The sequence below is a fragment of the Sorex fumeus genome, unplaced genomic scaffold (genome assembly GCF_029834395.1).
Source record: "Sorex fumeus unplaced genomic scaffold, SorFum_2.1 ptg000129l, whole genome shotgun sequence".
Taxonomy (NCBI): Eukaryota; Metazoa; Chordata; class Mammalia; order Eulipotyphla; family Soricidae; genus Sorex; species Sorex fumeus.
Genome location: NW_026606186.1, coordinates 3,742,878 through 3,814,430, shown reverse-complemented (window position 1 = coordinate 3,814,430; position 71,553 = coordinate 3,742,878). Strand labels below are relative to the sequence as shown.

At 46.4% G+C, this 71,553-nt stretch overlaps 2 protein-coding genes across 2 annotated transcripts; both read left to right on the top strand.

Moving 5' to 3' along the window:
• The first annotated feature begins 32,394 nt into the window (after positions 1 to 32,394).
• On the top strand, positions 32,395 to 33,657 carry LOC130045767 (cyclin-dependent kinase 9-like). Its single transcript, XM_056138607.1, has one exon. It carries the CDS (start codon positions 32,524 to 32,526, stop codon positions 33,640 to 33,642), a length of 1,119 nt encoding a protein of 372 aa, XP_055994582.1. The 5' UTR covers positions 32,395 to 32,523; the 3' UTR covers positions 33,643 to 33,657.
• Positions 33,658 to 50,944: 17,287 nt separating this feature from the next.
• LOC130045769 (zinc finger protein OZF-like) lies at positions 50,945 to 66,712 on the top strand. The gene is made up of 5 exons (XM_056138610.1): positions 50,945 to 50,973; positions 51,443 to 51,514; positions 53,286 to 53,412; positions 60,759 to 60,854; positions 65,233 to 66,712. The coding sequence occupies exons 2-5, from the start codon at positions 51,500 to 51,502 to the stop codon at positions 66,639 to 66,641; spliced, it is 1,647 nt and encodes a 548-aa protein (XP_055994585.1). The 5' UTR covers positions 50,945 to 50,973; positions 51,443 to 51,499; the 3' UTR covers positions 66,642 to 66,712.
• Positions 66,713 to 71,553: the final 4,841 nt, after the last annotated feature.

Sequence of the window (71,553 nt, the reverse complement as noted above, 5' to 3'; positions counted from 1 at the left end):
GTTGCGTACCGGGCTGGGGGTGCTGGGGACCCCCAGAGCACATACCCACTCCAGGCTTGTGGCAGATTTGTGGGGCTGGTGCATGCGTGTTGCCAGCTTGCACACACGCTGCCCACCAGCTCCTTTCTATTTTGGGGGGGGAGTGGCCACACCTGGCAGTTTTCAGGGGTCATTCCTGGCACTACACTCAAGGCTCACTCCTGGCAGTGCTTGGGGGACCTGTGGGATGCTGGGGATCTAACCTAGTTCAGTTGCATGTACAGACAAGGCCCTTCCCTCTGTGCTGTCATTCTGGCCCCCCAGCTCCTAAGACAAGTCCTTCTACCAGAACAGCTGCATTTGGGTCCTAGGCCCACTCTACTTGGGACCAATGTGTTCTCTCACCTCTCTCTCTCTCTTTCTCTCTCTCTCTCTCTCTCTCTCTCTCTCTCTCTCTCTCTCTCTCTCTCTCTCTCCTCTTCCTCAGAGATTCCAGATAAAACCTGTTTGGAGCGATAGCACAGCGGGTAGGGCGTTCGCCTTACAAGCGGCCAACATGGCCGACCCGAGTTCGATTCCTCCGCCCCTCTCGGAGAGCCCGGCAAGCTACCGAGAGTATTCGATATGCCAGACACAGTAACAACAAAGTCTCCAATGGAGACGTTACTGGGCCCGCTCGAGCAAATCGACGATCAACGGGAGGGCCTTTACCTTTACCTTACTTTAAAAGAACAAAGATATGTGAGGCCAAAGAGATAGTTCAGTGGAGAGGTGCTTGCCTCGCATGCAGCTAGTCCAAGTTTGATCCCCGGTACCCTGTAGGGTCCTTCAGACCCGCCAGGAGTCAGCCCTGAGCACTGCCAGGTATGGCCTGCAAACAAAATTAGTAATAATCATTGTTTGTCTTTGGGCCCCATGTAGCAATGCTCAGGGATCACTCCTGGAAGGGGTCTTAGGACCCTCTGAGATACCAGGGATGGAACCTGGGTCGGCTGTGTGCAAGGCAGGAGTCTCCAGTATTATCTAGCCATCCTGAGGGTAAAAGGGGATGGTGGGTGATGACAAGCTGGGAGAAGTGGCCCCAAGGAGCTTGGTGACACTGACATCATTGGGTGTACTCAGCTTCACTGGGGACATCTGGGACACAATATGAGGCAGGCAGCACTTGGGAATTGCCCCACACAGACTGAAAGGGAACCAAGACCCAGTGGCATTTGCCCACCGACTCCATCCATCCATCATTTCTTGAAGAGTGTGTGCTGGATCGAACCTCTCCTGAAGCCCACAAGCACTCTGAGACACCCAGACGCCTCCAGTTTTCAGCCTGGGATGAAAAGGCCACAAGGGCCAGGGCAGGGACTGGGGAGGTAGCTCAGGAGGCGAGGTGCATGTCTTGCATGTGCAAAGACTGAGTTTTGAGCCACGGCACCAATGTTCCCACATACAGGTATGGCTCTGATGGCCCTCAACACCTCAAGGCCCGAGCAACCAATTCTCACCAGGAGGGGCCCCCAAACCTCTGAGTACTGCTTAGTAAGTTGACCCCCCAAAAAACCAACAACACTTATGGGAGGCACCCAGATCCTGGGTTCCACTAAGCCGCTGTGTCCCCCAGGTGAAACTGGCCTCATGGTCCAGGGAGAACACAGGAAGCTGGTACAGCTTCTTCCAACAAGGAAAGAAGGTTAGTCAGTCACAGTGTTGGGATGTAGGCGGGATGAGAATAGAGAGGCTGGCTCGGGGCAAACCTTGAATAACGGTGGCTGGGACCAAGAGATGGGGTAGATGTTTTGCTGTTTGTGATGACCTGGGCTCTAGAACCCTTTCTGGTTCCTTGAGCCCCCTGGAGGGCAGGTGGTCTACCCTGAAAACCCGAATACCCAAATAAAATAAGGAAGCCAAAGCCACTTTGGCAAGTTCCTGTCCTAGTCCTGCGAAATGTTGTGGTTCAGACTCTTGATCTCTAATTCCCAGCACCATTTGGTGTGGCCAAAGGCAAACCAGCCTTAATTTAAAAAATAATAAAGGGCTGGGGTGACAGCACAGCGAGGTATGGTTACTTGTACGCTGCAGACATGTCATCCCATATGGTCCCCCGACACCACATATGGTCCCCCTGGACTGCCAGGAATAATTTCTGAGGTCAGAGCCAGGAGTAAGCCCTGAGCACCACAGGGTGTGGTAAGCCCTGAAATAAAAAATAATTATCTTTAAATACTTATAAAGATGGACCAAGGGGCCTGGCCATCCAGAGGAGGAATCAGAATGGGTCAGCAGAGCGGACGGGCGAAATGGGTGAAGAGTGTCCTGGAAACTTGAAAGATCTTGGTGTTGGTGGTTGCTGATGGGAGTGGGGGAAGGGCTGAGGGGAGCTGGGCAGGGCCTGGATATTCTGAATACAGTCCACAGAGCCATCCTCAGTTGAGAGCGGGGGGAGGGAGTAGAAAATAATCTCACCACTACTGGGGCCCGAAAATCACGAACAACTTTGTAATCATGACTCAATTAAAAAAAATAAAATGACTTTTTTTTTAAATGATTCCTTAAAAAGTACAATTTTGTGGCTGGGGTGATAGGATAGTGGACAGGGTGTTTGCCTTACCTATAGCAGACCCACGTTTGCTCCTGAGCCTGCCAGGATTCACTTCTGAGCCCACAGCCAGGGGTAAGCCCTCAGCACCACGAGACGTGGCCCCAAAACAAAAGGACAGTTCCAAAATCTATCACTAAAGCACATCCACTGTGCTCTTTGGGGGGCGGGTTTGTGGTGTGGCAGGGTGGGCACACCCAGTAGTGGTCAGGTGCTACCTCTGGTCTCAAAGGTTACTCCCAATGCTACTTGTGGGACCATGAGGCACAGCGTATCAAACCCGGGCTTCCTTCATGCGAAGCCCTTTGAGCCATCTCCTGGGCCCCTGTTCATTTCTGTGCGTCTATTTTCAGGGCTACATCTAGCGATGCTCAGGGTCTACTCCTGGCTCTGCACTCAGGAATTACCCCTGTCGGTGCTCAGGGGACCATATGGGATGCTGGGAATCAAACCCGGGTCCGCTGCGTGCAAGGCAAACGCCCTATCCGCTGTGCTATTGCTCCAAACCCAGCAAGAAACTGTTTTGAAGGAAGACGAAGTCATGAAATTTAGTGGTGATTATAGCAGTCAGAGAGTGAGCCTGAGCCTGCTCAAGGCACAGCAAAAATCAGAGCACACTCAAGGGACCACAGAGCACTGCGATCTCTGAATCACTCCCAGTCTTGCTGCACAGTAGGAAATGAATCCATCAGAGTTCTCAGGGAACCTCCTTCCCCCTCACCCTCGCGGGTTGCTAGGAGACGAGTTGCATCCCGGAGAGTGGCAGCTGCGCTGGCCACGTCCCCGCCCCCTCCCTACTAGTGCGGTTGCTAGTTCTCCAGCTTGAAAAGCACCTCACCTGGGCTCACCTGGATTCGCCTAGTCGCCGCCAGGCCGCCGCCGAGTCCCTTTCCGTCCCCGGCTTTGTGCCGCAGGACTCCAGGGTGAAGCCAGCCTGGCTCGCGCTCGCCCGGGACCACTCGGAACTGCTGCCAGGGACCCAGCGTGAGTGTGAGGCGGCGGTGTGCGTGCGGGATGCGGGGGTGCCGTGCGGGGTGTGGGGTGCGGGATGTGGGTGCGCGGTACGGGGTGGGGGTACAGGGTGCGGGTGCGGGTGTGGGGTGCGTGGTGCGTGGTGCAGTGTGTGCGTTGCGGAGAGCTTGGTGCAGGGTGCGTGGTGAGGACTGCTCGGGCCTGGCTGGGGGTGCGCGCTGCTGGGTGCGTACTGCGCAGTGCGGGAAGCTGGGTGAGGGGTGCGCGGTGAGGGATGGGGGTGACTCAGACCATCACGTTCTGCAGGAGACAGATGGGTAGATCATAAGCCTGCCTCTAACGTGCAAACTGAGACCATCATGCAGCCACCTGTCCCTCACGCCATCACAGCCTCTTGTTGCAAATGAAAAGGCACTAGCTAAGTGTGAGAAGTACATGCTGACCCACCAGGAACTAGCCTCCGATGGGGAGATTGAGACTAAACTGATAAAGGTAAAAGCAAGCATGCCCAGGAGAAGCACATGTACGGAAAGTCATGTTTCTCCTCCTTGCGTACACACAGCACTGTCAACATAGAGAAGGATTCTGTTTGGAAAAATTCAGTCGCTGCTTGTAAATCTAAATGGGAACTAAATCCGCTTTCTGCTGAATGAAGCTTCAATTTGCATGTTAATCAGCAGAACTCCAGATCTAGTGCGTACTTAAAATATAGATTTTGTTTTATGCCCTACTGTCAGTTCAGGATTTTTAAAGAAGAAACAACAACAACAAAACGCTGATGATCAGAATTTACATAGTATTGGACCAGAGTAATAGTACAGTGGGTAGGACTTTTGCTTTGCACATGGCTGACCTGGGTTCAATCCCGGGTATTCAATATGATCTCCCCGAACACTGCCAGGAATAATTCCTAAGTGCAGAGCCAGGAGTAGCCCCTGAGCATCGCCAGGTATGACCCAAACAGCTGGAAAAAAATTACTTATTATTGAGCTTCCCAAAGCTCTTTTCCTTGCTTGCCTGTACAAACATTTTCCAATGAGGGCTGGAGCGATAGCACAGCGGGTAGGGCGTCTGCCTTGCACACAGCCAACATGGCTGACCCGAGTTCGATTCCTCCACCCCTCTCTGAGAGCCCGGCAAGCTACTGAGAGTATTCGATATGCCAGACACAGTAACAACAAAGTCTCCAATGGAGACGTTACTGGGCCCGCTCGAGCAAATCGATGATCAACGGGAGGGCCTTTACTTACTTACTTACTTATAGATGATGAATAATCAGGAATGTAAAAGACAGGACTGGAAGCAGAACAAAAATTTCTCTTTAAATTTAATTTAGAGGATGGATCTTATTGTAATTACAGTTAAAACAAGTATTCTTATTTTAATATAGGGAGGTGGTATGAAAATGTCTTATAGTATTTCAAGATTTCTAGCAGATTCTTTGATCTTTAGCATTGTTAAAGTTGTTATGTTATGAGTTACACAAAAAGTTTCCCCCCGCAGTAATGAATATTATAGAATATATCTCTTTGGGTTTTTTTAAAAGAGGTATATATTCAAATTTCTTAAGTGTCTTTCCCTTAGCACCATCTAGTTTTGCGGATGGGAGTTTCTATGAGAGGGTTAAGCCTTAAATTCAAGTTGGAATATATTTGTGTTTATTATTTGGGCTGGAGCAATAGCAAAATGGGTAGGGAGTGTGCCTTGCATGTGGCTGACACGGCCAACCCGAGTTTGATTCCTTCACCCCTCTTGGAAAGCCAGACAAGCTACCGAGATTATCTTGCCCGCACGGCAAAGCCTAGCAAGCCACCCATGATGTATTTGATATGCCAAACACAGTAACAAGTCTCACAATGTTACTGGACCTGCTTGAGCAAATTGATGAACAACAGGAGGAAAGTGACAGTGACAGTATTATTTGAATATATTCAAGGATAACGGTATGGTGGCTTTTCTCTTGGTTTTAGGAGGATGTTTATGAAACAAGGAGTGGTGGACAGTTTGTTCAGTTTGCCAATATTGAGACATTAAAACAAGAACCACCCACTAGGTGAGTAATCATCAAATCTCTTAGCTGCTCATTTTTGAGGAACATAATAGCCTATAAAATATATCACTCCAAAGGAGTGTGGTGGGTATTTCTTAGTTTCTCATAATTCTCCTATTCTTAGATTCAAAAGTAACTGTTGTGTTGTTTCTCCCCATTTTTATAGTCAGAAATGAGGCTCTTTCACAGTAGTGCCTGCCCAGCCAGACGTTACTGAGTCCGAATGGACTGGATGTAGAAACAAGGGTAAGGATGAAAATTAAACACCTGTCTGCTTGCTAAGATTGCAGGATGCCACTGTGTAAGCACCCAGCATAGTTACCCAGGCTCCTTAAGCTGCCAAGGGCTGACCTCACATTACAAGTGTTTATTTGAAGAGTGTAAAATGTTGTTAATGTAAAGTGTCAGCTTGTTCTCCTGCCTAATCCACAAAGACTTTTCATTTCTTAGGTCTTGTCTTCCTTTTAGTTCAAAGCCCTGAGTTCGAGTGTAGAGGGAGATGGCCCAAGAGTCAAGTGGGGTGTATTACCCTAGAAAAATGAGAACTCATAGGACTTGATTTTGTGTCCAAGTTTCAGTTCCCCAATTGCAGAAAGACCAAGTCTACACAAAATAATGCAAAAGCAAAAGAACTTTATTGCTAGCTCGAGCTAGGGTCCAAGTCTCATTCTAAGCAATGGAGTCTTTTTTCTTTCAGAATTTCATTATTCTTTATTATACACCAACTAGTTTATAGTTTAGTTCTTTACAACGGAAATGCTAAGGAAATTATAATCACATTGTATGGTTTTTAAAATCCTAATTCCAGACTTCTTTACATGTAAGATGGAATGGTCCAGCAGCTATGCCCACTGTCACAGACTTTAGTTCCATTCAATGATATGGCACATCCTGCAAAATTAACTAGTAACACACAAAAAAACCAGTCTCAAACACAGTATAAATATACACAAAATGTAGGTAATTTACAGTAAAAAAATAAGGAATGTAATTTATCCTGGCTGTGCTTCAGAAATTTAGGGTCAATAGCCTTAGTCAAGGCACAAAGCAGGACGAGGTGAGCACAGCTTTCTCTAGAAATGGGCAGGTATGTACAATCACTGGTGAGGTATGCATGCATGCAAAGGGTTTAAAACTTCTCAGTCTTGCTACGAAAATTGCATCGAGTTCAAAGGAAATGCTATGGTTCCCCCTACTATTCACCTCTGGATCAATTCCACAATCTTACTTCATTATATAGAAAATAAAATTGGCAAAGATTTCCAAAAGTAAATCACTATTCAGGTAATTGAAACAAAATACTTTAATATTCTCATATCTTGGTTGTGGCATTTTGCAGACAAAGGAGTGTTCCACAAAACTGAAATGTCATTCAGGTGAAGGGACAAGACATTTCCCACCAACACTTACAATTTCAAACTTTCCAATGGCCCTTACAGCTGACCCACTATGTTACAGGAGTGAGGGTTCTGAGGATCCTTTTGCAGTAAATGCCAATTCAAAGGGCGTAGGATCACTTTGGGTTGATTTGTAATCACTTCCCTCCAGCATCCCTTGGAATCAATGACTGGAGATGACTTGGGACTTCTCAAAGCAAGTGTGTATCCAGAGTCAACTGCTCTGACAGTTCTCTGGGTTTTGGGTTTTGACTTTGATTTTCTTTCCTTTCCTTTCCTTTTCTTTTTGGTATTTGGCCTCACCCAGCGGTGGTTAGGGCTTACTACTGACTGTACTTAGGGAACACTCCTGGTGGTGCTCAGTAGGCCAAGCAGGGTGAAGGGAATTGAATGCAGGTTGGACACACAATGCAAGATCTCTGTCCACTGCTCTTTCTCCAGTCCCTGACTTGACAGTTTTGGTCCAGCTGGAGTTTGGCTGCAACTCACTGGATTTCTTTACACTGTGTTCTTTCAGGAAAGCAGCTCAGGCACTGGTGAGAGTGGGGGCACCCCAGGCCATGTCAGAACTGTGAGTGAGCTCTGGACAATTCTCAGCCACCAGCCAGTCCTGCCAACATTCCTGACCCGGCTTCACTGCTTCAGAATGCTGAACCTGAGGTTGTCCAGGCTGCTCCGGGTCAACCAGATGCCCCAAGTACGTGTTTGGATCTGAGGTTGGGGTCTGGGCATTCTGGGAGTCTCTGTTTTCTCCTATTAGGTTACAGCTTCACTTCTCTGATCTAGTTCTCCTCCTCCTCTCTGCCCTGGGCTCACTTTTGGGGCTGCCTTCTCTCTCCCCAGACTCCCTATTCCCCTTAAGGCTGCCCGATGCTACCTAGAAGTCCCCTCTCCCTTCCTGTGCCACAAAAGTATGTGCTTTCCAGAGAACTACACCCAGATGTGTGTGAGACTCCCAACTATGAAATACTAGGTCAGCGTGGCTCACGTCCACACAGACCCTCCCAGAAGGGGTGCCTAGATTCCCAGCATCAGACTCACCTGGGAACTTATTTAAACACATTAGGAATCATGATTACAAACATCTGCGTGTTGTTCTTGATTTTAATCCAAAGGAGTACTTTTTACATTTCGTCATTTAATATAACGATTGCCTGTTCTCTATATGGGTGTGTTGAAAGAATGGGATGAGAGCTATAGATTTATCCTGACTTTCTAGGATGTTTCCTCATAAAAAAAAGAATAATTTGTTGGGTTTTTCTTTGTTTTGTTTGTTTTGTTTTTTTGGTCAGTGTATCTTTTGAGAGGTCTTATGACTCCACTTAAATTGTTAATCTGATGAATTCGTTGATGAGTTCAGTTAAATTGTTAATCTGAATTTATTGCTATTCTTTTGTTTTGTTATTGGCCATAGCCAACAATGCTCAGAGTTTAATTCTGGTTCTGCAGCCAGAAATTACTCCTGGTGGACCTGGGAATTGAACCCATATAGGGTTCTGGGAATCGAACCCAGGTCAGTCATGTGAAAGGTAAGCCACCTACCTATTGTACACTTTTCTAGTCACACACGTTTGTAATCAGTCCTGCCCCTGAACTCATTGCAATTGTTAAACTAAATTTGCATTTAAATTCAATATATCTGTTTATTATGAGACTGACGCGCTGCCTACTGCGCTAAGGACTGGAGCGATAGCACAGCGGGTAGGGCGTTCGCCTTACAAGTGGCCAACATGGCCAACCCGAGTTCGATTCCTCCACCCCTCTCAGAGAGCCCGGCAAGCTACCGAGAGTATTCGATATGCCAAACACAGTAACAACAAAGTCTCCAATGGAGACGTTACTGGGCCCGCTCGAGCAAATCGACGATCAACGGGAGGGCCTTTAACTTTAACTTTTAACTTTTATATCTGTTTAATCTATGGCCTGAAATGGCTCACATTTTTCCTTTGAAGGGGTGTGGAGTAGAGGATGGGGGATTAGGGGGTGAGGAGGAAGTTGGGGCCACATTTTGCTGTGCTCAGAACTTATTCCTGGTTCTGTACTCTGGGCTCATACTTGCTAAAGCTAGGGGAACCATATACAGTGGCAGGGATTGAACCAAGGTTGTCTGTGTGCAAAGAAAGTTTCTTACGTTTGGTTCTATGTCTCTGGCCTTGAATCAGCTCTCATTCTGTGTGGAGTCCTTAGATCCATTTAATTAATTGAACTCTCATTTTTCTTCTTATGATGTCTTTTGGATTAGGATAATCACGAATCACGACCATCCTGTTATTCGTCGATTGCCTCGAGCAGGCCCCAGTAACGTCTCCTTCATCCTAGCCTTGAGATTTTCAAGAAAGTGCCATATTCAAGGCTCTTTAGGAGAATGAGACCCATCATTGTTACTGGTATCTGGCATATTTGGTACGCCACGGGGAGTTTGCCAGATTCTGCCGTGTGGGCAGGTTACATTCAGTAGCCTGCCAGTTTGTCCAAAGTAGGAATGAGATAATAAGATGTCATAATAAGATGTCACGCAGCCGCTTTTGCAGCCGCGCGGTTCCGGGAGCTGGGTTTTATAGTCTCTGAGTCTTGGCAGTTGATGGGATAACACGGCACCAGGGGGCCACTTGGTAGGTGTGACCCCCGCCTACTGGAATTCGGAGGATCTGGGTGGAGGATGTTCAGCCCCGATCCGAGTAGGCTTGGAGATCTCAGCCCCGGGACCCGCATGCCTTTGTTCCTCTGCCAGTACCTTCATGTGTGCGGAGAGTGGTCTCAGCATGGTGGTGGTTGGTTCTGGAGGTCTTCAGCTGCCGGAGCCCTGGTCGGGGCGGGGAGGAAAACTCAACCCGCTCCTCTGCAAGGGGCCCCCGGCGAAGACAGCCAGGCGTGGGGGCAGGAGACTCTGCGCTGTTCTCTTCCGGGAGCTGGGTTTTTTTATTCCTCCCCGCCCCGACCAGGGCTCTGGCGGCCGAAGACCTCCTAGGATAATACCAGTCACAATTGAGTTAGTGTTTTTTACTTCTTCTGTGGAAAATGTGTGTAATATTAGAATTAACTCTGCATCCTGAGTAGCTGCTAAAATGCACTGTGTATAAAATCTATTCCAAGGCAGCATCTTTAGTCAACTCATAAGGTTGTTTAGGAAACAATTTTGTCTTGTGGATTTTCTTTCTGTCAAGACACTATTTTAACAACAGCTTTATTGAGATGTAATTCACATTCCATAAAGAGTGAACTTTATCTTTTTCAAGAGTGAATCTTGGAAAAGATAAAGTTCTGAGGGTATGGTGCCACCAACAGGTTAACCTGTACCTGCAAGGTGAGTGCACCAGCAGCCTGATATTGCCTTCAGACTTCTGATACCCCAAAATTGCTGCTGTGCCTTTGGCCAGACCCCAACAACTTGGGAACAAGTTTACCAAGAAATTAAACAGTGAAAAGTTAGGTATGTGGAAGTCACACCCACAAACTACCTCCAGCTCAGCTATACATGCTCACTCAGAGTTGGGATGGGCTACCTCCCCCACTTCCCAATACACATGGAAGAACTGGCTGTCATCCCCATGAACCAACTCCAGCACCACCCTGCAAGCTCTACTCTTGGCCTTGCCTCAGCTCAGAGACCCCTAAATAAATCTCTAGAGATCAAAAACCACAGTTAAGCTCAGACCCATACATGGCTGAACCGTCTGGAGTAAGTTGAAGGGACAGGTTGGTCTGTGACCACCCAAGCAGAGTCCCCAGCAGCCACTTGCTTCCACAATCCAAAATTGCCACCATACCCCAAGCCTGACTCTACCATCTCAGGATGAACCTCACCAAGATATAATCTGCTGAAAATTTTGTAATGTGGATCTTAGCACACCAACATCCCTCGCCCAGAGACACAGCAGCAAGTCCCAGAAGACACCACAGTGCCAGAGATCTCTCCAGCCATACCGAGCCAATATCACTGGAACACCCCAGATGGAGTAGGTGCAGTGTCCCCACCTAAGCCAGATGGAATCCTAATGACCAAAAGCTTCCACAAGCAAGGCCCAGGTATCGGGTTCCAGGACTACATCTCCAGGATTCACAGCAGCAGAGGACCTGGGCTGTCCCTTCCCAGGTACCCGCCCTCCCAGAAGACTGGCTATTATGCCCACTATTAGCCTCTGGGCACCATCTTAGCGCATCAACAGCCCTGGCCCAGAGACACAGCAGCAATTCCCAGATGACACCACAGTGCCGGAGATCTCTCTGGGCCCCATACTGAGCCAATATTACCAGGACACCCCAGATGGCCCAAAGACCCAGCAGATGACACCACAGCGTCACCCCAGATGGAGCAAGTGCAGTCTCCCCACCTACTCCAGATGGAATCCAGGTAATCAAGAGCTTCCAAAGCAAGGCCTAGGTATGCGGATTCAGGACTAAATCACCAGGTCGCATGGTGGCAGAGGACCTGGGCTGTCCCTCCCCGGGTCACCACCTGCCCAGAAGACTGGCTGTCATGCCACAGCTTGCCTCTGGATGCCATCTTAGTGCACCAACAACCTTGGCTCAGAGTCTCCCAATTGAATCCCAAAATGGATTAGGGCCATACAGAGATGTCTCTGGGACCCAACCACTTACAATTTAGAAACTTACATTTACAATCATGCCCATGTGAGCTCTCAGGATATTCGAAATATTATCTAGTGCCTGCCCCTAGCTGGTAGGCTTGAATGGTGATGGGAAAATTCGAGCAAACTTACTGCCCCAAATTACAGAGAGAATATTGGCCATAGAGGCAGGGTGAGGACTGTGATGTGTATGTATGTGAGGGGGGTGATACTTGGGACAATGGTGGTGGAGAATGTTCACTGGTGGAGGTGGGTGTTTCATCATTGTATGGCTGAATCTCAAACATGAAAGCTTTGTAACCCTATCTCACGGTGATACAATAAAATAAAAAAAGTAATGTGGAGTTCATGCCCAATTCAATCAGATTAATCAGTAGCTGAACAAATAGCAGTACTCCTGCATTGTAGCACTGTAGCACTGCCCTCCCATTGTTCATCAATTTGCTCGAGCGGTCCCAGTAATGTCTCCATTGTGAGACTTGTTGTTACTGTGTTTGGCATTTTGAATATGTCACAGATAGCTTGCCAGGCTTTGCCGTGTGGGCGAGATAATCTCGGTAGCTTGCCGGGCTCTCCAAGAGGGGCAGAAGAATTGAACCCTGGCCGGTTGCGCCAGCTGCGTGCAAGGCAAATGCCCTACCACTGTGCTATTACTCCAACATTTTTTTTAAAAGATAAAGTTCTGGGACTAGAATGATCATACAGTGGGTAGGGCATTTGCCTTGCATGCAGTTGATCCTGGTTTGATCCCCAGCATCCCAAACGGTTCCCTGAGCCCTGCCCTGAGCATTGTGGGTGTGATCCAAAATCCACAAAAACAAACAAAATAAATAGAAAGAGGCTGGAGCTATAGCACAGTGGTAACGCATTTGCCTTGCAAGTTGCTGGTTGAACCGAGTTCAATTCCTCTGCCCCTCTCGGAGAGCCCGGCAAGCTACCAGAGAGTATTTCGCCCGCATGGCAAAGCCTGGAAAGCTACCCATGATGTATTCCATATGCCAAACACAGTAACAAGTAACACAATGGAGACGTTACTGGGCCCACTCAAGCAAATTGATGAACAACGGGAGGACAGTACTACAGTGCTATTTCTGGGGCCGCAGAGATAGCACAATGGGTTTGTCTTGACACAGCATATCAGCACTGCTTATCATTTCCCAAAGCTGCCAGGAGTGATCCCTGAGCTCCAAACACCCCCCCCCACACACACACCAAATAATAATAACACTAGAAATGCTTATTGAAATGTTGCTGTGTCACACATTTTTCTAAGCACTTGTCTCATGGTTTGTCCCCATCTAATACACAGATAAAGAAACTGAGGCGCCAGGCTTGCATCTGCTGCAGAGAGCCAAGCTTGGATGGAAAATATCTAACAAGCGTCAGCATTGGGTCTGAACCCAGGCACCCGATTTTTAACCTGCACTTTTAACCAATTATATCATAAAAAAAACCTTTTTAAATGGACTTTTCATTACACTACAATATTATGAATTTTCAGGAGTTTTGCTTCAAAACTCTTATGTGTACAGCGTTCTTCATTCCTACCATCAAATGTTCCCCCCATCTCCTTCCTACCTTTCTGTCCACCCCCTGTTTTTACCAGTCAGAGTTGGTTTTCTTGTTTGTCTCTGGTTGGCTCGCTTTCATCATTCATATTCTACACGCGGATGGAACTATTGTCTTTCACTTCCTTATTTCTCTTTGCTCAAGCACCTCCTGAGTTTTGTCCCAAATGTTATGAGTTCATCTTTTTATACTGGCCCAATAGAAATTCACTGATGATCTATCCCTCTTTGTCTTTGACCACTCATCAGCCAATGGACACTGAGGTTGATTGTATGCTGACTGTTTTGAGTAATGTTGCTGTGGGTGGAGAGATGCAAATATCCCTTCAAATCAGCATTTTCATGCCCTTTGGATAAATGCCCAAGTTCTGCATTTATCCAAAGGACATGAAAATTTTGCATTATCACTGAAAAATGTGGCATTTCCAATTTTGGTTTGTGAGAACACTCCAGGCCATTTCCCATAGAGACTACAGCCCTTTACATCCTCACCACCAGGCACCAGGCTCTCTCCACACCTCAGCACACTTGCTGCAAATCTGTTTCATGGAGACCATCCCCCATGGTGTGAGGGGTGAGCTCAGTGTGCTCCCAACTTGCGTTTCTCTAATAAGTGATGCTGAGCATTGTTTCATGTGTCTGTGTTTGTGGACCATCTGTAGGTTTTCTTGGAAAAGTGTCTTTTCTGGTCTTTTTTTAAAAATTGGGTTGCCTCTTTTTTTTTGGTCCTTGTGTTGTATAAGTTCATATTGATTTGTGAATATTAAGGTATTGATGATGTCTAGTGTGCAAATACCTTTTCCCAATTGCTGGATTATCTTTTTTGTTTTCACAGTTTCTTTGTTTGTTTTTTGTTTGTTTTGCTCTGTGAACGTGTTTTAACTTTAGAGCTAGTGAGATAGTAAAATGGGTAAGGGGGTTGCTTGCATATAGCTAACTCAGGTTCAATCCCTGGCACCCATATGGTCCCCCAAGCAGCACCAGGAGTGATGCATAAGCACAGACTCAGCAGTAAGCCCTGAGTGCAGCCAGATTTCGCCCAAATCACACCTCCCACAAAAAAAAGTGTCAACTTTTTCATTCATTTTGTCTTTTTTTTTTAAAAAAATCATTGAAAAGAAGTAGATATGAATTCATGGAGCTCTCTCCGTTATGCATTTGATAGTTAATATCTGCGATATTTTTATTATTTTCTACTTTGAATTGATTTTGTTGTCACTGCTCTAATTTCTTAAGTCAGTCACCTTGGAAATAAATATATAGATAGAAAGTATTGCTTTAACTGTAGCCTGTACTTTCTGCTCTAATCAGTTTTTAATTTCCATTTTCCTATGTGACTTGTGACAACCCTGAAGCATGCATGCATATGTGAGCATGTGTGTGTAAAATCTTCCAATGTATGGAATTATCTGTTATTGAATTAATTTAATTGATTGTGGTCTGAGAGTGTCCTGTGTATACTCCAGTCTTTGAAATTTGTTTAAACAAACTTTATGGCATCACATGTGATCAGTTTTCATAAATTTCCAAAGTATACTGAAAAAAGTCTCCAGTTATTGGGAGCCGTAAAGTCAAAGGCTTGTGGTTTTGAAATTTTCCACTATGGGGTTGGAGAGAAAGTACAGGGGTAAAGCACTTGCCTTGAGCGGCCAACCCCTGTTCCAAATATGGTCTCCAAACATGCACCAAATATGATCTCCCAAGACCCTGCAGGAGTGATCCTTGCGCACAGAGCCAGGAGTAAGTCCTGAGTATTGCGCACTGCCCCTAAAACAAAACACAAAACAAAATTACTCTACTTCCCCCTCCTATAACTAATATGTTTTCTATTTACAATTTGCTAGCTACTCTAGCTGTTTTAATGTGAGTGAAAAGTGTAGAAACAGCTGTAGTATGCTGGGTCAAGTTTTACATTTATTTATTTATTGCTTTTTTGGGTCACACCTGGCGATACTCACGGGTTACTCTTGGGTCTGCACTCAGGCTTGTGGAATCATATGGGATGCCAGGGATCAAACCCTGGTCAGCTGCATGCAAGGTAAATGCCATGCCTGCTGTACTATCGCTCTGGCTCATGAGTCCCTTTTTAATAGTCACTTCAGAGAGCCAAGAATGTGGCCCGTGTTGTAATACACATGACTTGTATGTGTGGGGACCTGTGCATGACTAAAACCCAATCATGGACAACATTGTAATGGTTATCTCATGGTGATTTAATTAAAAAATGTAAAAATAAACATATATGCTATTTTAAAAGTGATATAAAGGAACTACAGAGATAGTACAGTGGCTAAGATGATTGCCTTGTTCACAGTCTACAGGGCTTGAGCCCCAGGACCCTTATATGCAGTCCCCTGAGCCCCACCAGGAGTGAGCCCTGAAGACAAAGAGTCAGGAGTAAGCCCTAAATACCTTTGTGTGTGTCCCCCCAAAAAAAGTGAGATAAGAGAGCAAGGGTATATCTCAAAGGACTGGAGTTGATGCCTTGTATGCACTGCCCCTGATTCTGGTCTCCCCAGCACTGCCAGGTATGGTCCTGGTGCCACATCCAAACCACTGTAGTGGAAAATTGCTGTGAGCCCACAGTTGCCCAGGTATTATCAGAAGACCCTGGGCCCCTAAGCACTGATTGGAAGACACTCCCCAATCAATCCCCCCCAAAAAATGAGATACTTAAGTATAAAAAGTGTCTGAGTAGAACTCAGAATTGATTTCCTTTCCCAGGAGAAATAGGATTTGCTCCATAGTTTATGACCTACTATTATTCCCAATTCCTTACATCACCCAGATCTAGTCAAAATTAAACCTAGGTGTTTAAATGGGTCATGGTGGAGACTCAGAAGCCCAGAGTGGAGCTGGCCCAAATGAGGACAGGAGACAGGATGGTGTTCCCTTCATCAGTGAATGAGTGCAGGAACCCTTCTGTGGACAAAGTCATGGCTTTTGGCCAAAAGCAATTTCTGAGATGAGTGGGTATTGGAGTGGCTCAGTTCTTTTGGAAAAAACTATTCAATATTATTCAATATTATTATTATCATTAATATTATTTGTGGGGTTGGGATCGGGATGTCTACTAAACACTTCCAATGATATACTGCCAGGACTGGAACCCGGCATGTGTCCAGCCATTCAGTGCTCCAGCACAAAGATGTGAAACTGCTCATGTCGTGGAGCCAGGGACCACCAGGGACACCCCACAGGGGCTGGGGGTCTCCAGGGATGCGCCTGGCAGTGTTGGCAAGCCGGTGGGGCCGGGTTGCGCGTAACTTTCTGTACAATTTCCCAACCCCCTGCTCCTTCCTTCCTTCCTTCCTCCCTTCCTCCCTTCCTCCCTTCCTCCCTTCCTCCCTTCTTCCCTTCCTCCCTTCCTCCCTTCCTCCCTTCCTCCCTTCTTCCCTTCCTCCCTTCTTCCCTTCCTCCCTTCCTCCCTTCCTCCCTTCCTCCCTTTCTCCCTTTCTCCCTTCCTTCCTTCCCTCCTTCCCTTCTTCCCCTTCCTTCCTTCCTTCCTTCCTTCTTCCCTTCCTCCCTTTCTCCCTTCCTTCCTTCCCTCCTTCCCTTCTTCCCCTTCCTTCCTTCCTTCCTTCTTCCCTTCCTCCCTTTCTCCCTTCCTTCCTTCCCTCCTTCCCTTCTTCCCCCTTCCTTCCTTCCTTCCTTCCTTCCTTCCTTCCTTCCTTCCTTCCTTCCTTCCTTCCTACTCTTTCTCTGTCTCTCTTGGGGAGAGGGCACATGTGGCTGTGCTCAGGGCTTACTCCTGGTTCTGTGCTCAGGGCTCACTCCCAGAAGGGTTCAAGGCACTATCCACTGTGCTGGGGCTGTAACCCTGGCCAGCTTTCAATCCTCCACTATATCTCCGGCCCCCATATTTCTGTACTGGGATTACATAGAGGCCTTTTGCACCTCTCTCCCAAACTGCGAAAGCTGTTTACTGCTGTGAGGGGCTGTGAACTCTGGGTTGTGGTAGCCACTGGCTAGGAGTTGACAGCTTCTGGCAGAAGGGTGAGCTCTGCAGCTGCTCGGGTGCCAGACCACCAAGAGGCGGGTGTGTGGGACCATAGACTCAGCCTCCTGGTATCCTGGTTCCCAGTGAGCCAAATTTGTGCTAAGGCCTCTCCCCCCATCCCCACCCGATGTGGAACAGGAAACTCACAGGCCTGGCTGCTGGCCCCTTCCCCACTTTCCACCAACAGTGCGCTCGATTTGCTGACCTGAACCCTTGTGGATATGATCAACCCTTGTGGATATGATCAACAAGGCTACCAAGGCTAGCGTGTGGCTGCCCTCCCGGGCATGGGAGGGGGGCTCTTGAGAGAGGAAGGGGTCCCAGGAGGCTGCATGGACCTAGGGAGAATTGTGTGGCACTGAGTTTTGGGGGGCAGAGCCTCCATGTTATCCCGTCCCCTATTGCAGTAGAGCCAGTTGATGATCCTATCTGTCCCCTGGGACGTGGGCCCGCTGCTGTGCAGGGGTATGTGGTTAGCCTGCATGGGAGAGACACAGCAGATGGAGCCTCCTTTTTTAAAAAAATCTATTTATTTATTGTTTAATTGAGTCACTGTGAGATGCATCATTACAAAGATTTCATGATTGGGTTTCAGTAACACAATGATCCAACACCCATCCCTCTACCAGTGTCCATTTCCCACCACCAATGACCCCAGTTTCCCTCCTGCCACCCCATCCCCCAAAACAAATTGGAACCTCCTTACCTGGCTTCTTCCTTGGAAGGGTTCCTCACACTACCTGGGGCAGAGGGGCTGGATCCAAGGACACTGAAGTCAAATGGGGGTGGAGGTGGGGGAAAGCAGGCACCCCACCCATCCCCTCCACTCCTGCACCTCCAGCCCACGTACCTTCTTATAATAAGAAGCAGTTACTAATACCAGGCACTGGCTTAAGCGCAGAAAATGGACAAACCCACTTACTCCTCATGACTAGCTCACGGAAGGAGCGAGGTCTGTGATGCACCCCCACTTTGCAGGTGAGTAAATTGAGATCCCCAGGGAGGGGCGGGGCGAGTTCTCCAGAGTCACTCCTGAAAAGCATCACTTCTGGGAGGGGATAGAGAGAGAAAGAGAGAATAAGAGAGAGATAGAGAGAGGGGGAGGGAGAGAGAGAGTGCCAGTTAAGAGGCCACGCACATACCCATGCAGAGCCAGCCCATGGGGTTTGCCTTCCCTAGATAAGTGGTGCTTCCGGGCTGTGGGGGCCTCAGGGCTCATTACTGATGTACAAATTGAATGAAATAGCTGCTCGATTACAAATTAATAATAGATTTGTTTGTCATTAAGGTATCATTGTTTAACAAAATTAGTTCAGCTAAACATAATTTACCCTCATATAAAATTCCCCCTTAAAAATTACTTTGACTTGGAAAAAAATTACTTTGATAAATCTAAGCCAAATAGACACACAGGAAGACTGGGGTGTGGGGGTGTGGCCCTGAGATGGGGCTCTGGTATTGCCTTCCCACAGCCCTTTGATGACCCTCCTGTGACCCCATGATGTGCCAGTGGGGAGACTGGAGCTCAGCTTCTCCACAGCTGTCTGGGAGGGCGTCTCGCTCCATGGAAGCCTGATTGCTCTGACAGGGACGTGCCTCTGTTTCTCTATCCCACTGCTCCAACTTTGTTTCCCTAAGGGTTTCTCTGCTCAGAGAATTTAGGGGCCATTTCAAATCTTTTTTTTTTTTTTGGAGGGGAGTTTTCCATTTGCAGAAATGCTCATGGATTATTCCTGGAGCCATAGCACAGTGGTAGTGCGTTTGCCTTACAAGCGGCCAACATGGCCGACCCGAGTTCGATTCCTCCACCCCTCTTGGAGAGCCCGGCAAGCTACCGAGAGTATTCGATATGCCAGACACAGTAACAACAAAGTCTCCAATGGAGACGTTACTGGGCCCGCTCAAGCAAATCGACGATCAACGGGAGGGCCTTTACCTTTACCTTTACCTATACTCAGTAATTACTCCTGGCGGTGCTCAGGGGACTATATGGGATGCTGGGGATCAAACTACTGACCATTGTGCAAGCCCTTACCCACTGTACTATCATTCCTGCCCCTGATTTCCAACTTTTTAAATAAATTATTTATTTATTTTGCATTTTGGGTCACACTTGGTGTTGCTCAGGGTTTATTCCTGGCTTTACACTCAAGAATCATTCCCAGCAATGCTCAGGGAGGGGACCATATGGAATTCTGGGAATCGAACCTGGGTCAGCCGCTTGCAAGTCAAACGCCCTCCCTGCAGTCCTATCACTCCGCTCTGCCCCCTGCCTTCCAAATTTTTCAAAAACAAATTTTGGGCCACACCAGCAGTGCTCAGGGATTATACCTGGCTCTGTGCACTGAGATCACTCCTCATGGAGCTCAGGGGACCACAGGGCGTGCCAGGGATTGAACCTAGGCTGGCTGCATGCAAGGCAAGCGCCCTCCCCATTGTACTATTGCTCTAGCTCCTATTCCAAATCTTGATCTTACTATTTCCTGCTTTACAAGTCTGGGCTCTGGTCACCAGGGGAAGCTGCTAGGCAGTTAGGGATAAGCAACTGCCGTATTGGGCTCAGTGCCACCCCAGTCCACACTGGGGGTCCCAAGCAGTTTCACTTGCACAGGGAGTGATAAGCAGCTTCACCTGAATAGCCAGCCCTCTGTCCACTGCCACTGTCACTGTCCTCCTGTTGTTCATCGATTTGCTCGAGCGGGCCCAGTAACGTCTCCATTGTGAGACTTTTTGCTACTGTGTTTGGCATATCGAATATGTCACGGGGAGCTTGCCAGGCTTTGCCATGCGGGCGAGATACTCTCCGTAGCTTGCCAGGCTCTCTGAGAGGGGCAGAAAAATCGAACTCGGGTCGGCCGTGTCGGCCACGTGCAAGGCAAATGCCCTACCCGCTGTGTTATCCCTCCAGCCCCTAAGGAACAAAGCTTCTATTGTGTTTATATATTATTTCTGTGCAGAAGAAAAGGGCCCTCCACCCTCCTTAAACTGATCCTGCTGAGGAAGGATGCTGAATGGACAATAGCCCAGTACAAACTCCACGGGGTGCTATACATCAGTGACAGGGAGCCCTGACTTGGCTTCATCTTTTGCTCTCATGCCCAGGTGTCCCAATTTTCAACCCCAGGATGTCGTGTGTGGCTACAGAACGTCATGGGTCTTCCGGCCATACAGACTCGCTCTGTGCCGCTGGGCTCTGTCTGCTCATTTGCTCAAACAGTGCTGTGCCAGGACATATAACAAGGACAAGGACATTGAAAGTGGTTCAGATGGGGCCAGAGATTTAGTACAGTGGGTAGGTTTGCCTTGCCCAGAGCCAACCTCGGTTCGGTGCTTGGTACCATGTATGATCCTCTGAGCTAGGAGTAAGTCCTGAGCACTTCCAGTATATGCGACCCACCCTCCACAAATAAAAGCAAAGAGAAGGAGAAAGTGAATGCCAGGAAGAGCACCTGCCTCGCATGCATGAGGTCCCGGGGTCCATCCTGGCACCGCATGACCCACCTGAACCCCAACAGCCTCAGGAAGAAGTCAATGGCATCTGGAAGCTGGTGATGTCAAAGCAGGTGCGTGGTTGGTGGGGCCCAGGAAAGCTGTGAAGACCTTCCCTGGGTGGGGGCTTCAGCAGCCCTCTGGGGGAGCCAGGGAGAGAGTGGTGGGGGCTGGCCTCGCATCCTGCGTGCAGAAGAGGGAGGATATACTCCTCTGGCCTCAGATTCCCCTGGTATCTCCCCATTTTCGGAGTCTGAGGGTGCCCAACCCTCTTCTACAAGGAAGAGGTGGCATGGATACAGCAAAATACAGCTCAGTAGCCCCCAAGTTTGGGTGACGGCATCCTCCAATAAGGGACTGAGGCTATTTTGGTTTGATTTGATTTGTTCGTGATTTGGGGGCCACGAACCCAGCAATAATCAGGGGTTCTCCTGGCTCTGCACTCAGGAATCACTCCGGCATGATGGTGGGACTATATAGGGAGCCAAAGAAAGAACCAAGGTCCTGTGACTGAAAGACAAGACCCCTAACCGCTCTGCTCCCGCTGCAGCCGCTCTAGCTGCGTGCGTGATCCTTAATCACCCTACACCTAACGTTGAAGCAAAGTACAGGGCAGGAAATCTTAAAACTTGAGAAAGTCGGGCCGCGGTAGTTCTGCATAATCGCCACGAGGTGGCGCTGTGGGCGCTTTCATCCCTTCCCAGACCGTTTCTCTAAGAATTTTCCATCCTCGGGTTTGCTTCAATGTTCAGTATGAGGTAGTTAAGGATCGAGCACTCAGCTTCGACAGGTGCAGCGGGAGGAGAGCCGTGCGGGTGCTTGTCTTTCACGCGTGACAGGTGACCAGGGTTCGATTCCCGCCTTCAGACCTTCTTGGAGTATAGAGCTGAATCTCCTCGTGAGGTTTGGGTGGGTTGCCCCAGCTTGGTTTCTGGACAACAAGGGGTTCAGGGCTTTGTTCCTGGTCTGGAACGTGCAAGGCAAGGTTATTATTATTCTTTTTTTAAAAAAAAATTTTTTTCTCTTTGCTCTGAGCAAGAAAAGTTCTGAACGCATCTTGCGATGTCTGTGGCCAAGCCCTTTGAATGTGTCCTGCTATGGGCAACCCACACTGCGTCACCCCACATTCTGAGGGTGCCCCGACCCTCTCCTACAAGGACCTGGGGGATGGACGAGGATGCATCTCCGAACACCTCAAGTGAGGGAATTCGCCATCAAGGAACTGGGGCTGCACTGTTTGAATTTTCCTGTTTGAAACAAACTTGCAGGCTATCGAATGTAGCCTGTCCACAGGGCAGAGTCTGGCAAACTCCCCGTGGCGTACCAAATATGCCAAATACCAGTAACAATGATGGGTCTCATTCTCCTAAATAGCCTTGAATATAATCTCAGGGCTAGGATGAAAGAGACGTTACTGGGGCCTGCTCGAGGCAATCGACGAATAACAGGATGATGAATGAATGAATGAAATGAAACAAACCCAAGGATGGAAAATTTTAGATCTTAGGGCCTGGGGAGGGACGGAAACAACCCACGGCGCCATCTCGTGGCGATTCCGCAGAACTGCCGCGGCCCGACTTTTCCCACGCTTAAGATTTCCAGCCCTGGGGCTGGAGAGATTGCACAGCGGGGAGGTCGTTTGCCTGGCACGGGCTGACTCGGTTTCGATCTTCGGCATCCCGAAGGGTCCCCGGAGCACCGCCAGAAGTGCGGGTGTGGTCCCCGAAACACGGAGGATTCCTTCATGCCCAACTTGGGGGGGCGTGGGGGGAGGTCGAGCTGAATCTTGCTTCCACCACCTTCAGACCCAGAAGGTGAGTCCTTTGGTTCATGGGTGGGAGGGGCTGCGACCACCACTCCACTCTGCCTCAGGGTTCTGAGTCCGGAGGACCCTGGCTTCACTCCCCCTCGGTGTGCTGCCTGGGGGTGTGACCCTGACTCTGTCCTCTCTTGTCCCTCACAGGTGCTGCACAGCCCAGACAGGTCCCCTGGGAGAAGAGGCTCTATGGGATCTCGGGCACCCCAGGGCACGAGGGATCCGAGGGTCTGTGCGGGATCCCTGGCCCCGTGCTGAGTAGGGTGAGAATGGGGTGAGCTCCCCTGTGGGCTGCTGGCAGGGCTGGGGGCATGTCCACTGTGTCTGGCGTGTGTAGACCCCCGTTGTTCTGCCTGCTGGGAAGAATGTCCCACACTGAGCCCCCACCCACCTCTGCCACACTCGCTGTGCCCTCACCCGCACTGATGTCCACACTGCTCCTGGCCACTGAGTATTCGTCCGACCCTCTTCCTGTCTCTTCCTGCCCCACCCTGAAACCTGGGACCCAGACCCTGTCACCCCTAGCCGCTCTGGGAGCGCGAGACATCACACAGGGGCTCACCCAGTCCTGTTCTCTGTCCAGCCCCCCCCTGGCCTTCCAGGGCTGAAGGGAGAGGCCGGCCTCAAGGGGGAAAAGGTGAATCCCCCAGCCCCTCTGGTGCCTCCAGGGTGAAGATCCCCAACCCCCTCACGCCTTCTCCCCTCCAGGGCCACATTGGACTCATCGACCCCAACAGCTCCCCCAGGGAGGTGGGCGGAAAGGGGGACTGAGAACTGCCCAGCATGCAGGGTCCCCGGGGTCCCAGGGAGAGCCTGTAAGTGCCCCACAGTAGGGAGGGAGGGGTGAGGGTGTGTTTGCAGATTGGGGGTGCTGGGAGGAGGATGGGAGAAGTGTCAGACCTGTGACTTAGAGGGACTGTGTGTGGGCCTGAGGGGCGAATTCATTCAAGAATGACCCTTGTGTCTTCTCCCAGGGCACCCGTGGTCCCAAGGGTTCTCTGGGTCCACCCGGTCCCCTGGCATGGCAGTGAGTAGGTGGGATTGTGGGGTGTGGGGGTCCTTATGGTGGGCGCGTCAGCTGGGCTCTGGTCCTCTTGTCTCCCCCTGCAGGGAGAGAAGCATGCCAAGGGGTCCCCAGTGAGTACTGGCCGTGCCCTCCAGCCCAGCCTGTCACTGTCTCCCTGGCCCAAGGCTGTGGGGGGGCCTGGGAAGAAGCGCTGAGATTCCTGCATGTCAGAATGGGGGGGGGGAGAGTTGGAGCCAGGGAACAGCGGGCAGCTGCCCGGGTTCCATCCCTGGCACCCCATAGGGTCCCCAAGCCCACCAGGGGTGCTCTGTGAGCACTGAGCAGGGAGGAAGCCTGAGCAGCTGGGGGTGGGCACAAAACAAAATGGTAATGAGAAACATGTGTCAGACATGATGCTGAGATCTGTGTGTGAGTGTGTGTGTTTGTGTGTGAGTGCATGTGTCTGTGTGTGCATGTGCGTGTCTGTGCAGGAGTATGCATGTATCTGTCTGTACAAGCATGTCTGTTTGCACAAGTGTGCATGTCTATTTATGTGTATATCTCTGTACATGTGTGCCACATGTGTCTGTGTATGTGTGTCTATACACGTGCATGTGTGTCTGCGGGAGTGTGCATGCATCTGTATGTACATGTGTGTCTGTACATGTGTGCGTACATATGTCAGTGTGGGTGTGTGTGCATGTGGGTCTGTGTATGTGTGTATACGCGTGTGTCTGTGTGTGTTGTGGGGGTGTGTGCATGTGGGTCTGTGTGTGCACATGTGAGTATGCGTGTCGGCAGGAATGGGGTATCACACTGCACCCACCACTCCAAATAATTTCTCTCTACAGGGAACACTTGGTCCCTGCAGAGACACGGGATCCCAGGGCTGCCAGGCCTCCCAGTGAGTTGCTCAGCACCGTGCTGGACTGTCCCTCAACAGGGCCCCCAGACCCTAGGGTGGGGCAGGAGGGTCTGGGCTGGGGTGCAGGTGTTGGGGGGTCTCTGGGCTTGTCCCCCTTGCCCCGTGTCCCACTCAGGGGCTGTTTCCCGACTAATCTCTAATCCTTTCCCCCCTTTATATTTCCCTTTCTCACCCCTCACCCCATCCCTGCGTCTCCCCACTGGGCACCCACTCCCCAGGGGTCCCAGGCCAAGCTGCAGACACTGCTCCAGCGTCACCGCCAGGGGCTCCCCGGCCCTGAAGACGGCCTAGAGGAGGTGTTGGCCTCTGTGTCCTCACTGAAACAGGAGCTGGAGTGACTGCTCTGGCCACCAAGCATGGCTGAGCAACCAGGCCTGGCATGCAGGGAGCTCCAGAGGAACCACCCACAGTTTCTGGATGGTGAGGTGTCCCCCCCAGGCCTGGCAGGGATCCTGGGGTTCCGCCCGCTCACTCACCGTCACACCCCCCAGGGGAGTACTGGATTGTCCCCAATCAGGGCTGTGCCCGGGATGTGCTCACGGTTTCCTACAACTTCACGGCTGGAGGCCAGACCTGTCTCTACATGGACAAGAAGTTTGAGACGGTGAGTACCGGGTTGGGGGTACTGGGGGCCCCCACAGGATATGCCCACTCCAGGCTTGTGGCAGATTTGTGGGACTGGTGCATACATGTTGCCAGCTTGCAGGCACGCTGTCCACATTCCCCATTATATATATTTTTGTGGGTGGCCACACCTGGCAGTGCTCAGGGGTCATTCCTTGCACTGTACTCAAGTCTCACTCCTGGCAGTGCTTGAGGGACCCTGTGGGATGCTGGGAATCGAACCCAGGTCAGTCATTGTATGGGCAGCACCCTCTCCTCTGTGCCATCACTCTGGCCCCCTGGCTCCTGAGACAAACCCTTCTACCCGAATAGCCACATTTGGGTCCCGGGCCTGCTTTACTTGGGACCAACGTCTTCTCTCTTGCATTTCTCTCTCTCTGTCTCTCCGTCTCTGTCTCTGTCTCTCTCTCTCCTTCCTCAGAGCTTCCAGATAAAACCTGTTTGTACTTAAAAAGAACAAAGATCTGGAAGGCCAAAGAGATAGTTCAGTGGGGAGGTGCTTGCCTCGCAAGTAGCTGGTCCAGGTCTGATCCCCAGTACACTGAAGGGTCCTTCAGACCTGCCAGGAGTCAGCCATGAGCACCGCCAGGTATGGACCGCAAACAAATTAGTAATAATCATTATTTGTCTTTGGGCCACATGTAGCAATGCTCAGGGATCACTCCTGGCAGGGTTCTGGGGACCTGGGTCAGCCGTGTGCATGGCAGGAGTCTCCAGTATTATCTAGCCACCCTGAGGGCAAGAGGGGATGGTGGGTGGTGACAAGCTGGGAGATGTGGCCCCAAGGGAGCTTGGTGACATTGTCATCACTGGTTGCACTTGGCTTCACTGGAGACATCTGGGAGACAGTGTGAGGCAGGCAGCACGTGGGACTTGCCCCACACAGGCTGAGAGGGAGCCGAGAACCAGGGGCATTTGCCCACCAAATCCATCTGCCCATCATTGCTTGAAGAGTGTGTGCTGGATCGAACCTCTCCTGTGCTGGGGGCCAAAATGTCAGTACAGCCTGACCTGCGATTTAAGACTAACCTCTTCTTGGAAGAATGTTAAAATACATTGTGTAAGTTTCTGAGCTATGCCCGGGCTAAGTGCCATGAGCCCACTGCTAGGGCTCACACCATGATTTATTGAAAATCTGCATGTTTTGTCAATTTCCCATTCTGCCCATTTCCTCATGTAATCAATTATAATAGGCTAGCTTGGGAGAAATAAATCTGGAGCTTGATCGGAGTCTTGACTTGTTCCTGTTCTTCTGTCTCTTTTTTTCCCACTCGCGCACCCTCTCCCGGTTATCCACGTTGACTAGTCCCGCGGGTCGGGGCACTCCTGAAGCCCACAAGCTCTCTGGGAGATCCAGATGGCTCCAGTTTCCAGTCTGGGATGACAAGGCCACAAGGGCCAGGGCAGGGACTGAGGAGGTAGCTCAGGAGGCGGGGCGCATGCCTTGCACGTGCAAAGACCGAGTTTTGATCCATGGCACAAATGTTCCCCACACACAGGTATGACCCTGGCAACCCTCAGCACCTCAAGGCCCGAGCCCTCTCACCAGGAGGGGCCCCCAAACCCCTGAGCACAGCTTAGGTAGTTGACCCCCCCCCAAAAAATAAAAATGACCCTAGTGGGAGGCACCCAGAGCCTGTGTTCCACTGACCCCCTGTGTCCCCCAGGGGGTGAAACTGGTCTCATGGTCCAGGGAGAAGCCAGAAAGCTGATACAGCTCCTTCCGACGAGGGAAGAAGGTCAGTCATGGCGTTGGGCCATGGGTGGGCTGGGAGGAGAGAGGCTGGCTCACCGGAGAGGGCGGGGGACCCACAGGCATGGTGGGAGTTTGGGGGCTGTGCGTGCTGCAAGGACTCACAGGCCTCCCGGGGACAAGATGTAGATGACTGGGGTCAGTGACTGGGAGACCAGGGACAAGTGAGTCAACACCAGGAACAGACTCTACAGAATTAAGAGAGGCTCAGCTGGATTTTTTTAATTGTGGGGTGTGTGTGTGTGTGTGTGTGTGTGTGTGTGTGTGTGTGTGTGTGTACAAGATAGTTTTCTTTTTTCTTTTCCTTTTTGGGCTACACCCAATGACGCTCAGGGCTAACTGCTGGCTCTGCATCCTGGAATTACTCCTGGCTGTGCTCAGGGGAACACGATGGGATGCCGGGAATCGGAATCGAACCCGGGTCTGCCGTGTGCAAGGCTATGTGACCTCCCCCACTGTACCATTGCTCGGTCCCCAGCAAGATAGTTTTTTTTTCTTTTTGGGTCACACCCATTGATGCTCAGGGGTTATTCCTGGCTCTGCACTCAGGAATTACTCCTGGCGGTGCTTGGGGGACCATATGGGATGCCGGCGATGGAACCCAGGTTGGTTGCGTGCAAGGCAAACGCCCTACCCGCTATGCGGCCCGCAACAAGGTAGTTTTTATAGAAACTTACTTAGTAAGGTTTAGAGAGAAGCATGCGCTGGGGAGAGAGCACAGGCGTCTCCAGAGGGAAAGAGGCTTAGCCCGGCCACAGTGATGTCCATCGGGGACCCGCTGACCTTGCACGTGTGGATCGGGGTTTGATTCCGGGCACCCCATAATGTCCCCTGAGCCCTGCCAGGAGTGACCTCTGAGCACCACCGGGTGTGCAAAGCCAAAGCCAAGTGCAAACAGGAGGAAAAGCCGGGGCTGGCTGGCCTGTACCTGGTGGCCCGCTGGCCCCCGACTCCAGCCCGGGCACCCGCAAATCTCCTAAGTGGACGCGGACGGGGCCTGGTGGGCAGCGAGCAGCGGACCTTCCTGTCCCTGCTGAGCACCGGCGCCCGCGGACCCGCACCTGCCTGTGCCAGAACTCCGCCTCGGCCTGGACGCGACTGCGGGGGGTCAGGGCCCTCCGCTGAGCTGCTTGCTGAGGGCCAGCGGGCCAGGAGCTGGGCCCCAACCGGACGGCGGTGGCCGCGCTCCGGGCCCCCCAGGACGGCGGCCGAGTCCGCGGAGCGGGCGGCGGGAACGCGCAGGGGTGTCTCCGAGCCCCTGGCCCGCCCTGCCCGCACCCCGCAGATCCAGAGGGGCCAGGCCCAGACCCTGTTGGAATTCAGCACCGATAGGGACGCGTCCTGCCGCTGCTTTAGGCCGTGGCCGCTGCCTTCGCACAGCCTGAACAGAAGTTCGGCTTCCAGCTGGGGCCTGTCTGCGTCAGTAGCTGAGAGTCTCGGGGGTCCCGGGAGGGGGCACAGACTGGTGCTGAGGCCTCGAGCTGCCCTATCTATCTTCACCTGCAACTGCCTCACGGTCAGACAAGAGGAATCTCCTTCCGTCTTCAGCCCCTGGGGAGACCCCAAACTTCTCTCCTCCTCTCTTGGGGGGGGGCGCAGCGGAAGTTTAGCTGGAAGTTTAGCACCCCTGTACCCCATAGGAAGGACTTCCAGCTCGAAGCTGATACGGCCCCCCAAACCTTCCTCCCACCCTGTCACCCCCCCCACAAAAAAAAACTCTGGTGCTTCCAAACCTTCTTGTTGACCACTGGGTTCCCTCTTGTTTGGCAGAGACTGCCCATTGGTTTCCACTAACACTTGGGGGAGCAGGGCGTGTGGTGGGGGTCCCCAAGTGTAGGAACCAAAGTCGGACTCCAAAAGGAACTGGGTCCCCCTGGAGGAGCTTGTGTGACACTCCCCTCAGCCCAGCTCCTGATGCTGCCCCACCCCTCCTGCCTCTGACCAACTCCCCCAAATCATTGGGCCAGATCAGGAGATGTGGATCGGGTGGAGTGGAGTGGGGGTTGAGGGGTGACCCCTGATCCCAGTGGTGCTGCCTTCATTCTCAAGGGATGTATGTGCCAAGAGGAGGCCGCCTGTGGTGGATTCGACTCGCTTACACCAGCCAAGGGCTGGAGGGGATGAGAGAGTCCAGCATCTTCCGGTCCTGCAGCGCCCTGCTGAGAATCAGAGAATAAACTGGTCTGTGCTGCCTGGGGCTCGCCCCACTCACTCTCTGCGTGGAGGGACACCCAGTGAGCAGTGCTCGAGAGCGAACAGGGTGACACAGGAGAGGCTTGCCTTCCTGCATTCCATGTCTCCAACCAACTCAGTTCTAAAGGTCTCCTGCAATAGGGCAGGAGAAACGTGGGTAGAAAAGCACTGCCCTTTCAGCAGTTAAACCGGGTGCGAATCCATATAGTTCTCTGAGCACCTACAGGAGTAATTAATGAAAGAATAGCCAGGAATCATCCCAGAACATTACCAGATGTGGCCCCCCCAATCAGAAACTAGCAAACAAAAACCATAACCTCAGTTTGCCAACTGAGTTCACCTCAGGCCCCAGGTACTGAGCTGAATCTTGCTTCGACCTCACCACCTACACATAAGAACAGGGAAACATTATTTCAATAAATGTAGGGTGATGGGGTTCTTCGAGATAGAATACGCGGGAGGCAATACTTTGTTCAACACAGATCAATTCCCGGCATTGTGTAGGGTCCCTTAGCACCCCCAGGAGTTCTGCTGTGGCCACCGACCCCACTCCCCAATAAAGAACCCAGTGTCACTTGCCCACAGAGTCAGTACGGAGGGTGAGGAGGGGACGAAGATCATGTTTATGTTCCCCCAAACCCCACTGGGAATAGCAAATTCTGAACACCCAAATAAGAAGCCAGAGATGCTTGTGGGGCCAGTCAATGTGGGGGGCTGTGGAGGGCGGCAAGCATCTGGTTGGGGGGGGGGCACACGGAGCAATGCTCAGGGCGTGGTCCCTCCAATCATTAACTATTCCTGTCGGTGCTCAGGGGACCATATGGGGTGCAAGAGTTCCAAACCGATGCAAGGCAAGCGCCTAACCCACTATTATCTCACTATCTTCCCAGGCTGCGTGTTTGATCCTTAATGACCCCCAGCATTGAAACGAACCCCAGGACTGGAAATCTCAAGGGTGGGAAACTCAAGCCGCAGCAGTTTCGCGTAACCGCCACGAGATGGCACTGTTGGGCGTCTCTGTCCCTCCCTAGGCCCGTTTCTCTAAGAAATTTCACCCTTGGGTTTGCTTCAATGTTAGGTATGGGGTAATTAAGAATTCAGCTTGCAGCCTGTGGCATGCAGCAGTAGCAGAGCCTTTAGGGATCTTGCCTTGCGTCCTGCAGACTTGAGCACCTTCGCTGGTATCCCATATGGTCCTCTAATTATGCCAAGAGTGATTCCTGACTACAGAGCCAGTAGTCACCCCTGAGCATCAATTGTGACCCTTCAAAACATAAAGGTAAAGGTAAAGGCCCTCCCGTTGATCGTCGATTTGCTCGAGCGGGCCCAGTAACGTCTCCATTGGAGACTTTGTTGTTACTGTGTCTGGCATATCGAATACTCTCAGTAGCTTGCCGGGCTCTCCGAGAGGGGCGGAGGAATCGAACTCGGGTCGGCCATGTTGGCCGCTTGTAAGGCAAACGCCCTACCCGCTGTGCTATCGCTCCAGAGAACGCCCTCAGAAATATGGGGTGGGGTGCACAGTAACAGGAAACTTTTATGAAGCACTTCAGCCAGAGAATTGGCAGAGTGGGTTTAGAACTTGTCTTGCTCAGAGAGAACATAACAGTTTTGTTTAATTTTTTTAAAAATGAAAACTTGCCTTCCTTGTGGCAGACGAAGTTCAATGCCAGGCATTTCTAATGGGCCCCAGAACCCCGCGGGCCCACACCAACCCCCCATATAATATTGAAAATCCTCAGCAGTAGGGTTGGAGCAATAGCACATCGGTTAGGGCATTTGCCTTGCACGTGGTTGAACAGGGTTCGATTCCCAGCATCCCATATGGTCCTCTGAGCACCGCCAAAAGTAATTCCTGAGTGCTGAGCCAGGAGAAACCCTTGTACATCGCTGGGTGTGAGCCAAAAAGCAACAACAAAAAAAAATCCTCAGCAGAATTGTACATGCATTTAGAATTTTCAAGGAAGGAGATTGGCTGCCAAGGTTCATTATTGCCATTTTTAGTCAAGTTCTTCCCAACCCACCCCAAGTTCCTCTGATGGCAGGTAACTTCACCCCAAACTTCTGGAGTTGAATCTGGCCTCTGCCATCCTCCTTACGGAAAACAGAGGACTTGGGACTTTTCGTTTGTACAGGAACCCCAAAGTTCTCTTAGGGAGGGAGGAAGATACACTGTCAGAAATGTGGGGTGTTGGGGGATGAAATGACAGGGCTGGAGACCTGTAAGAACGGGTTTGCTTGAAGAGATCGTACTGCAGGAAGGCACATTCATCTTCTGTGCTCTCCCGGGGTTCCATCTCAGGCACAGTACAGGACCACCTGACTGCCCTAAAAAAAGTTGTGGCAGGGTTTTGTTTGAACCGTGAAAGGGTTTTGTTTGTGTTTCGGGGACCACACCCGGCGATTTCGGGGGGTTACTCCTGCCCCTGCACTCAGGAATCACTCCTGACGGTGCTCCGAGGAATGTATGGAGTGCAGAGATAGAACACGGATCTCTCCATTCAAGGTAAGTGCCCTCCCGGCACAGTTTTCGATCCATGTGCTTGATCCTTAATGATCCCATACTAAACATTGAAGCAAAGAAAAGGGCTTGAAATCTTTTTTTTTTTTTTACTTTTTGGGTCACATGCAGCGATGCACACGAATTACTCCTGGTTCATGCACTCAGGAATTACGACGACGGTGCTGAGGGGACCACATGGGATGCTGGGAATCAAACCCAGATCGACCACACGCAAGGCAACCGCCCTACCCACCGCCCTACCCACTGTGCTATTGCTCCAGCCCCTGGAAATCTTAAGCGTGGAAAAGCCGGGCTGCGGCAGTCCCGCAGAAACGCCACGAGATGGCGCTGTGAGGAGTTTCCGTCCCTTCCCAGGCCCATTTCTCTAAGAATTTCCCACTCTTAAGAAAATTTGGGGGGCCGCCTCCGCCTCGGCTATCCCCGGCTCGCCCCCTCGGCCGGCCGCCGGGCCCCGGGCCGCGCCGCCAGGGAGCCCCCCAGGCCGCGGCTCGGGGGCCGCCACCCCCGCCGAGCCGCCCGCCCGCCCCGCGCAGCCCGGCGGAGGAGGAGGAGGCGGAGGCGGAGACGGAGGCGGCGGCGGAGGCGGCGGCGGAGGAGGAGGAGGCGGAGGCGGAGGCGGCGGCGGCGGCGGCGGAGGCGGAGGGCACTGCGGCGGGCCCCGGATCGGGCGCCAGAGCGGCAGCGGCTTCGGCGGCAGCGGCGGCCCGGGCTGATGCAGCGGGACGCGGCGGCCCGAGCCCCCGCCCCGGGGCCCCTGCTCCCCGCGCCACCCCCGACCGGGACCTCGGCCGGCCGCCGCGGCGGCGGCGCCTCCTCCTCCTCCGCAGCTCCGGCTCCTCCTGGCCTCCCGGGAACTACAAGTCCCAGGGGGCCTGGCGGCGGGCGGCGGGCGGAAGAGGCGGGGCCGGCGCCGCGAGGCCGGAAGTGGTCGTGGAGGCGGAAGTGGCGCGGCCGCGGAGGGCCCTGGAGCGCGGCCGCGGGACCCGGAGCGGGCGCGGCGGCGGCGGCGGCGGCGGCGGCGGCAGGGGGCGGCGCGCTGGAGGCGGCCATGGCCAAGCGGTACGACTCGGTGGAGTGCCCCTTTTGTGACGAGGTGACCAAGTACGAGAAGCTGGCGAAGATCGGCCAGGGCACCTTCGGGGAGGTGTTTAAGGCCAACCATCGCAAGACCGGCCAGAAGGTGGCTCTCAAGAAAGTGCTGATGGAGAACGAGAAAGAGGGGTTCCCCATCACGGCTCTGCGGGAAATCAAGATCCTTCAGCTCCTAAAGCACGAGAACGTCGTCAACTTGATTGAGATCTGTCGGACCAGAGCTTCCCCTTATAACCGCTGCAAGGGGAGCATCTACCTGGTGTTCGATTTCTGCGAGCACGACCTGGCGGGCCTGCTGAGCAACGTGTGGGTCAAGTTCACGCTGGCCGAGATCAAGCGGGTCATGCAGATGCTGCTCAACGGCCTCTACTACATCCACCGCAACAAGATCCTGCACAGGGACATGAAGGCCGCCAACGTGCTCATCACCCGAGATGGGGTCTTGAAGCTGGCCGACTTCGGGCTGGCCCGGGCCTTCAGCCTGGCCACGAACAGCCAGCCCAACCGCTACACCAACCGCGTGGTGACGCTCTGGTACCGGCCCCCGGAGCTGCTGCTCGGGGAGCGGGACTACGGCCCCCCCATTGACCTGTGGGGTGCCGGGTGCATCATGGCGGAGATGTGGACCCGCCGCCCGATCATGCAGGGCCACACGGAGCAGCACCAGCTCGCCCTCATCAGCCAGCTCTGTGGCTCCATCACCCCGGAGGTCTGGCCGAAGGTGGACAAGTACGAGCTGTTCGAGAAGCTGGAGCTGGTCAAGGGCCAGAAGCGGAAGGTGAAGGACAGGCTGAAGGCCTCCGTGCGCGACCCCTACGCGCTGGACCTCATCGACAAGCTGCTGGTGCTGGACCCGGCACAGCGCATCGACAGCGACGACGCCCTGAACCATGACTTCTTCTGGTCCGACCCGATGCCCTCGGACCTCAAGGGCATGCTGTCCACCCACCTGACGTCCATGTTCGAGTACCTGGCGCCGCCACGCCGGAAGGGCGGTCAGATCGCGCAGCAGGCCACCAGCCAGAGCCGCAACCCCGCCACCACCAACCAGACGGAGTTCGAGCGTGTCTTCTGAGCATTGCGGCTCCCCGCGGGACTGCCTGCCTGCCGGGGGCCACGGGGGTCTGTGTCCCCCTCTGCACACACATTATTCAATCCCCACCCGGGGCTCCGGCAGCCCGGCCCAGCAGGCTGGAGGGCCTCGAAGAAAGAAGTCTCGGAGGGGTGCCAGGCCCACCTCGCTTTGTTGTTGGGTTTTGGTGGGGGTGCCTTCCCGGGGAACCCCGCGGGGGGTGGGGGGGTGGGCAGAGAGCCTCCCCGAGTCCCCAGTGACTTGCTAAGGGTTCTTAGCATTGTGGCAAGAGGGAAGGGGTCCTTCTCGGTTGAGAGGCAGAAGTGGGGCGCCGGCCTGGGAAGGGCCTGCCCTTGGTCTGTCCTCCCCACCGGTACTGGGGCTGGTCAGCGCTTGGTTTCTTCCATAGGCTATTACCGTGGGTTTTGCGTTGGATTGTTTGGAGACCTCCCTGAATGCAGTTAGGTCCGTTGCGATTAGAGTTGTCTTTTTCAGTAAAAAAAAAAAGAAAATTTGGGTTGCCCACAACAACCCAAATTTGGGTTTGGGTTGTTTGGGTTGCCCATAACAGGAAACATTCAAAGAATTTGATCACAGACATCGCTTGCTCAGAGCGAAGAGAACAAAAAATGTAAGAAAATAAACTTGCCTGGCTCGGTCCAGGCCAGGTCCAATCCTCGGCACCCCTCGAGGTTCAGAGACAAAGCTAGGGCAACCCACTCCGAGATACAGCTATGTACCCCACAGAGATCTGAAGGCTGGAATCAAACCCTTGTTACTCAAGTGAAAGACGGGCTCTCCTACCGCTGCACCTGTGGAAGCGGTTTGCTTGATCCTTAATTACCCCATACTTAACACTGAAGCTAACACAAGGTGGGGGGTAATTCTTAAGAGAAACGGGGCTGGGGTGGGAAGGAAACGCCTACAGCGCCTTCTCATGGCATTCTGGGGAAACTACCACGGCCCAACTTTTCCACGCTTACGATTTCCAGCCCTTTTCTTTGTTTCAATGTCAGGTATGGGGACATTCAGGATCAAGTGGCTTCACTTGGGTCGCTGCAGCGGGAGCAGAGCGGTTAGTGGTCTTGGCTTGCAGTGCCAGGCCCCTGGTTCTTTCTTCGGCTCCCCATACAGCCCCACCATCATGCCGGGGTCATTCCTGAGTGCAGGGTCAGGAGAACCTCTGAGCGCCTCCGAGAACTTAGGGGAATCTTGCTAGGGGTGGGAAGAGACACCTCGGCGGATGGGCTCCCTCTTGGTTTGGAAGGTGGTCATGGCCGCTACAACAGAGAAGGCAGGATTTGCTAAGCGAAGGTCGGCTGGTTCAGGGACATCGTTCCTGACACTGTCGAACCCCCACCTCCTCCCAGAAGACCGCACCCATTGCAGGGCCACCTCCGGACAGCCTGAGCCAGCCGACAGTTTCGCCTGGGTTGCCTCTCCCCTTCCCCCTTCCCCAATCAACCAAGTGTCCCCACGTCCTTTGTTCCTTTCAAGATTCCCGTGCCCACCTTCCCCCTGGAACCCCTGAGCATGAGCCCAACTCCCTCCGCCTCTCCCCGCACACCCGGGCTTCTGCAGCAGCCTCCGGCCCAGTTTGTAAAATACTCCGAGCTCCAAACTGGCTCGCCGGCACTCCGCAGGACTGCGCCCTCCGAGTTCCTGAGTCGGGGTCAGAAAAAGGGCTAGTTTTCCAACCTAGCTGTAACTAGGGGGTCACTCCTGGCAGTGTTCAAGAGACCATGAGGGACCAAGGATTGAATCCTAAAATCCATTCCTTAAATCAGACTAGACAGTTAAGTTTATTTTGGCCATGGGCTGCTGGTGATATTGTTTTACTGGGTATATGATTTTTATTTTCTTCCACGTCTCCATCCTAGCTCTTGGGTGATCAGGTGCACTGTCAGTGATCAATAATAGTTTAGAAGCTATCTCTCCGTGAACAGCAACGGGTATTCTATTACTATGCAGGCTGTCAGTTAATCCACATTTAGAGAACACAGACACTTGTCTTAGCCTAATTATCAAGGGTCTGAGGAATGTGAACTGTATTATATATTAACAAGCGGCTCAGTCTGTCATTTAAAACTTTGAGAAAGGTTCTAATGTTACCTCTTTAACTCTGAAATTTCTACTTTACCTCTCTAATTGTGAAATTCTTAGATGGCATCTTCTGATATAAAGAAAGCTGTTGTCTACAATGAAAATATGTTTTATCTGTTTATTATGAAAATTAGCTAGGTCTCTGGAGAACTTATTGTAGTTTTTACATCAGCATATGCTGCTTCCCCTTGCATATTGAAGATTATGGAGATGACCTTTCCTTCTTTCAAAATACAAAAAAAAAAAATAACAATTACTGCCTTTCTTTTGGGGTGGGGGCTGAGGAAAAGAATTTGGGCCACATCCAACTGTGTTGGGGCTACTCTCCATTGTGTTTGAGGGATCAAATTGGGTTCTGCTGCATGCAAATCATGCACTCTGTACTATCTTTCTAATCCACTACTCTTTCTTTTTTTTTCTTTTTAACTTTTTAAAATTGAATCATTGTGAGATAGACCCTTAAAAGCTGTTCATGATTGGATTTCAGTCATACAGTATTCCAATACCCATTCCTCCACCAATATACGTTTCCCAGCACCAGGGTCCCCAAGGTTCCCGCCCATAACCCCCATCCCCCACTCCTTAACCCCTGCCTGCACTTTTCTGCATCTCTCTCTCTCTCTCTCTCTCTCTCTCTCTCTCTCTCTCTCTCTCTCTCTCTCTCCATTCCCTTTAATATTGTGGAGGGTTTTGCCAACCTTGTCTTCAATGTACCTTAATGAATTCCGGTTGGATATTGAGGTCTTTAATCCATTTTGATCTTACTTTTGTACATGGCGTTAGGCAGAGATCTGGGCCCACTTTTTTGCATGTAGCCATCCAGTTTTGCCAGCACAATTTGTTAAAGAGGCTTTCCCTGCTCCACTTTACTTTTCTTGCCCCCTTATCGAAGATTAGATGATCATACCCTTGGGAGGAGATGTCAGTATATTCAACCCTGTTCCATTGGTCTACAGCTCTGCCTGTGTTCCAGTACCTTGCTGTTTCAACTATTACTGCTTTGTAGTAGAGTTTGAAGTTAGGGAGGTTGATTCCTCCCTTTTTCTTTTTCCCAAGAATTGCTTTAGCTATTCATGGGGGCTTATTGTTCCATATGAATTTCAGGAGTGTTTGCTCCATTTCTTTGAAGAATGTCATGGGTATCGTAATAGGGATTGCATTGAATTTGTACAGTGTTTTGGGAATATTGCCATTTTGACAATGTTAATTCTCCCAATTCATGAACAGGGAATATTTTTCCATTTCCTCGTGTCCTCTTTTATTTCCTGAAGTAGCATTTTGTAGTTTTCTTTGTACAGGTCCTTTATTTCCTTAGTTAAGGTGATTCCTAGGTACTTGATTTTCTGGGACACAATTGTGAACGGGATTGTTTTCTTCATGTCACTTTCTTCTCTTTCACTATTTGCGTATAGGAAAGCTATGGACTTTTGGGTATTGATTTTATAGCCTTCAACTTTACTATACAGGTCCATTGTTTCTAGGAATTTCTTGGTAGAGATTTTAGGGTTCTTTAAGTATAGTATTGAGGATGATGCTTGCTGTAGGCTTGTGGTAAATGGCTTTAACTATATTGAGGAAAGTTCCCTCTGTACCCATTTTGGCAAGGGTTTTCATCATAAACAGGTGCTGGATCTTGTCAAATGCTTTCTCTGCATCTATTGATATGATCATATGATTTTTATATTTTCTTTTGTTGATATGATGGATTATGTTGATTGATTTCCGAATGTTAAACCATCCTTGCATTCCCGGGATGAATCCCACTTGATCATGGTGTATGATCTTTTTGAGTAGTTGTTGAATTCTACTTGCTAGTATTTCGTTGAGAATCTTCGCATCCGTGTTCATCAGGGATATCGGCCTATAGTTTTCTTTTCTTGTGGTGTCTTTGTTTCCTTTTTGTTTTAGAAAGATATGGGCTTCATAGAAACTGTTTGGGAGAGTGTCTGTTTTTTCAATTTCCTGGAAAATCTTGAGAAGAACTGGCAATAGGTACTCCTTAAATGTTTGGAAAGGGGCTGGAGCAATAGCACAGCGGGTAGGGCGTTTGTCTTGCACGCAGCCGACCTAGGTTCGATTCCCAGCATCCCATATGGTCCCCTGAGCACTGCCAGGAGTAATTCCTGAGTGCATGAACCAGGAGTAACTCCTGTGCATTGCCGGGTATGGCCCAAAAAGCAAAATAAATAAATAAATAATAAAAAATAAATAAATGTTTGGAAAAATTCGCTAGTGAATCCATCTGGACCTGGGCTTTTGTTTTTGGGAAGACTTTTGATTACAGTTTCAATTTCCTTGATGTTAATAGGTCTATTCAGGTACTCTATATCTTCTTGATTCAGCTTTGGGAGATTATAGGAATCCAGGAATTTATCCATTTCTTCTAGGTTCTCTTGTTTTGTGGCATACAGACTTTCAAAGTAGTCTCTGATGATCTTTTGAATTTCTTTGGTTTCTGTTGTGATATCCCCCTTCTCTTTCTGATTCGGTTTATTAGGGTTCTCTCTCTCTCTCTCTCTCTCTCTCTCTCTCTCTCTTTCTGTTTCTTTGTGAGTGTTGCTAGTAGTTTATCTATACATTTTAAACTTTTACAGTGAAAATTTTTCTCCCTGTTTTTTGTGAAGTAATGTCAAACTTACAGAGAATTTGCGTGAATGTTACAAAAAAACATTTTTTCAAACATTTGAGAGTAAGTTGCCAGTATTGTGCCCTAGCCTCTCTTCCCAATTACCTGCTAACAAAGACATTCTCCTACATAATGTAACATGGCCCTTCACATCTGGAAAAGGAGACATATCCCTGTCATCTACCTCTCAGAACCTGTCAAGTTTTCCCAGCACTTCCCTTTATTTTTTCTATAAAGGACTCATTCATGTCTCTGTGACCTGCTTCCATTTTTACTTATTGATTTATTGACATACTAGCAGTGCTCAAGGCTTATTCCTGGACCTGTGCTCAGGGATCATTCCTGGAGGTACTCGGGGGACCATATATGGTGCTGGGGATCGAACCCAGGTTGGCCATGTACAAGGCAAGAACACTACTAACTGAACTATTACTCTCGCCCCAGATTCCATTTGTATTAGAAAACAAGTCATCGGGGGCAGAGGGTAGGGTGTTTGCCTTGCATACGACTGAGCAAGGTTTTATCCCAGGAGCATCCTATATGGTCCCCTGAGCACCAACCCCTGAGCATTTCTGTGTGTGACCTCCTCCATAAAACCCCACAAATCATTTTTTAAAAAATTTTTAAAGAGAGAGAGAGAACAAAAGGGAATGCCCTGCCACAGAGGCAGGATGGGATGGGGGGATGGGGGGTGGGAGGGATACTGGGATTCGTGGTGGTGGGAAATGGGCACTGGTGGAGAGATGTGTATTTGATCATTGTATAATTGAAACCCAAGCAGAAAAACTTGTAAGTCTACAACTGTACCTCATGATGTCTCACTAATAAAAATTTTAAAAAAATAAAAAATTAAATTAAAAAAATTTTTATTAGTGAAACACCATGAGGTACAGTTGTGGACCTACAAGTTTTTGTGCTTGGGTTTCAGTTATACAATGATCAAGTACCCATCCCTCCACCAGTGCCCATTCTCCACCATCAATAATCCCAGTATCCCTCCCACCAACCCCATTCCCCCATCCCACCCTGATTCTGTGGCAGGGATTTCCCTTTTGTTCTGTCTCTCCTTTTGGGTCCTGTGGTTTGCAAAAGAGGCATTGAGTGGCAATAATGTTTGGTCTCCGGTCTACTTTCTGCATGCATCTTCCATCCTGGGAGGATCCTCCCAACACCTTTTATTTGGTGCTTCCTTCTCTATCTGAGCTGCCTTTTCCCCTAGCATGTGCGGCTGTCCTCCAAGCCATGAAGTAAACCTCCTGTACTTATATCGGCTATTCTTGGGTGTTAGTCTCCTATTGTGTTACTTTATGTTCCCCAGATGAATGCAATCTTTCTATGCCTGTCCCTCTCTTTCTGACTCATTTCACTTACCATGATACTTTCCATGTAGTACCACTTGTATGTAAATTTCATGACTTCATCTTTTCTAACAGCTACATAGTACTCCATTGTGTAGATGTGCCAAAGTTTCTTTAACCAGTCACCTGTTCTCGGGCACTCAGGTTTTTTCCAGATTCTGGCTATTGTAAAGAGTGCTGCAATGAACAAACAATTGCAGATGTCACTTCGACTATACTTTTTTGCCTCTCTGGGATATATTCCCAGGAGTGATATTGCTGGATCAAATGGAAGTTCAGTTTCTAATTTTTTGAGAAACGTCCATACTGTTTTTCAAAAGGGCTGAACCATTCAGCATTCCCACCAGCAGTGAAGGAGAGTCCCTTTCTCGCCACATCCGTGCCAACACCGGTTGCTTTTGTACTTTTGGCTGTGGGCCAGTCTCTGTGGTGTGAGATGATATCTCATTGTTGTTTTGATCTGCATCTCCCTGATGATTAATGATGTAGAGCATTTTCTCATGTGCCTTTTTGCCATACTAATTTTTTCTTTTTTGTTTTTGGGTCACACCTGGCAATGCATAGGGGTTACTCCTGACTCTTCACTCAGGAATTACTCCTGGCGGTGCTCAAGTGACCATATGGGATGCTGGGATTCAAACCCGGGTCGGCCGCGTGCAAGGCAGACGCACTACCTGCTGTGCTATGGCTCCAGCCCCCGGATTTCTTCTTTGAGAAAGTTTCTGTTCATTTTGTCGCCCCACTTTTTGATGGGGTTGGATATTTTGTTCTTGTGGAGTTCAACCAGTACTTTGTATATCCTTGACATCAACCCCTTGTCAGATGTGTATTGGGCGAATATCCTTTCCCATTCTGTAGACTGTCTTTGTATTTTGGTCACTGTTTCTTTTGAGATGCAGAAGCTTCTTAGTTTAAGATAGTCCTATTTGTCTATCTCTGTTTTCACTTGCTTGGCCAGTGGCGTGACATCTTTGAAGATACTATTTCCTTTAATGTCATGGAGGGTTTTGCCAACCTTGTCTTCAATGTACCTTATGGATTCCGGTCAGATGTTGAAGGTCTTTAATCCATTTTGATCTTAATTTTGTACATGTGTTAGGCATACTACTATATAGGTGTTAGGCAGAGATCTGAGCCCATTTTTTGCAGGTAGCTGTCCAGTTTTGTCAGCACAATTTGCTAAAGAGCCTTTCCTTGCCCCACTTCACATTTCTTGCTCCCTAATCAAATATTAGATGATCATATGTTTGGGGAGAGATGTCAGTATATTCATCTGTTCCATTGCTCTTCAGCTTGCCTTTGTTCCAGTATCAAGCTGTTTTAACTATTACTGCTTTGTAGTAGAGTTTGAAGTTAGTGAGATTGATTCCTGCCATTTTCTTTTTCCCAAGAATTGCTTTAGCTATTCATGGAGACTTATTGTTCCATATGAAGTTCAGGAGTTTTTTTGCTCCATTTCTTTGAAGAATGTCATGGGTATCGTAATAGGGATCACATTGAATTTGTACAATGCTTTGGGAAGTATTGCCATTTTGACCATGTTATTTCTCCCAATCCATGAGCAGGGGATATCTTTCCATTTTCTCATGTCCTATTTTATTTCCTGACATGGCTTTTTATAGTTTTCTTTGTACACGTCTTTTACTTCCTTAGTTAAACTGATTCCTATGTACTTGATTTCCTGGGACACAATTGTGAATGAGAATGTTTTTTTCATGTCACTTTCTTCTCTCTCACTGTTTTCGTATAGGAAAGCCATGGACTTTTGGGTATTGATTTTATAGCCTGCAACTTTACTATACATGTCCATTGTTTCTAGGAGTTTCTTAGTAGAGGTTTTAGGGTTCTCTAAGTATAGTATCATATCATCTGCGAATAGTGAGAGCTTGATTTCTTCCTTTCCTATTTGAATGCCCTTAATATATTTTTCTTGCCTAAGCGCTATTGCAAGTACTTCCAGTACTATATTGAACAACAGTGGAGAGAGTGGGCATCCTTGTCTCATTCCTGATCTTAGAGGGAAGTCTCTCAGTTTTTCCCTATTGAGGATGATGCGTGTTGTAGGCTCGTGGTAGATGGCTTTAACTATATTGAGGAAAGTCCCCTCTACCCCCATTTTGGTGAGGGTTTTTCATCATAAACGGGTGCTGAATCTTGTCAAATGCTTTCTCTGCATCTATTGATATGATCATATGATTTTATCTTTTTTTGTTGATATGATGGATTATGTTGATTGATTTCCAAATGTTAAACCATCCTTGCATCTCCGGGATGAATCCCACTTGGTCATGGCGTACGATCTTTTTGGTTAGTTGTTGAATTCTACTTGCTAGTATTTCGTTGAGAATCTTCACATCTGTGTTCATCAGGGATATCGGCCTGTCATTTTCTTTTCTTGTGTTGTCTTTGTTTCCTTTTGGTATTAGAGAGATATGGGCTTCATAGAAACTATTTGAGAGAGTTTCCATTTCTTCAATTTCCTGGAAAAGCTTGAGAAGAACTGGCGATAAGATTTAAACTGTTCTCTTTAAATGTTTGCAAAAATTAGCTTGTGAATCCATCTGGATTGGGCTTTTATTTTTGGGAAGACTTTTGATTACAGTTTGAATTTCCTTGATGTTAATAGGTCTATTCAGGTACTCTAGATCTTCTTGATTCAGCTTTGGGAGATTATAGGAATCCAGGAATTTATCCATTTCTTCTAGGTTCTCTTGTTTCGTGGCATACAGACTTTCAAAGTTGTCTCTGATGATCTTTTGAATTTCTTTGGTTTCTGATGTGATATCCCCCTTCTCATTTCTGATTCGGTTTATTAGGGTTCTCTCTCTCTTTCTTTGTGAGTTTTGCTATTGGTTTATCTATCTTGTTTATTTTCTCAAAGAACCAGCTCTTGGTTTCATTGATCTTTTGGATTGTTTCTTGGTTTCCATGTCGTTGATTTCTGCTCTAAGTTTTATGATCTCTTTCCTTCTGCCTGATTTGGGTTCCTTTTTTTGAACCTTTTCTAAGATCTTGAGCTGTGATGTCAAGTTGTTTATGTGGGCCCTTTCTACCTTCCTGAGAAATGCTTGCAGAACTATAAATTTTTCCCTTAACATGGCTTTAGCTGAATCCCATAGGTTCTTGTAGCTCGTGTCTTCATTCTCATTTGTTTCCAGGTATCTTTTGATTTCGTCCTTGACTTCCTTCAGACCCACTTGTTGTTCAACATTGAGTTGTTTAATTTCCAGGTGTTTGATTTCGTTCTCTGTGTCTGTGTGTTATTCACTTCTGTTTTCAGTGCATCATGGTCTGAAAAGTTTGTTGATATTATTTCTATCTTCCTGATTCTATTGAGTTATGTTTTGTGGCCTAGCACATGGTCTATTTTTGAAAATGTTCCGTGTGCAGTGGAGAAGAATGTGTATTCTTTGTTTTGGGGGTGCAAAGCCCTATATAGGTCTATAAGCCCTCTCTCTTCTATTTGTTCCTTCAAAGCCAGTGTTTCCCTGCTGAGTTTTGTTCTTGTTGATATATCCAGAGGTGATAAGGCAACGTTGAAGTCTCCGGCTACTATTTGTTGCTAGCAATGTCCTCCAGAAAATCTGTTAGCAGTTGTTTTAAATATTTAGCTGTTCCTGCTTAGGTGTGTATACATTGAAGAGTGTGATTTCTTCCTGTTGTACGTATCCCTTGATGAATAGAAAATGGTCTTCGCTGCCCTTCTAATCTTTTTCAACCTGAAATTGATGTTGTCGGATACTAGTACGGCCACCCTAGCTTTATTGAGGGAGCTGTTTGCTTGCAGGGTTGTTTTCCATCCTTTAACTTAGAGTCTGTGTTTGCTCTGACTGTTGAGATGAGTTTCTTGTAGGCAGCGAAATGTTGGGTTCTGCCTCTGAATCCATTTTGCCACTCTGTGTCTCTTAATTGGTGAATTAAAACCATTGATGTTGTTGGGAGCCTTGTGGACAGCAGGTATGAGCCGGGAGTGTGGGGGCGACTAAAACCTCATGGGAAGGGGGGCGTTTCGGTCCGCCCTTCACGCCCTACCGAGGCCACCAGTTGCCCCCACGAGCAGCTCTCCAGCACGGCCACAGCCCCAGAAGCACAATGACCTAATGCAGAACCCAGCAGCTTGGAGCAGAAAAGTGAAAGGATTATGCGTTGATCCAGGCAATCATTTCTGCCCAGAGGGGAAAGGGTGTTGCTCCCTTCCGCCCTCCTCCCTCTGGAAAGAAAGATGGCGGCCACATGGGAGCCTTGTGGACAGCAGGTATGAGCCGGGGGTGTGGGGGCGACTAAAACCTCATGGGAAGGGGGGCGTTCTGGTCCGTCCTTCACGCCCTACCGAGGTCACCATTTGCCCCCCGCGAGCGGCTCTCCAGCACGGCCACGGCCCCAGAAGCACAAGGACTTAATGCAGAACCCAGCAGCTTGGAGCAGAAAAGTGAACGGACTCTGCATTGATCCAGGCCATCAAGTCTGCCGGAGGGGAAAGGGTGTTGCCCCATTCGCCCTCTCCTCTTTGGAAAGAAAGATGGCGGCCACATGGGAGCCTTGTGGACAGCAGGTATGAGCCGGGAGTGTGGGGGCGACTAAAACCTCATGGGAAGGGGGGCGTTTCGGTCCGCCCTTCACGCCCTACCGAGGCCACCGGTTGCCCCCCGCGAGCGGCTCTCCAGCACGGCCAGGACTCCAGAACACAGAAACCAATCTCTTAACTATCTGACTTTCAGTAGAAATACTTCCAGGGTCAATAGGTAAAAGAGCAGAAATCCAAAACCAACATTTAATTCTTGAACCCAGCCGTAGAAAGCAAATCACTTCACAATGCTTTTTCATCATGTCTGATTTGGGGGGGGGGGTAAACTCTAAATAATAGTGGTGAATCTTTTATTGAAACAATGAATCTAATCAAAGCAGATAGAGTGTTAACTAGAATTCATCTGCTTCACAGGGACGGGGAGGGGTGGGGGGTGGGGTTTTATTGGGGTTCTTCATGGTAAAAAATAAGTATTGGTAAAGGGAAATGTGTTTGATATTTGCATGACTGAGACATAAACCTGAAAGCTTTGTAACCTTTCCCACAGTGATTCAATAAATAAATTAAAAAAAAAAAAAAAAACCATTGATGTTGAGAGAGATTATTGTTGTGGGATTTTGTGTCATCTTTCTGTAAAGGTCTGTTGTGCTTGTAGGGTTTGTCTTGTCTTATAGTAGCCCCTTTAGCCCTTCTTTTAGGTTTGGTTTTGGGTCTATGAAGTTCCTGAGCTGCTGTTTATCCACAGAATAGTGTACCATTCCTTTGAGTTTGAGTGAGAGTTTAGCCGTATAGAGTACTCTTCGTGAAGTGTTCATTTCAGTGAGTTTTTTCACTATATACCACCATTGTCTTCAGGCTTGGAGGGTTTCCTCTGATAGGTCTGCTGTGAATCTAAGGGGTGCTCCTTTGTATGTGATTTCCTTCTTTGACCTTGCTGCTTGCAGTATTGCGTCTCTATCCGCGGTATCCATCATTCTAACTATGATATGTCTTGGAGTGTTTTTGTTAGGGTCTCTTTTAGCTGGCACCCTTCAGACTCCTTGAATCTGAATGGCTGCATTGTCCAGCTCTGAAAATTTTTCAGCAATGATTTATTTAACCATGACTTTTTCATTGGGATTGTTTCTCTGACCTTCTGGTATTCCAATGATTCTAATGTTGTTCCTCTTGGAATCATCTGCTAGGTCTCTAATTCGCTCTAGAGCTATTTTGAGGTCTCTTGCCATTGTTTGTTGTTGCCTGTTGGCTTGGTGCATCTGATCTTCTAGCTCACTGATTCTGTTTTCAGATGTGGTCATTCTACTGTTGCGGGAACAGACTGAGTTTTTTATTTTATCTATGGGATCTTTTATTCGTGACATTTCTGTGTGTAGCTTTCCAATTTCTTCTCTCATTTCTTCCCAGATTTTCTCGTTATCAGTTCCATTGTTTCTTTCATGTCCTCTTTCAATTTACTGGATATCTGTCTCACTGTTTCATTTAGTTCATTGAACTTCTTCATTACTTCATATCTGATTTCTTTCTCAGAGAGGTCCCTTATGTGAGTAGCACCTACTGAGGCTTCTTTACATTGTCCTCCCCACATGGTGGGGATTTGAGTTGTTTCTTCATGTTCGTGTGGAGGTATGGAGACTGAGCTGTTACTTGAGATTGGTGGGTATGAGTTGATTACCTGTGTCCGCGTGAGTGTTGGCCCGCCCAAAATCAGGCCACGCCAACTTCCACAGAAGCCATCCCCACTTCTGAAGAGGCCACGGTCCCTATGGGTACCTGGTGTGTGTGTGGGGGGGGGGGTACAACCTGAGGGAGGAAGAAGACTGGCACAGCGTTGGGACGAAAGGAAAAGGCTCAGGGATGGTCGCTTTCACCCTTTATTGAAGAGAATTAGACTTCTCAATGAATGTTTATTATCATTTCTCTTTTGAAATGTCGGGGTAGGGAATATGTTTATTAGCCATGCTAGACAATAGCTTGGATAAAGTGATTTTATTATTGTTGTTGTTGGTTTTGGTTTTGGGCCACACCCAGCAATACTCAGGATTACTTCTGGCTCAGCACTTAAGGAATCACTCCTGGTGTTGCTTGGGACTATGTGGGGGGATGCTAAGGATTGAACCTGGGTTCAAACCCAGGTCAGCCACCATGCAATGCGAGCACCCTATCCACTGTACTGTCTCTTTTGTTCTTATTTTATTTTACTACTACATTTTCTGGTTGTTAGGCTGCACATAGCAGTGCTCAGGGCTTCTATTTCTGTGCTCAGGAATCACTCCTAGGAACCTAGGGGACTGTTTGGGATGCAAGCAATCGATGGCTGGGTCAGCCATTTGTAAGACAAATACCCTGCCCACTATACTATCTCTCTGGCTTCAGATGAAGTTATTTTAACCAAAATGTCATCTTGGAAAAATAGAAATGGGTTTAAAATTTCACCTAAATAAAGATTGCCCATATTTATTTATGTTTGGGCTCTTCACCTTTGATTTTTTGGGGTAGGGTGGAGTGGGTTTGTACCACACCCAGCAGTGCTCAGGGATAATTGCTGGCAGGGCTTGGGGGACCGTAATGTAATGCCAGAGATAAACTTAGTTCAGTCGCATACAAGGCAAGCACGGTACCCACTGTAAGACTCCTCCAACCCCAGGGCTCTGTGCCTTCAAACTACTACCAGTCCTGTAGTCCTAGATCACAGAGACTATCCATCCTTCCTGCTAATGCTTGAATTCCATGTTATATAATCATTTATTCTAGCACAGGAGTTCTCTAACTCACTTGACCTACAGTCCTCTCTTCAGAAAAAGCATTATTTAGCATCCCCAGGAAATCTACCATCTTTAAATAAGCATAAAGTAAAACACCCTTCAATTTCTTTTTCTATGTTTTGCTATATGTATAACGGATGTTAGTCTGAACCTCTCAGTGGCTATCACGTGGTCTGACTCTGATATATGACAGGACAGACCATATGCTCCTCTCCAGCTGCCCAAGGATTTACAGGAAAATAAGTACTGCTTAACTAGTTCTTTAAATTGAAAGGTGCATGGACTGGAGAGAGATGGTACAGCTAGTAAGGTGCTTGCCTTACATGTGACTGACTTGGGTTTTACCCCAGCACCACATATGGTCCCAGAAAGCACCACCACGGGTGATCCCTGAGCACAGAGCTGGGAGTAAGCCCTGAGTGTTATGGAGTGTGGCCCCAAACCCTAAATAAATAAAAATGGAAAGTTATACATTCATGTATTAAAACATACTCAGTATAAAATTTCATGTAGGAAAAGGTATTCCCCTGACTTAGGCTTCTCATATTTCTCAACCCATATACTATTAATATTTTTGTCTCCTTTGTAATTGTGTGTGTATGAAGGTACAATATGTTGGATTTTTCCCTCACTTTAAATAATATCTAAGTTTGGGGTGGGTGCTTCCTAAGCAGCGTACAGGGGCCTTTGGGGCCATTCCTGGCAATATTGCCCACCAGTACCAGACTGCTCAGTGCTAAGGTTTGGCATTGTGGCTCTAGCCTGGTGGCACTTGGAGCTACAAGGGCTACCCCAGCAGTTCTCAGGGGGCCTCTGAACTATACCTGGGAGTACTAGGGGGTGGCAGTACTAGACTTGGATTCTTGGACATGCAGTCACTTGAGCTATCTGCCCAGCGTCCTCTCTCTCTCCTGGAGTGTGGTTTAGACCACACCCTGCAGTACTAGTAGCTATTCCTGGATCTTGGCTCTTGGCTGTAGTGACCCCAGGCAGTGTTCAGAGAATTAATTATATGCTAGGGATCAAACTAGGGATCAAACCAGGCCTGGTTTCATGCAAGGATGTTTTATCTCCTGGTAATATCTGTGTCTCTTTTTTGTTTTGTTTTTAGTCCATTCCCAGTGTTGCTCAGGGTTCATTCCTGGCTCTGTGCTTAGGGATCATTCCTGGAAGGTACAGGAGATCACTGGGGTGTGGGGGATCAAATATGCGCTGGCTGTGTGTTGTACTACCTCTCTGGCCCCACTCTCTGTTTCTTTTTAACACAAATGGAAATGTGCTACAGTGAACTTTCTTTTACTTATATTTGCATAAATACTATGCATCTTGGAGAGCCCAGCAAGCTACCTAGAGTATCTTGCCTGCACAGGCAGAGCCTGTCAAGCTCCCTGTGGCATATTCAATATGCCAAAACCAGTAACGACAACAATTCTCATTCCCCTGACCCTGAAAGAGTCTCCAATCACTTGGAAAAGACGAGTAAGAAGAGGCTGTTAAAATCTCAAGACTGGGAGGAATAAAGACATTACTGGCACCCACTCAAGTAAATCGATGAACAACTGGATGACAGTGATACAGTGATACGTAAATACATAACTAAGGTAAATTTGTGTTTGACAATATCTATCGAAAGGAAAAATGCGGGGGCTAGAGCAACAGCACAGTGGGTATGGTGTTTGCCTTGAACCTGGCCGACCTGGTTTAAATTCTCAGCATCCCATATGGTCCTCCGAGCACCACCAGGAGTAATTCCTGAGTGTATGAGCCAGGAGCAACCCCTGTGCAACGCCGGGTGTGACCCAAAAAAAGGGTAAAAAAGGAAAAAGCAAATTGCCATTTGGATGAGCTAGAAGTATAGTTCCATAATTGGGAACTGGAGTAAGGGTGTGAGGTATTAAATTTGAATACTTTCCAGTGGTTTTCAGCAGCATGTTTAGTGCCATTATGCTTTTTGGAAGGCTAAGTAGATTGCTCTATATTACATTATATTACATCTATATTGCCTCCACCAGTTTTAGCTGTCTTCATTACATTCCTGCCCGGGGAGTGTTCCCAGTGACCTGGGTTAGGAATTGAGATCATGGGAATCCAAGATTTTCCCATGTCTTCTAGTACGTTTGTTCATAGCAACCATTCTGGTTGAAGTGCTCACCCTGGTCTGTGATTCTCAAACACGTGATCTTTTAGGGGGCAAGTACAAGCACTCCTAATTACATTTTTCAGTTACAGCACTTGTTGGGGTTCAGTACTTACCTTGTAGTACTTATATATACTTACCTTATACCAGGTGCACACTCTTTTTGTGGCACCGGGGGTCCCATTCAGCAGAGCCTCTGTATTGTGCCTGGCATGTGTGTGGGGGCACCAGGGAGCAAACCTGAGACTCCATGCTTATAAAGCAGGCACTTTTTACCATTGATCCATTTTTCTAGGCCTCCAAAAAGGAAATTTAAATCATTAGTTGCTGGGAAATCTTTCATTAAAGGTCCTTGAATAGAAGAGTGGTGAGGGAAAGGAATGGTATCAGTAGATGCAAAGGCAGTGTTAATACCACCTGAAATACCTCTTCTTTTTTTGTTTATGAGAAGCAGATAGGCAGAGAGGTAGGTAGACTTGTGTGTTGTTATATACATCGAATGAGTGCCAGAGATAGGTCAAGAATTTTGAACTTTTTAACTGGGTTTATTTTTGGCTGTGACAGAAAAATATGATTAATGACTTAAAAAGAAAATTATTATCATATGAAACATTTGCAGATAGGTTGTTAATTTTTTAATCATTTGATAAAATTAAAAAATTTTAATAATTAATGTTTGACGATGTCAGGTATAATATCTGTTATTTTCTTGATGATCCACTTATTTATACAATTTATTTTATACAGACCCTGGGCACAGTCAGGTTTTGCCATTGTCAGTTCATGTACACAACTTTCCCTGCTAATTGGCCTCTTCATAAACAAACGGTTCCTCTTTGATAAGGCTCACATTCTCACTCTCCTTTTCACTGCTCTAGATACATGGATACTATAACAACCCACTATTCCTTCATAATGGTGCACATGCTCCTAAGGACTGCAGTATTAGTTTCACAAGGTTCAGGGGACCGAGTGTGCACTAACGATTCCCAATGACTCCAAACTTGGGGCAGTTGTTGATTCTTCCACTGGAATTTGAGTTGATTCTTCCACTGGAGGAGCACTCATTAAATTAGGCTGTAAGTTAGTAGTTACCCCTAAAGTCTGTGAGCTCTGAGACAATCTGGGCAAAAAAGGTCAAGCACAGCATAACCCAAACGCCTAAATTAGGGAAAATTTTCCCACTATTCAAGAGAAGTGCCTTCTAGGAAATGTAGTCTCTTCCTGGGGGCTCATGGGAAATGTAGTCTCTTCCTGAGGCCTTATGGGAAATGGGTCTCTTCCTGGGGCCTTGTGGGAAATGTAGTCTTTTGCTGGGGCCTTGTGGGAAATGTAGTCTTTTGCTGGGGGCTTATGGGAAATGTAGTCTCCCGTGCGCATAAACGTAGTCTCTTCCTACAGAGCAGCCCTGGGAAGCGGCGCTTCAGCGCCGTTGCGCAACCAGTCCTGGTCCTCGCCCCGGCCTTGCACTGGAAACAGCAGTGTAGAGAGGGTTGCACAAAGTCACTCATCAGCGCGAATGATGCGGTTCCTGAAGATCTGCTTCAGGTGTTGACGTTTACTGATGGCAAGCGCTGTTCCTTGCGGACCGACGTGAAGGATGGACCGCTACCTGGGGGAGGGACTCGCAGAATGCCCGGCGCTCGGATGTGGGCGGGACTTCCGGCCGGCTGAGCCACGGGCCGCCGCCTGCATCCGCTTGCGGACTCGGGGCGTGGGTGAGCCTGTGCCGTCGGCGATGACGGCGCCAGCAGGCGGGCGCGGGTGGGCTCCCTTAGCGGACCTACTTGAGTTCCGACCGGAGCCCGTTACTGGGGGCAGCGGTAATAACCCGGGGAGAAGTGGCGTTGCCGGTGAAAAAAGAGCCTGCGGCGTGTGCGTCTGACACCTGGGTGGCTTTCCGCCCGCCGCCTGGGCGCGGGACGGGAAGGTCCGGGAGGGGGCACAGCGTGCCCAGTGATGCTCAGGACTTCCTCCTGGCCTTGTGCTCTGGGGCACTCCTGGTGGTGCGCAGCAGTTCTGGGAATTGAGCCGGAGTTGGCTGTGTGCAAGGAAGCACCCTAAACCATGTTCTCTCTCTGACCCCTGCTGTGAAAGTACATCGCTTTATCCATCATTTTTTTTTAATGTGTTGTTTTGTTTCTTTTAACTTTTTCTTTTTAGAAAAATCAGCTAAATTAGTTTAAGCATGAAGCTTGTACTTAGTGCTTGCAGATCACTCGGTTTAGTGCTCACGACCATTCTACCATTCCTGAGCCCAGTGTGACACAGTGAGTGGTTCTGCCTCTGCAGGGTTCTTCCAGCCTTCCAAAGGAACTAAGTTCTCACCATTCTCCCAAAAGCTATAGAATGAGCACCTCTGAGGTGAGTCCTTTATTCCTTTCTCATTTTGTATTGTATGGATTTTTGAGGTTTATAAGAATCCATACATTAAATGGGTAGATAAAAGTAAAGGTAATCTTTGGAAGATAGTTTCAGCATTAGCTTGTATGTTTGATGTTATAAATGATCTTTGTTGATGAGTGTATTCCCAGTTAGCAGGTTGTTTCAAGTTCAGCTTACTTACGTGCTTTAAATTGTATTGAGATCTCACTCAAGTATTTAGTTATCTCCAGAGTCATCCAGCGTTTAAATCCATCTGCATGTCCACAAGTATATTGAATGCAAAAGAAGTACATCTTCCTCACTATGAGCATTACCTCCTTTTTCTTCTAATCTCAGTTCCATGATTGAGTTAGAAAAACCTCTGCTTGCTCCTCTGTTCTTTACCACTCACATGGAATACTCACAAGCGTGAATTTTTTTTTCACCCACCAAACTATTATATATAACACCAGCTGAGAATCTTACAATCTAACTCAACTCTAACTGCAGTCTGTATCAAGAAGTTGCATCATATCCCACAGGTTCAGGATTTGGTTTGACAGGACTGCTTCCCACCCCATTTCAGATTACAGCCATAAATTCAGGCTATCACTTGTGTGTCTCTAACCAATCAGTTACAGAGCAGGTGTTTCACTAACCCCCTCTCCCAGGATGAGAGAGAGGGGTTATAGGTGGGGTTTTTGCTTAGCTTATTAAACTCAGGGAAACACTTTTACTTGGTTGAAGGATGTGATAAAGGATGCAGATAAACAAGAGGAAGAGATAGTCAGTGAGGTCTGGAGAGTGGTGAACCTTCTATACTCATTGAACTGCAGGGTATCACCCCACTAACAGGTGAGCACATCGCCAGCCTGAAGAAAATCCCATTCTTGGGATTTTTATGGAGGTGTCATCATCAGTTGATCAATCAGTTACTCTTATTTCCATCTGCTCTTCCTTTCTAGAGCGGTAGATAAAAATTCTGACCTTCTGTTCTTTCTGTTCACCACCCTTCATCCAGGGCTTATCCATAATCCCCTCATTAGGCAAGTTTCTCCTCATGCTCTTACCACAGGATCTTACAAGGTTTAGGGAGCTCTTCTACGAACCTCGATCCAAGATAATAAGAATAAGAATATACAAGTCTTTTCCTTTTCTCATTATCAGTTGTTTATGCAGTTTCTTTTATACAGCTGTACCAAAATCAAAACCAAAATTTAGGCTGGAGCGAGAGCACAGTGGGGAGGGCGTTTGCCTTGCATGTGGCCGACCTGGGTTTGATTCCCAGCATCCTATATGGTTCCCTGAGCACCGCAAGGAGTAATTTCTGAGTGCATGAGTCTGGAGTAACCCCTGTCATTAAATCTCCTTAGATCAGTCTCTTGTTTCTCTATTTCTCTTCTAAATCATTGCTTCCGAAAGACAAATGTGATCCTGGTTCATATTAATTTTTACTGTATATCTCCAGGTTTTACTTCTTTGGTTCCTATTTAGCATCTAACTCCAGATGTGGGTGTTTACCCTAGAGGACTGTGTCATGGGTAATAGAGATAGGAAGCCTTTGTAGAAGGACTATAATGGTGTGCATCCAACTTTATCATTAGTTGTTAACTGGCTCTCTATATATTGATTTACAAATGCATACAAACACAGTAGGGCTTGTATAATTCTTTAGCTTTTCAGTAGTAGGAAACATGAAATAAAATAAATTTGCAAAGTTACGTTCTTTGTTTCTGAACCTTAAGACTGAAGAGAAAATGTATTGTTCCAGGTCTCGGTGTCATTCAAGGATGTGACTGTGGAGTTCAGCCAGGATGAGTGGCGGTACCTCGGTCCTGCTCAGAGGATGCTGTACAGAGAAGTGATGCTGGAAAACTACAGCCACCTCCTTTCCATGGGTAAGCATACTGACCAGGTGACTCTGGAACGCACATGATTTCCTCCTTTGGCAATTTATAAATTACTTATTCAACAGAAAATATTAATTTTTACTGTATAATTTGGGGAATTTAAGAAATGTTTGTAGGTTAGGTAAAGATAGGTGTGTTGTTGATGTAATGGCATGTAATGATTCTCTCACTCCAGATGTTTCCATGTAACTGTTTGCAATCATTCCTGTTCTCAGCTCCCACCCCTGTGCCCTCAATAATCTATCAACCAACCACTAATCCAGTTTCTACTGCATTGGTTTTGGGTTTTTAATTTATCTTTTATATTGAATCACTATGAGATATAGTTACAAAGCTGTACATGGTTTGGTTTCAGTCTGTATATAGTTTTCCAACACCTGTCCCTTCAGCAGTGTATAATCTCTTACCACCAGGGTCCCCAGTTTTCTTCCTGCCACGCCCCCCTCCTCCAGGCTGCCTCTGTTGCAGGCACTTCCCTTCTCCCTAGCTCCCTTTCTCCCTCCTCCCACCTTCTCTCTCTTATTGATATGGTTATTATGTTGATTGACTTAGTAGTGTAAACCATCCTTCCATCCCCAGGATAAATCTTCCTTGGTCATGTGACAAAGCTTGTTTTGCTGTTATTCTTGAAGCTGGATTTAGATCCAAAAGTTTGTCAAGCAAATCATAAGCTTCATCTGGTACTTTATCCCAGCCATCTAAATTGGCAGTCACGATCACGATCATCCTGTTGTTTGTCGATTTCCTCGAGCAGGCACCAGTAACGTCTTCTTCTTCTTGGCCCTGAGATTTTTAAAAGAGCAATTTCAATGCTTTTTCAGGATTAGAAGAATGAGACCTATCATTGTTACTGGTATTTGGCATATTGAGTACAACATGGGAAGTTTGCCAGACTCTGCCGTGCGGGCAGGATACTTTTGGTAGCCTGCCAGGTTCTCCAATGGAAAAATAAGATAATAAGATGTCGCGCGGCCGCAAATGCAGCCGCGCACTTCCAGGAGCTGGGTTTTATAGTCTCTGCATCTTGGCCGTTGATGGGACCAACCTGGCGCTGGCAGCAGCTGGTGGGTGTGATGCCTACCTATTGGAAGATGGGGGGTCTGGGTGGAGAAGGCCCAGTCCCAATCCGAGTAGGCTTGGAGACCTCAGCCCCAGGACCTGCATGCCTGGTTTCCTCTGCCAGTTCTTTCATGCATGAGGTCCGCCCGGATGTGTGGAGAGTGGTCCCAGCATGGTCGTGGCTGGCTCTAGAGGTCCTATTAATATGGCTATTAATATGATTAATTAAATTGTGCATATAAACAAATTTGAAGTCAACCAGCAAATTTTAAGTAAGCTATCCTATAAAGGACTAAAATGCACAAAAAGGGGCTATATATTCATCAAAATCACCTCTACTACAGCCATTACTGTCTTCTTTATACAATGAATTCCCTGAGCACTGTTCTTCAGGTGTTTATGTAAGGTGGGAAGCTTTATGAACAGTCTTCTCAATAATATTTATTCTTCTCAATAATAATAATTATTCTCTTCATGTGAATAATCTGTCTCATGAAGAGCAGGTCTCTGTATATCATTTGTTAATTTGGGAGTATTAGAATCCAGACCCCTGAGCTTAAGAACCCACAGAGAGTTCTTAAGTATCTTTTTAAAGCTTTTTAACCTTAAGTTTTTTAAAGATTGAACTTGTGATTATTATTCATTAGTAATGTTTGCTGTTGTGTATTGTGAAGTCATTGAAAGTTGTTTGTAATATTTGTATAAAATAAATAATTTATTTTAAAATGTTAGTATTTTTTATAGCAGATCCTAAAATCTGGAGCATAGGTTTTTGGACAAGCAATCTGATGTAGATCTTCCAAAGTAGCAAATTAGATCTTTAGTTTCCCTTATTCGGTCACTGCTGTGTTGATAAAGAAGCAGTGTTGTCCTAGCCTGTAATTTGGAGTTCAAGGCACAAGTCTTGAAAGTAATCAATATGATAGGGAGAAGGTATGTTGGGGTTTCTTCAAGCTATGTGTTCCGTTAATGGCTTGCTGCTGGTACCTGGTACCCATTCTTGTGGTAAAGAAAATTTCCTTCACTGTGGGTACACATTACCATGCCAGAATCTCCTTCGTTATCGGATTTCACGAGACAAATCGCTCCACCAACTAAGAATGGCCATGCACCACCATCCACAGAATCGAGAAAGAGCTATCAGTCTGTCAATCCTGTCTGTGTCCGGGCCGGGTGAGGTTTCCCATGTTGAGTCAAATTAAGCCTCAGGCTCCACTACTGGACTGGAGCTATAGCACAGCGGGTAAGGCCTTTGCCTTGCATGATCGACATGGCCAATCTGGGTTCAATTCTTCTGCCACTCTCAGAGAGCCCGGCAAGCTACCAAGAGTATCACGCCCGCACGGCAAAACCTGGCAAGCTACCCGTAACGTATTCAATATGCCAAAAACAGTAACAAGTCTCACACTTTGTTGTGAGATGCTACAGGTGCCCGCTCGAGCAAATAGATGAACAATGGGAGGACAGTGCTACAGTACTTTTTTTGTGGTGTCTCTGATTTGGGTATCAGGGTGATGTTTGCCTCATAGAAACTGTTTGGGAGTGTTTGTTCCTTTGCTTTCCTGGAAGGGCTGGAAGGGCTGGAGCGATAGCACAGCGGGTAGGGCGTTCGCCTTACAAGCGGCCAACATGGCCGACCCGAGTTCGATTCCTCCGCCCCTCTCGGAGAGCCCGGCAAGCTACCGAGAGTATTCGATATGCCAGACACAGTAACAACAAAGTCTCCAATGGAGACGTTACTGGGCCCGCTCGAGCAAATCGACGATCAACGGGAGGGCCTTACCTTTTACCTTTCCTGGAAAAGCTCAAAAGGGATGGGTATTTGATCATTGTATAATTGAATCCCAAGCACAAAAATTTCTAAGTCTACAACTGTACCTCATGGTATCTCACTAATAAAAATTTTAAAAAGTGGCGGGGGGAGGGATTGGCATTAGGTCTTCTTTAAAGGTATGAAAGAGGGGCCGGTAGCAATAGCACAGCGGGTAGTGCCTTTGCCTTGCACGCAGCTTACCCAGGTTCAATTCCCAGTATCCCTTTTGGTCTCCTGAGTGCATGAGCCAGGAGTAAATATATAAATAAATGAAGGTATTAACGAATTCAGAAGTGAATTGATCTGGGCTTGGCCTTTTGTGGGGGAGGGGGCAGGGAGAATTTCAATTTCCTTGATAGTGATAGATCTATTCAGGTGTTACAGATCTTGTTCAGCCTTGGGAAGTTTTTGGAATCCAAGAATTTATCCATTTCTAGGTACTCTTATTTTGTGGCATAAAAAATACTCAAAGTTATCTCTGATGATCCTTTGAATTTTTTGTGATTTCTATTGTGATATCCCTCTTTCTTTTCTGATTCGGGCTATCAGGGTTCTCTGTTTGTGAGTCTTTCTGGTGGTTTATTGATCTTGTTTATTTTTTCAAAGAACCAGCTCTTTTTTGTATCACACAAGTACTTGTAGCTTGTGTTCTCATTTTTGTTTGCTCCATGAATCTTCTGGTTTTCTGTCTGAACCCACTTGCTCAGCAAGTGACCTGTTAATTGCCAGGTGTTTGATTGTCACTTCTGTGTGTGATTAAATTCTATTTTCAGTGCATCATGATCTGAAAAGGTCGTTGACACTATTTCCATCCTCTTGATTTTATGAAGCTGCGTCTTGTGGCCCAGTATGTGGTCACGGAGAATGTCCTGTGTGCATTAGAGAAGAATGTATTCGGCTTTTGGGAATGAAAAGCCCTGTAAATATCTACTAGCTTGCTCTCTTCCATTTCCTACTTCAAAGCCAGTATTTCTCTGCTGAGTTTTAGTCTCATTCTATTAAGAAGTGACAAAATGGTATAGACATCTCCAGTTACTGTTGTGTTGCTATCAGTGTCCTCCTTGAAGTCTATTAGCAGTGTTTTATGTATTTTGTTGGTCCCTCATTTGGTGCATATGTTTAGGATTGTGAGTTCTTCCTGATGTATATATCATTTAATTCTTAGGAAATTATCTTCTAACTTTTTTCAGCCTGAAGTCAATGTCACCTGATACTAGTACGACCACCCCAACCATTGTGGGGGAGTTGTCTGCTTGCAGAATTATTTTCCAACCTTTAGGTTTGAGTCTCTGTTTGATCTGACTATTCAAATGTGTTTTTTGTAGGCAGCAAAATATTGGATTCAGTTTTTAAATCTTATTTTGCCACTCTTTGTCTCTTAGTTGGTATATTTAGGCCATTATCATTGGGAAAGATTATTGTCATGGGTCTTTGTGTCTTCTTTCTGTGTAAGTTTGTTATGTTTATGTGGTTTATCTTGCCTAAGTTTCTGAGAACAGACGACTGGTTAAAGAAACTTTGGTACATCTACACAGTGGAACACTGTGCAGCTGTTAGAAAAGATGAAGTCATTAAATTTGCTTATACAAGTGAAGGTCATGGAGCGTATTATGCTAGTGAAATGAGTCAGAGAGAGACAGTCATAGAATGACTGCACTCATTTGTGGAATATAAAATAACATAATATGAGACTGACACCAAGGATAGTAGAGACAAGGGCCAGGAAGATTGTTCCATGGTTGGAAGCCTGCCTTATGAGCAGGAGGAGAAGGCAGCTGGGATAGAGAAGGAATCACTAAGTCAGTGGTGGTTGGAGCGATCGTTTGGGATGGGAGATGTGTGCTCAAAGTAGATAGAGGAATGAATGTGATATCCTCTCAGAATCTATATTGCAAACCATAATGCCCAAAAGTTGAGAGTATGTGGGAAATTGTCATAGAGGCAGGGGACGGGCTGGGATGGGCGGGGGGAAATAATTGGGGACATTAATGGCGGAAAATGTGCACTGGTGGAAGAATGGGTGATCGTTGTAAAGTAGCACCTTCAGTTTTTCTTTCAAAATTGATTTTGAGTCTGTGAAGTTCCTGAACTGTTGTTTATCTGTGAATTTATGTATCATTCCTTCAAATCTGAATGAGTCTGGATGGGTAAAATATTCTTGGCGAGGCCTTCGTTTCATTAAGGTTTTTTTTACTATGTCCCACTGTTGACCTCAAACCTGGAACGTTTTGTTTGATTAAATCTGTAAATCTAAGGGATGCTTTTTGTAGCAGTTTCCTTTCATCGTGTTACTGTCAATGTTATATCTCTATGGTTTTTATCATTCTGATTCAGATATGTCTTGGAAGTTTGTTTGGGTTTCTTTTAGCTAGTACTCTTTGTGCTTCCTACAGCTCTGGGAACTTTCCAGCAATGATGTCTTTGACTGTAACTTCCTCATTGGGGCTCCCTTCCCGTTCCTCTGGGAATCCAATCATTCTTATGTTGTTCCTCTTGAATTTATCCTCAAGTGCTCTTGTGTACCATTCATTTTGAGTATTTTTGAACAGCATCTTCTAGTATTGCCTGAAGGTTTTCTGCATCTCCAAGCTCACTGATTCTATCTTCATCTGCTGTTACTTTACTGTTGAGGGCTTCCATTGAGATTCCCTTTGACCTACCAAAAATCTTAATAATATTACTGCTTGTAATTTTCTTACTTCTGCTCTCATATCCTTCTGTGCTTTATTGGATGTCTGATTCATTATTTGAGCTCTTTAAACATCCTTACCATTTCGTCACAGTACTCTTTTATCAGAGAGATTATGTAGGTGGCTATTTCTTGTTGAGGCTTCAGGGCTCCTATCTTCATCCAGTCCTTGTGGTGGGGGTTCTCTGCTTTGTCCCCATGATGCCTGTGGTAGTCTGGAGGTGATTTCTTTGCAGTACACTATCAGCATCACCCGCTTCACAATTATTGAGGACTCTGGAGGAACTTGGTAGGTGACAGTCTCTTCTTTCCCTGTCAAGAATATTCCCCCACCCCCTCTTCAGTTTGGTGTTTCTGTGTAATTATGTGGGGCTTCTTGCACTGATTCAGGTAATGGGTTCTTTGACCTCAACTTACTGCTGCTCATTGATTAGGGTTCTGGTGTTTCTTGCGCTCACCGCTACTTTTGTGGGTTTGCGGGGAGTGTTGATTGTAGTAGGAGCTAATGGACTCCTGGCTTAATGTAGTTAGAGTAGCTAGGCTGCACTGGTCAGAGTTTAGTGTAGGAGGCAGTGGATCTTAATGGGATATGGAGCGGGAGAGTAACTAGACATCCCGCTGGGAAAATCACACCCACTGCTAGTCTGACCTCTGGGAGGAGCCACGCATCAGTGGCCTTCAGGCCAGTTCCCTCTGGGGTGCTTGCAGCTATTGGCAGAGTATTGAGTCCCAATGTCTTGCTTGCTGAAAAGTTCCTTCCTGCTGGTCATTCACCGGCAAAGGCTTCAATGGGGCACTATGGCTGGGCACCTGCTTTGAAAACTATGACTACTGCTCGCCTGACACCAGGATCAAAAGAAAGAATGGTGCAGCATCAACATATGCAGAAGTCTGGGAGGATGGTTTACAGGGATAGGAACATATATATATATATATTTATATATATATACATATATATATATATACATATATATACACACACGTGTATATATATATATACATTTTTTAAAGCTCATTCAGATATTTAACACAAGACTTACAAATTGGCAAATTGGGAACATTCTTTTGTATTTTCTCTTTGAAGCTTTTTGCTTAGTTTTTGGTTTGGGAGTTTTGTGCCACACCCAGCAGTGCTTACGGTCTTCTCCTGATTCTGCTCAGTAAACCATATGTGGTGCCAGCAGTCAAACCAGAGTTTTGAGTTTTTTATATAATCTAGAAATGATTACTGGTGATTAAATTCTTAAAATGCCAGTGTAGAACTGAAAAAGTGAAGATGTTGAGATGTTTAGTGTGGGAGGATTTGTGTCTAATTAGAAATACACTTTAGACTTTTTATACCACAGTAAATGTGAATCTTTATTGGAGTTTAATTTAGTTTTGGTTAGAGATTTAGGAATTTCAGGAGATTTATTTTAAGATTGGAACATTTATATATATATATATTTTTTTTTCCACCTGAAAGATCCACCCCTCTCAGAGAGCCTGGCAAGCTGTTGAGAGTATCCCACCCACACGGCAGAACCTGGCAAGCTCCCTGTGGTGTAAAAATAGTGCCAAAAATAGTAACAATAAGTCTCACAATGGAGACGTTACTGGTGCCTGCTCAAGCAAATCGATGAACTGTAAGACAGTGCTATAGCGTTACAGTGCTACCTGAAAGATAAACTGAGTATCTTTACTAGGTCTCTTGGGTTGCTGTACTTTTTCCCCAAATTCAGATATCAAATTTCATGCATGATCCCATGTCCTAAATGACCTTTCCATTTACAGGATATTGCCTTATAAAACCAGAAGTGATCTTCAACCTGGAACATGGAAGAGACCCATGGTTATCGGAAGATGAATTTCTAAACAGGAGTTGTCCAGGTGAATGTTTGGAAAGCTAAATCCAAAATGAGGTCAATGATAGGCATCCTTAGGAAGCATCTTTACAAATAAGTAGATATAATAAAACATGGTTATAATATTTGAGATCCTATGTAATTTCATTTTCTTATTTTTTAAACTGAGCGGCGGTATATTATTTCTACCTGCCAAGTAAGTTAATTTGACAACTATTACCACAAAAGATTATAAAGTCATTTAAAAAGGAAAGCTAATGCTGGGAAAAGGGAGATGGAATAGTAACTTGATCAGTGTCGTTATAAATCACTAAGCTCTGAAAAATAAGAGTTGCAAAATGTATAAGTAAGTGTAATTATTATAAAATTAGAAACAACTATTACCATTATTAGGAAAACACTCAGTTAATAGAAAAAAATCTTAGCACTGCAAAATCAGAAGTCACCACATTGTCAAATGATATCACGTCAAAATTCTATTATAAAAGAACCTGTGGCCAGAGGAGACAGCACAGGCATGCAGTCCCCTTGGCTCCATTCCTAGCATCACACACTGTCCTCTGAGCACAGCCAGGGGTCACTTGTGAGCTCATATCAGGAATAGCCCCTGGCCACCACCATCTTTAGAGATGTCTCCATTTTTCTTTTTCTTTCCTTTTTTTTTTTTTAATTTAATTTCTATTAGTGAAACACTATGGGGTACAGTTGTAGACTTACAAACTCTCATGCTTGGGTTTCAGTTATACAATGATCGAGTATCCATCCCTCCACCAGTGCCCATTCTCTCCCACCGGTGATCCCAGTAACCCTCCCGTCCTCGCCACTCCATGCCCCCCACTGCCCCGCCTCTGTGGCAGGGCATTCCCTTTTTCTCTCTCTTTTCTTTAGGGTGTTGTGGCTTGCAATAGAGGTATTGTGTGGGCATCATGTTTTGTCTGTAGTCTACTTTCAGCACGCATCTCCCATCCTGAGTGTGCTGTTCTCTTTACTTGGTCTTCCCTTCTCTATCTAAGCTGCCTTTTCCCCTAGCATGTGCTGCCAGCTTCCAAGCCATGGAGCAAACCTCCTGGTACTTATCTCAACTATTGTTGGATGTTAGTCTCCCATTCTGTTACTTTATATTCCACAGATTCCATATATTCTATGTCTGTCCCTCTCTTTTTGACTCATTTCAAGATGTCTCCATTTTTCAAAGAGGCTTGAAGTAAGCAACATTCCCAACAGTGGTAACACTTCTTTTTCTGCCTCTGGTTTTCACTGGTGTGAGGTGATAACTTCATTGTCATTTTGAGTTGCATTTCAGTCATATTCAGTGAAAATGAGCAATTTTTTCATATTCCCCTTAGTCACTTTTAAGTCATCTTTAAAGAACTGTTGATCTCCCAACATTTTAAATGGGATTCTCTTAAATTGAGTTTTGAGAGTGCTTTGTATGTTTTAGATATTAGCTGTTTATGTTTGAATGTTTTCTCCCAAACATTGGAACATCTTAGTTTCCTTTCACAGTGCAAATGCTTTTTAATTTGATATAGTGCCATTTGTTTTTCTTTTGTTTTCTTTGCCAATGGGGCTAATATCACTGAAGACTGCTCTGAGGTCAGTATATTGGTGGGTCCTGCCTGTATTTTTCTGAGTATATTTTATTGAAACAGGTTTGAGGGGCCAGAGTGATAGTACAACTGGTAATGTGTTTGCTCTATATGCAGCCGACCCAGGTTTTATCCCAGTACCCCCTAATTGTCTTAGGAGCCAGACAGGAATAATCCCTAAGCTCAGCCAGGAGTAAGCCCTGCGTATGGTCTGGTTCCGCACCCCTCAAAAAGAATGAAGAAGAAGGAACAGGCTTAATATTTAAGCCTTAAATCCACTTGTAATTAACCTTTGTGAATAGTGTGAGGTAGGGGTCTTTTTCATTTGGCTTGTAGCTACCCAGTTTTCCCAGCTTCATTTTTGGGGAAAGACTCTCCTTGTTCTATTTCCTGAATCTAGTCCCTTTGTTGTAAATAAACTGCCCATACATTTAAGCGTTTATCTCCAGACTTTAAGTTCTATTCCATTGATGAAGATCTGACTTTGTATTTATACCATGCAAATTTAATTTACTGTAGTAAAGAATAAGGTCTAGGAATGCAGTTCCTCTAGGTTTCCTATTTCTTAGGGTTGCTTTGGTGCATTGGAAGTTCTGTGGTTTAAACATACAAATTTTACAAGTATTTGTTCTGTCCTTAAAACATTTCCTGGGAATTTTGGGTGGTTTTTGTGTTTGGGTTGGTCTGAGTTTTTGTTTGTTTGGGTTTTTTTTTGTTTATTTTTTCTTGGTTTTGGTTTCAGGGGCATACCTAGTGATACTTGGGGTCTTATTCCTGGCTCTGTGCTCAGGAATTGCTCCTGGCAGTGGTCAGGGGATCCCGTGTAACAATTCTGGGTTGACCATATGCAAGACAAGTTCTCTACCCACTGTACTATCACTCCAGCCCCTTCCCTGGAAGTTTTGATGGGACCGCATTACTCCTGTAAATCAATCTGAGTAATAGGTAAGATGGCCATTTTAATGCTGTTGATTTTCATGGATGTTAATCCATGAACCCAAAATATGTTTCGATTTCCTTGTGTCCCCTTTTATTTCTTTCCAAATTTATAATTTTAACTAAATGTCTTTCACCTCCTTTGTTAAATTGATTTCCAGATATTTTAGTTTCTTTGACACCGTCATAAATGGGACTTTTTAAAAAAGCTTTTCTCTTTTACATCATGGATAGCATGTTAGATTCCAACAGACTTCTATGTGTTTTTGCAGCCTGTTGCAACTAAGCTATATATAAATTTATTATTTGTGACTTTTTTAGTGAACTCTATATAGAATATTAAGTAGTAGAAAGTAGCATTAGATTACTAATCTCAATTCCTTTGATTTTTCTTGCCCGCTTGCTATAGGAAGGCCTCCCAATGCTGTGTTGAACAGTAGGGGTAAATTCAGTAGACACCCTTGTCTTCTACCTACCCATAAATGAAAAGCTCTCCATTTTCCCATTAAAGATAACTTTTTGTTGCAAATAATCTTTACAATATTGAGGTAAATTCTTTCAATCTCTGTTTAGTTAAGAGTTTTCATCATGAATGGCTGTTAGATCTTGTCAGATTTTTTCTCTGCATCTATGGAGAAGATCGTCTGCTTTTTTTATATATAAAATAGTTCACAATATTTGATTACATTTAATATTTGAACACCAACCCCACCAACATTACACCTTCCCACCACCATATTTCAGATGTTTCCATCCCTGAACCGCAAACCCTGCCCCAAAGCAGAACTGAAATAATTTAATTTGTATTGTTTGTTATGAAAAACCACTGAAAATGCTCTGAAAAAGTTTCCTTAGAGGAAAAAGTGTGAAGAGTGTTCTATTTCACCCAGGGGCCATTAAGTCCTTCTATAAGAGATCGCTAACATGTTGTTAAAGGTTGAGCCTGTGTGCTTATATATCTGTAAAAGAAAAAAATACTTCCCTCTAAGATGGTTGCTTCCTACTTTAAACCCCATCAGATGTGGTGCAGAATTCTTTAAGTATGGGTGGTGTGAGGTATGACTTGCGGCCGCTCAGTTGGGGAATAGGTTCAGAGTGTGGAGAGCAGCCATGAGCAAGGCAGCAGTTGAATTCTGGAGGTTTTCGGCTGCTGGGGCTGGGTCTCTTGGGGCAGTGAGGGGTCTCACCCCAGCCCAGTCTGGGGTACCCCTAATGAGACAGCTGGGCTATTTCTCTGTCAGTGGCAGAAGTTAAGTGTGAATGGGTGGAGCCCTGGACCTTTCACAGAATGGGGGCTCTGTTTTTTTGGGATTTTTTTTAAGTTTACTGCATATCAATTATTTTTTATACTTAGTCATTTTACTATAGCATGGTAATATTTTCCATATAAGGGTGCTTTCATTAATTCTGTGGTTGTAAAAATGTCAGTAGAAATTTTGAAAATTTGTTTGGAAGTGAGTTTGTGGGGTAGGGAATGAGAGGGAGGGGTCTTAGGGTCCTTGGAAGGAAGGAAGATGAGTATACGAGTGATGTGGTGTTGGAATAATGTGTTTAAGAAATCATTAGTAGTATTGTAAGCCATAAAATCTTAAATCTTAGTTAAGGGTAAGCCATAGAATCTCAGTTAAGGGCCAGAGTGAAAATACAGTGGGTAGGATACTTGCTTTGCATGAGGCTAACCCAGGTTCAGTTGGTGGCACCACATATGGTCCCTCAAGACTAACCAGGATTGATCCCTGAGAAAAGAGCCAGGAATAAGTCCTGAACTTATCCTGCAAATTATGACCCCCAAAATTAAAAAAGAACCTCAATTAAAAAAATAAAATTTTTTAAAAAGAAATTACCTGTGTAATAAATCTACCCTTACTGTCTCTTCAGGTATTCATGTGGAAAAGAGCCACCCTGAATTTAAAAAAGAATGTAATAAAATTGGGGGCAATTTCAGTGAAGTTACTGAACTTCAGAGAATTGAAACAGGAAGTGAAACTTTTAATCAAGACATACATTTTCAGCAGTTCCCAAGAACTCACACCGGAGTGAAATCTCTTGAGGGTGGAAACACCCTGTACCACTGTTTAGCCATGACTGTACAAAAGACAACTCATATACTAAAGCCATCTTCTGATCAAGATGTCTCCTCTAGGGAAACTTTCCTTTCTCAGTCAGCCTTTACTGTGCATCAGAGAACTCACAAAAGAAGAAAATATTATAAATGTAGTGAATGTCAAAAAGCCTTCACTAGAAAGTCATGCCTTAGTGTTCATCAGAGAATACACACAGGGGAAAAACCTTATGAATGTATTGAATGTGGTAAAACTTTCAGCCACAAGTCAAGCCTTGGAACTCATCAGAGAATTCACACTGGGGAGAAACCATATGAGTGTAATGAATGTGGCAAAACCTTTAGCCTGAAGTCAAATCTGAGAATTCATCAGAGAATTCACACTGGGGAGAAACCATACAAATGTAATGAATGTGGCAAAGCCTTCAGCCAGAAGTCAGGTCTTGGAAGTCATCAGAGAATTCACAGAAGAGAGAAGCCCTATAAATGTGATGAATGTGGGAAAACTTTCAGAGAGAAATTAAACCTTACGGATCATCAGAGAATTCACACAGGGGAGAAACCCTATGGATGTAATAAATGTGGTAAAACTTTCAGCCGTAAATCGAGCATTGTAACACATCAGACAACTCATGCAGAGGAGAAACCCTATAAATGTGATGAATGTGGGAAAACTTTCAGGCAAAAGTCAAACTTTAACATACATCAGAGAATTCACACAGGGGAGAGACCTTATGAATGTAATGAGTGTGAGATGGCTTTTACATCCATGTCTTACCTTAGAATGCATCAGAGATTTCACACAGGGGAGAATCTCTATGAATGTAATGAATGTGGAAAAACTTTCACACGGAAATCAATCCTTGGAATACATCAGAGAAGTCACACAGGAGAGAAGCCCTATAAATGTGATGAATGTGGGAAAATGTTCAGCCAAAAATCAAACCTTGGAATACATCAGAGAATTCACAAAGGTGAGAGACCCTATGAATATAATGAACGTAGTCATGCGTTTATCTACCTACCATACTTGAGAACTCATCAGAGAATTCACACAGTGGAAAGTACCCATATATGTACTGAGTGTGGTAAAACTTTTAGTCGAAAGAAAAGACTTGGAAAGCATCAGAAAACTCACTCAGAGAATAAGCACAATAAATGCATTGAATGTGAATTTGGCATTCATCAACTATTCTCTCCTCTAGAAATGGCAGAAAATGTATGAAGTATACATACCCTATTAATGTGGGGAAATTTTCAGTTATGGAAACCTATGAAATAAACAAGTGGGTTTTTTGTTTGTTGTCTATAATATGTTTATTAGCTAAACCCTGAAAAGCCAAACATTAATACTGTGATAGGGCTTGCATCACTATTATGAAGGGGTCTTCCAAAAACAAAAGCCTCAAAGAGATGTTTAGATATTGGATATTTATACTATTTTTCCAAAAGGGCAGTATATTTGTAGAGAATTAATAGTAAACAATAAGGAGTTTTGAATTTTAGAGATTTTATGACAAGATGAGTACTCATGAAGTCAGTGATAAATTATTAATATTTGTAAAGCTCTAAGTTGGTGCCATTTCTTTTTTTAACAAAGCAACATTTATAGCACAGCGGTAGGGCGTTTACCTTGCACGCAGCCAACATGGCCGACCCGAGTTCGATTCCTCCGCCCCTCTGGGAGAGCCCAGCAAGCTACCGAGAGTATCTCACCCGCACGGCAGAGCCTGGCAAGCTACCCGTGACGTACTCGATATGCCAAACACAGTAACAACAAGTCTCGTGATGGAGACGTTACTGGGCACGCTCGAGCAAATCGATGAACAATGGGAGGACCATGACCGTGACCGTGAAGTATCACATTTTACCAATAAAGTGTAGAACCCTATAGTATTGATGCATTCTCTTATCATGCACAGTGCTTCGGTTCTCTTAAAATTCAATTTAAAACTGTAATTTAAAATGTACCCCAAAATCGCAAAGCTTCTGAAAAGGAACCTCATAGAATTGGTGTCATTTCTAATGAAAAGCCTTGTCTCTTCCTCCAATGGGGTGATTATTGGGTATGTCACAGGGTAAACACCATGCCATTAGGCAGGTAGAGGAAGAGCGACAGAGGCTTTTATTGTCTTCTGTTGAAATTTTAAGTCTAAATCCTTAATGCCAGAGTGCCCTAATTTGGGGTGGCATATTCTGATGACCTTCATAACACAGAAGAAAATTTATAAATGTAATAAATATTGAGATTTCTACCAAATCCTAGTATCAAAACAGGGAATAAAGCATATGTGTAATTTATGTGGAAGAACTCAAATCTTAATAGATCTAATGTCTTGTTAACCACATCAGAAAACTTACCATGTATAACTATAAATGTCATTTTTTTTCTACCTTGGAATCAGACCCTTGAGAATGTGAGGAGGCAAGTAGGGGAAACTATCAAGATAAAGAAAGTAGGTAAAAATATTCACTAGTCAGAGCTAAGGAAATACTGCAGGATTTGCTGAGGCCATTATTCTTGGCTCTACATTCAGGAATCACTCCTGACAGTGCTTGAAGGATCATATGGGCTGCCAGGGATTGAACCCAGGTGGACTGCAGGCAAGACAAGGTAGATTTAAAAGCTAATAAGCTAATAATAGACATTTTTAACACATCAGGGTAATGATAATTTCACTAGTCTGCTGAGAATCCACTTGATCAGTGACATGTCTCGGGCCAGGAAGAAGGGCACAGTCAAGAGCATATGCTCTGCGTGAGGGAGTTCAATCCCAAGCACTGCATGGTACTCCAAGCATGGTACTGGGAGTATCCCCTAAGCACTGCCAGGTGTGGCACAGAAACAACAAAAACGCTTACTGCTGGATTTAAAACCCTTATCTTCCCCCGTTTGAACACAGTCTTCAATATCTTATTTTAAAATTAATTCCTATATTTCACAAGTTCATTGCAGGGAGTTCATTGGCTGAATGAGATACAATCAAATTTTTTTATTCCACTCCATATTTCAAGAATGAAGATTAATTTTGTTAGGTTCTCAATATGACTACTCATTTCAACTTGTCAAGAACCACTATTTACAGTTACTACTGGAAGATAGGCGTTGTTTCTGGGGAAACTAACTAGAATTTTTTTTCCACTTTTCAACTTCTGTTCTTAAGTGCCCCCCAAAACTTGTGACTTACATGGTCAATCCCGAAGTCCCATCTCACCACTATGTCCGTGTAGAATGCGGAATGCTGCCATCTTGAGAGCATTGTGAAGGGACGTTCAGCTGTCTGCTCAGTACCATTTGGAGTGTTGTGCAAGGATGAAATCTGATTTCAGTGAATCTTCTGAGAAGTATGATGATTGGATTGAAGTCGTCAGGAATCAGACCAAAAAGATTCTATCTACTCTATCCTTGCTAGTGGTCTTTTCTGTAGGGTAGTTTCCGGGAAAAAGCAGCCCTGTGTACTTGAATCTTGGTTTAAAAGTGTACCTTTGAGAATGATGTGTGAGAAGGTGACAAATCTATTCTTTTGAAATGCATAGAATTGCATTCAGGATGTAGTTACACAAATATTTTTATGGGTGTATCTTTGCTCTATGTGTATTTTAGGGACAACATATGATAAGGTGTTTCATAGGAGTTGCACATGAAGAGTAGATTCTTCATCCCCATTTTCAGTTGCACATTTTTCAAAATATACAGTGTTTTGTGAAATTAAAACTATATCTGTGGAACTTCACCTTCATTTGATCAGCACTAACATGCCTTAGGATGTTCAAACAAGAACTATTCATGTTCTACTCTGTTTAGGATGAATATAATGATGTTGGAGACTTATTTCTAATGAAATTTTATTTAGTCTATGGTTAGTGTTAACAAGTATGTTTCATGGTGCCAAATGATTTATCAGATACCATTAGGTCTGAAAACAAAACGGCAATTACATTTCATGAAGGCTGAGGAGGGAATCTTAGACATCCCACTGATGGAAAAACATGATTACACTAAGATCTCAGTGAAAATTGTCTTAATATTAGACACTAGGTTTAAGAACAAGGTTTGGTTAAACAGGCCCATGAATCAAACTCCACTACCAGTGTAGACTGATAAACTGTTAATTGTTCTGATAAAGAGTATTGCAGTATTTGTGTTGAATTCTAAGTAAAAACAGTGATGTGATAGAGTTGAAAAGTGAGTATGGATACAATACTAAGCCCTCATCAGAATATTCCCATCTGACACAAGAAATTGCTACAAATATTAGATAATTTTAAGTGAAATGTCCTGTCATAGAGTTAACTCTCAACATTACCAACAAAATCTAGCTATCAAACCAAGATTCCATGTAGCTTGTGTATTAGCCAAGGAATGCAGCAGAATGTGGCTCCCTTTCCCCAAAGAAAAAAGTTTGATGGAAAGACAAGATGAGGGCAACTGTCCTTGCCAAGAAAAACTTTATAATTCAACTCTAAATTTCCATTAGCGTGATTTCAGTGAAATTTATATTAGAAAGTCCACAAATAACTGATTCTAACACAAATTTCTCAATAAATCACAGGAGAAACAAATTTTAAAAATATTAGTGAGCTGGAACAAATGACAAAAACAAATCTCAATGTCAATTGTGGTCTATCACAGCTGTTGCTAATAGAACTTTATTGGAGCATTGTCATATTCAGTTGCTTACACAATCAATGGCTGCTGTAGCAACTGTGGAGTCCAGTAGTAAAACAGGTAACATTTTTTAGCTTTAGACACCCTACTTTACAAAGCCCTTAGCAGATAATCATTTAAAACAACATCATTTGTATTTTCTTGCCACTGGTAAAGATTTAAGGGCCGCAACCAATTTGACTTATCCATAACAAATTATTTTCAGTTGCACTTTACATATTAAATAAAAGACAGTGCAGCTGGAGCAATAGTACAGCGGGTAGGGCGTTTGCCTTGCATGCAACCAACCTGAGTTCGATTCCCAGCATCCCACATGGTCCCCTGAGCTCCGTCAGGAGTAATTCCTGAGTGCATGAGCGAGGAGTAACCCCTGTGCATCGCCAGGTGTGACCCAAAAAGCAAAAATTAATTAATTAAGAACAGTACATTAAAGTTAAAAATAATTACAACCTCACAATGTGACTTTGGATATTCAGATATTTAGAGAGCCAAAAGAGACTGAAAAAAATACCAGTGCTAATCTCTACAAACAAGTAAATAACATAACTTGGTAAATTGAACATTAAAGTTTTTTAACCATAGGAATAAAATTATATGGCAAATAAAATATATGAAATAAAAACAAAAGGATATTTATGACCTACTCATTTATTATATTTACTACTAATCTCCATGAGATTTGTTTCAACAGTCTGTTAGATAATACAGATGTACAAATGTGAGTGGAAGTCTATGGTGGGTGTGGGTAACAGGAGGAATTCAACCTTTATGGTGGTATTTTTTCCCAGAATCCAATCTTACACTAAGCAAACTATGGAGAAATTTTTTTAATGTCATAATTGTGCTGATAGAATAAATGAAAGCAGTCATTACTTTGGTCCATTCTGACCCTTATTACCTTTCTCCAGTAAAGAATCATCTGTAGGGGGAGTTTCAGAACATGTAAGTTGAGGTCACTGGGGGTGGGGACTGGGGGTCATCACACAGCAGCATGGGGAGAGTAGCAACAGACTAGGAACTATCATGCAGACCCACCTACTGCATCTCTTCCTAGTAATATAGTGCCAATCAGAGATTCTCAGTGCCTAAGGTGAGGTTCACTTAGAGGAGTTTCATCCACAGAAAAATATTACGATTACTATTTGATCAATATTACCGTTTGATCAGCCTATGTTTCCCTCTGCCATGCCGTCAAGGAATATGTTCAGTCATGCGTGAGGCTCAACCCAAGCATGTGGAAAGGGGCTTGGAGTGTGGTGACGGTTGGGTTGTGGAAGTCGGCTACCACGGCTGGGTCCCTCTGGGGCGCCCCGTGTGAAAACAGCCTGGCACGGAGTCCAGTGGCATGGTTTATGGGGACCTCATTTTATGCTCCCTTCTGGGAGAAGCATCTGTGAGTTCTGGAAGGTGACTGCTGAGATTATCTGGCACTGGCAGGAGATGGCTTATGGGTGTGACCCCTGGGTCA

Excerpts from the sequence above, each read along its gene's own strand:
- LOC130045767 (XM_056138607.1), top strand. The coding sequence starts at position 32,524 with ATGGCCAAGCGGTACGACTCGGTGGAGTGCCCCTTTTGTGACGAGGTG.
- LOC130045769 (XM_056138610.1), top strand. Across the intron at positions 53,413-60,758 it reads CAGCCACCTCCTTTCCATGG|GATATTGCCTTATAAAACCA; the intron begins GTAAGCATACTG and ends TTCCATTTACAG. Across the intron at positions 60,855-65,232 it reads TCTAAACAGGAGTTGTCCAG|GTATTCATGTGGAAAAGAGC; the intron begins GTGAATGTTTGG and ends CTGTCTCTTCAG.